The following is a 60,948-nucleotide window of genomic DNA, read 5'->3' as shown; positions in this document are numbered from 1 at the left end:
ATGGGGGCATGTATCATGGGGAACATTTATTATGGGGAACATTTATCATGGGGGACTGATTTGCTACACTCCCATTTTGTGTCCTCGTCAAAGTTGAATTTTATTCCCTTGGTATCTGGTTTACCTCTTGGAAATTTCCAACCAGCCAACTCAAAATCTGGACAGGTGACAGCTGCAGAGGTAAGGACAAAGCCCTGCTATGATCTGATGCAGCAGAGCCCATGTCGTTTTGTCTTTTTGGGTCATAAACATGCATACCATGTAGCCTCAGAAGTTTAAATCCATGTTCTCAATAATTTATGTTTATCTTAAATTGCTGATACCAACAGATCTTGGTGTCTGCTTTAGGGTTCATCATCAATGAAGCAATAACCAGGTGTCAAGAGTCAGGAGCTACATGTGGCCCATATAAAATAGAGATTGACATAGCTAATCTACTGGCTGTAGGTGAATTCTTAAACCTAGGCTTAAGGGTTAAACAAGTGGGTTTATAATTGAAGTTTAATAGTATTTTGTTAGATTCTTTTGGTGTGTATGGTGCCATTTTTGCTTCTTAAGATGTTTATATAAATACTTCCTTCTAAATTTGTTGCTTGTTACTGTAAACAAAAGTGCTGATAGGAATTCCTCTGGGGGGTCCCTGTAGCGCTGCACAATTAAGATGAGGAAGCTGGGCTCATGAAGGACACCAAATGCAGGTGCGATAGAATTATATCCATACTCAACGCCTGTTATGTAAAAAAACAATGAATTCAAATTCAGCCAACAGAAAAATCAACAATTTTATTTAAAAACTAGAAAAAGTACATGCTGTATTCACGACAAACTTCCATATTTATCCAGTAGATGGTCTGTATGTTGAATTATGGATCTAATGTTATGAATTAGAAAAATATATTTGATTCCACAAAATCTAAATTAGTTTATTCTACAACGCGTACTGAAGACCTGAAGACAGTAGGATCTAGAAACAGCAACATTTCACAGTCTTTTACATTCTGTGATGACAGGCAATCTCAACTACCTGATCAACAGTTAGTAATGTACGTATATTCAAGCATAGATGGAGTCTGGTCTTAAGCTCCATCCGCATGGCAAAAGGGCACGAAAGTGTCAAGCAAATCTCAGTTGGTTCTACTATTTTATTGTTTTTTGAAAGAAAGTCAATGTGGTTCACCTTTAGTGCTATGAAGTTGTCCAATTAGCCACTCAGTTGTAAAAACAATTGATACAAAACACAATTAGAAGGCCCACAATCAACTGCTCAAGGAAACTAGGGATGGGCAATAAATGTGGCTTTGCTAGCATTGCCTAAAACTAATGGAAAAAGAGTACAGGTCTGCAAAAAAGTTGCAGAAACTTAACAGCCTGTCATTTCCCAACAGTCCCAGTGAGGAGGGGCTTCAGTTATATGGAGAGACTAGAGAAGCTGGGGTTATTCTCCTCACAGCAGAGAAAGTTAAGGGGAGATTTAATAAAGGCATTAATGGAGTAAATAAGGAGAATCTGTTTCCACTGGCAGAAAGGTCAGTAACCAGAGGAGACAGAATTAGGGTAATTGGCAAACAAGCTAGAGGTGAGGTGAGGGGAAATTGTTTTACATAGTGAGTTATTATGATACGGAATGCACTGACTGAAAGGGTGGTGGAAGCAGATTCAATAGTAACTTTCAAAAGGAACTTGAAAGGGAGAAATTTGCAAAGCTATGGGGAAAGAGCAGGTGCCTGGGACTAATTGGATAGATCGTTCAAAGAGTCAATACAGGCATGATGGGCTTTCTGTACTGTAAGATTCTGCAATATAATTCTATATATAATATATTTAATGAAAATCTTCCATTCAACACATGTCTGACACACTCCTGTTACACTCCAGATGTCACCCAATAGACATCACACACCAGACATTACTCTTTATTATAGATGGAAAAAAAGAGAGATAGAAAGCCAAACCTTTCACGATTGGTTCTTTTGGCCTGGAGCCAGAAATTTACAAGCAGTTAATTGCCCCATATTTGACCTCATTGTCTGCATTTAGACAACTTATTTAAGACTATTTCCCCACACAGATCACAGTGGCCATAAAGAGCTAGACCCATTAATCGGAGATCCATATTACAGCTAAATATTACACCCGTGTTTCAGACTACCCAGGAGATCTGCTAGTAATTTTAAAAGAAGAATCTCATGATCTAAATGCTGCCTCTCAAGTTACAAAATCAGGAGGCTGTAATTACGACACTGAAACAGCTGTCATGACATCATAAAGAAAGTGACACTTCTTCTTACTTCTTTGCATGATGCATCTTGCTGTGTGACTGGATACGTTTATACACGGCTAAGTGTGATAGGTGTGAAGTCACTGCTTCGGTCAACACAGCAAAGGTCAAAAATTGGATAAATCTTCCCTTGAAAGTCTGCATCAAAGGCGTAGATCAAACTCAGCTCATCTGGATTATCCACGTTGTAGAATGAGAGTCGCCCTCCCTCATAATCCAGGAACACGCCAATCTTCCGCGGCCTCACGAAGAGCGAAAGCTGCATTTTGGGATTCTTGTACGCCTCATAAATCTTGCCTTCCTTCACTCCGATCACCCAGACTCCGTTCTCCGGAGTCTTGCTTAGCTTCCCCTTGCGGCATGTGGTGCCTTTGATGACACCGAGGCGCCATTTCATCTTGTCGTTGACAATCACTTGCCAGTAGTGCTTGCCCGAGGAAAACCCTTTGTTGGCGAGGATGCAGGTGTTGTAGTCGAACCGCTCCTGTACTATTGACAAGCGCTTGAGGTACGTTGCACATTCTACCCTGGTGCTATTGTTGGTTATGATCAGAAGGGGGTGTGCGGTACTGGAATCCAATTTTAATTCCTCTGGTTCTGAAATAAATCAAACAAACAATTCTATAAGCGTGGCCGGTATACATGGAGAAAACTTCCAGCCTGAATCACAGATGAAACATTTTAAATTCTGATTGCAGGTTAAAGTTCCAAGCGTCAATTTTATGGACATACATTTCCCCGCTGGTCGTGCAAATGAGGATATCACCGATCAATGCCCACCCCTTTGGGGGTTCTAAATGCAGTACATAAGGCACATTTCGATTTTGGGGTACGACCGTTGCTAGCAAGACCAGAATTTATTGCCTATCCCCGGTTGCACTTGAGAAGGTGGTGGTGGCCCTTCCTCTTGAACCGCTGCAGTCCGTGTGGTGAAGGTGCTCCCACAGTGCTGTTGGGTTGGATGTTCCAGGTTTTTGAGCCAGTGATGATGAAGGGAAGGGATGACATTATATGTCCAATTCGGGATGGTCATAGAATCATAGATGTTTATGGCAGAGAAGGAGGCCATTCGGCCTCCTTCTCTGCCATAAACATCTATGATTCTGTGCCCGATAAAGAGCTATCCAGTTTAATCCCACTTTCCAGCACTTGGCTGTAGCCTTGTAGGTTACAGCACATCAAATGCACATCCAAAATTGCAATGAGGGGTTCGGCCTCTACCACCCTGTCAGGCAGTGAGTTCCAGATCCCCTCCACCCTCTGGGTGAAAAGAATTCTCCTGAACTCCCCTCTAATCCTTCTATCAATTACTTTAAATCTATGCCCCGTGGTTATTGACCTCTCTGCTAAGGGAAATAGGTCCTTCCTATCCACTCTGTCATGGCCCCTCATAATTTTATATAGCTCAATTAAATATCCTCACAGCCTCCTCTGTTCCAAAGAAAACAACCTCAGCCTATCCAATCTCTCCTCATAGCTAAAATTCTCCAATTCTGGCAACATCATCGTAAATCTCCTCTGTACCCTCTCCAGTTCAATCACGTCTTTCCTGTAATGTGGTGACCAGAACTGCATGCAGTACTCTAGCTGTGGCCTAACTAGTGTTTTATACAGTTCAAGCATAACCTCCCTGCTCTTACATGCTATGCTTTGGTTAATAAAGGAAAGCAACCCATGTGCTTTCTTAACTTCCTTATCTGGTATGTGACTTGGAGGGGAACTCAGAGGTAATGGTGTTCCCATGTACCTGCTGCCCTTGGCCTTCTAAGTGGCGGAAGTCACGGTTATTGGGATATGCTGTTGAAGAAACCTTGGCGAATTGCTAGTGAGCATCCTGTGGATAGAGCACACTGCAGCTAGAGTGTGTCGATGGTGGAGAAAATGGACTGGGTGGTGATCAAGCGGACTGCTTTGTCCTGGATAGTGTTGAGATTCTTAGAAGAGGAGTAAGGGGCAGCTGTAATGTCTCCAACCGTATTGCATTCCATTGGGATTTTCTGGTGCTTCCCCACTCATACAGGCCTCTAGCTATGCTCGAACTTGCTGCCTGATTATTAGGAAGAAGGTCCAACCAGGATGGGCCTGCACTTGGACTTCCCCCAGGCCATGCAAACAGTCTGGGGGAGGAAAAACGTGGATAATTGTCTCCTCTCCAATGCCCACTGGGCACCCAGAGAGGAAAGTCTACCATGCGTTCACTTCTAGTCCTGGGGTAGAATAAAATACAGATTCACTTCATTAAAATTTCTTTCTGCTGACTCACTTCAGTAATGAGCTTGGAACATTCCAGTTCTAAACAAACACAAGTCTATAGCATAAATCTGTTCTGAATTCAGAACTAATCTGGTAGTTTCAATTACACCACAGTTATGTAGATTGCAACTGAAATGCGGACTCTTGGGGCCGTATCCCTTAAAGTGTCTCACTTACGGTGGCCAAAGTTATATAGGCCAGGCACATTTGGTGCTTTGACTTTTTCTGAAATTTGAAGCAGCACTACACACTGTTGGACATTCTGGAGAGATGCATGTTGGATATCTTGGGGAGTTCAGGGCTAACAGTTGAACTTCTTTGTATCTTGGAGCGACAGGCTTTCCAATATAACAGGATGACTTTGAAGTATCATGAAAGGAATGCACAGATATGAAAATTCCTTGTGTAAGAGAATACATGACAGTAATGATGTCAGGCTTGAGTGGTTAAGGTTTAACTTTCGGGACTAATGTAATAAAAGCATAGGTAGAAAAATCATTAGCTGCAGTATAGAAAGATAACAGCTGGTAAAGCTTTTTCTTCAAAGTTGTTAATAACAATTAGTTCAGGATGACTTGTTTAGGGGAAGTAGTTTTAGGGGTAAATAACTACAAGTCTTCAAAGGATTTGGGAGTAGATACGTCATGAGGTCTTATCCATGTCATTCTCCTTTGATGCAGCCAAAATATGGTGTATAAAGGAGCATGGTTTTCAATAGTAATTCAGAGGCCTGGAAAGATAGAGAAATCAAAAAGCCACTCTCTGGATATAGATAGGCTGATCACCTGTACTGTACATCAATAAAGCCTGTTCCGTATACTCCACTACGAGTGTCTCGTGCTTACTCGAAACATGTTGTGAACCAGAAGAGAACATAAGAACATAAGAATTAGGAGCAAGAGTAGGCCATTCGGCCCCTTGAGCCTACTCCGCCATTCAATGGCTGATCTTCTATCTTCTACACTTTCCTGCACTATCCTCATATCCCTTGGAGGAGGAATGTGATTGAGTGCTAACACACAAGCCCATGTAGATACAGGCTACTACACGTGTTGTGTTTCTCTCATTTGTTTTGGTATGTGGGCGACACTGGCAAGGCCATATTTATTCCACATCCCTGAGAAGGCAGTGGTGGGCCTTCTCCTTGAACCGCTGCAATTATGCTGCTGATGGTGTTTCAACAATGGTTTTAGGTGTGGAATGCGAGGACTTTGGCACAGCGATGATATGCGATCAACACACTAATATTTCCATTGTGGAAATAAAAATGAGAGAGATATAAACTGGGCTGTCAACTCGCTATCACCCGTTTTACACTATCGCACAAAGTCAAAATTACTCCCTATATGTCCAAGTCAGAGTGGTGTGTGACTTACATATTACATAATATTTATAGCACAGAAACAGGTTATTCAGCCCAACAGGTCTATGTCAGTGTTTATGTTTCACACAAGCCTCCTCCCACCTTATTTCATCTAATCCTATCACCATATCCTTCTATTCCATTCTGGAGGTATGAATGACAAATTACGAACAATGATGGACAGGTAAAGACCCTCTGGTCCATCGAGCCTGTCCCACACAATTGCGATACCTTGTGTGTCACAACAGATACACTCCACCCCACCCCAAACCATGTGATCTCCTGGGAGAGGCAAAAAAGCAGATTAAAAAACCGAGGCCAATTTGGGAGAGAAAAAAAATCTGGGAAATTCCTCTTCGACCCATCTAGGCGATCGAAACTAGTCCAGGAGATCACCCTGGCCTTGAATTCCCTGCAGTACCTACCTTCTGTAAGAGATAATCTCTGTCACAGCCAGAAACAAATCCAGCTTTCGCTTGAAGGAATTCAGTGAGTCTGCATCCACCACATGAGAGGGCAGCTTGTTCCAGAGGTCTACTATTCTTTGGGAAAAGAACCACCTCCTGACATCTAACCTAGATCTAGCCTTATACAACTTAAATTTGTGTCCCCTGGTCCTGCCTAACCTATTTAATTGAAATAACCGGTCAGCTGGAACACCGTCCATTCCTATCATTATTTTATAAACCTCAATCAGATCTCCCCATAGTCTACGCTGCTCTAAGGTATAGAATCCCAACACTTGTAGCCCATCTTGATAACCAAGATGCTTTAGACTTGGAATTAATCCAGTGGCCCTCTTCTGCACCCTTTTTAGAGCCTCAATATCACCCACCATGTGATAGTATTCCACGTGCAGCCTGACTAAGGTCTTGTACAAAGACAAAACAGTACACCTCGTCTTATATTCAATTGTCCTATAGATACACCCCAACACCATATTTGCTGAAGCTATCGCTGCATGGCATTGCTCATGTACCTTTAAGGATGTGTACACTAGAATGCCCAAATCTCTTTCTATCTCCACCATCTTTAATGCCTTTCCCTGAAGGGTGTATGAATGTTGAGCATTTTACCTGCTCACATGCATAACACTACACTTGTCTAAGTTATACATCATTTTCCAGTCTTGAGCCCAATCTCCCAACATATTAAGATCTGCCCAAAGCAGGCGAGCATCTTCTACGGTTCTAACACTCGCACAGATCTTGGTATCATCTGCAAATTTACAAATTGTGCCCCCAACCCCTAAATTCAAATCATTAATAAAGATAGTAAAAAGCAATGGTCCCAAGACTGATCCCTGCAGGACACCACTGGTGACGGTCTCCAAACAGATCCAAATCCATCTAGAACTACTTTTTGCCTGCATCCTGCCAGCCAGTTCTGAAACCAACTCAATATATTACAGGTACCACTAATACCAGAGGCTCCGATCTTATAGCGAAGTCTCTTATGCGGTACCTTGTCAAAAGCCTTTTGGAAATCTAGGTAGACAATGTCTACTGGGCTTCACTCACCCACCAACTTTGTAACTTCTTCAAAAAGTACAATTCCATTTGTAAGACATAACCTCATTTTTATGAAGTCATGTTGAGTGTCCCTAATATGTCCCTCCCTATCCAAGTAGTCATACATTGCATCCCTTATGATTCCTTCAAGCATCTTACCTATTACTGATGTTACTGAAGTAAAATTGTTCATGAACTAAACAAAAATATATCTTCTGACAAATAAATTAATCTATAAATTCTATTTGTAACTAAGCACCAAACATAGCTGGTAATGATTTCTTTACTCGCTCTTAACTGTTAAGCACGATTCCTTTACTCAATCTCACCTGGTAACATGATCACTCAACTGGATCTCATTTGATAACGAGCCTACTATTCGAACCCACCTGGTAAAATCCTCTTCTGCAGTTTTTTCCAGACTGTCAGTTTGATATCATCATGTCTAAAGCCAGGTTTGAAGGAGATGGTGCTGAAGGTTTTGTCTGACTCTGGCTGTGGCACCTGTTCGCAGCTAGAAGAATCATAAATGCATTAAACACTGCAATACTATACACTAGTATCAGCTTGTGAAGCTTCATGCTTTGCTGAACAGACCTCAGCTGGTTGATGCACAGGATCCTTTGTCAGTGCACAAGATTGCATCTACAATTAAAGGGGAAGTACATTGTGCTGAATTGCCTTGTAACCGTAAATGTAAGTGAGGGAGATACCCTTCGTGTCTATTCGTCTCTTTATGCTTTGCATCATGCTTTACAAATTTCTGGATGATGCCAGTATACAAGCACTTCATATAGACCCTGTGACATCATGAAGTTCCAACCCCTGACATCATGAATGGTGACAGTGAATAGAGTTCCCCATTTTAAATATTTTTCCTTTATCTCTCCTTCCAGGGTCAGCAATGGAAACTTGAAGGCGTCTCTTAATATTTGACGGATCTGCCAGTCTTTTCATTACAGTATGACCTGCTCGAGCTTCCCCACGTGCTTAACTCTGGTACCCAGAGTGCAGACTACTGCTGACTGACTCTGGACTGCTAAACCACATCTTCAAAAAAAGTCTCAATTTAAACTTTCCACATTCACTACCACTCCAAACTTTTCTTTTAGCTTCCAACTTATTTTCTTCCCTTTAATCTGCAAAATATGTGCCCCCCAACGACCTAGTTGCTATCAAAGGAAGCAAACTACAGGAGTGATTAAACTAAAGGAGGGAGTAAATGTTTGGCTAACAAAACTGGAGATCGGTTGAGTGGACTGAGTAGCACAGCGAGTTAAGATCATTCCCTTCACCCCTGGGATCTTGCTTGAAATGAAGGCCAGATTAAAGAGATGAAACTCTCTTTCTGCTGCCTACGAGAGTCCTACATGATATGAGGTACGCCAGGCTCAATCCAGTTCCAAGTGCCAATTCCCTCCCTTCTTTCAAAAAAATCCCCTGAAGATTTTCCTCTTCAACAGTGCATCCGTGCCCATCTTTCCCACAACCCCATGTTTGAATTCCTCCAACCAAGTTTCCGCCCCTGCTACACAACTGAAAGGGCACTCCATCAAAGTCACAAATGACATCCTTTGTGACTGTGACAAAGGTAAACTATCCCTCCTCATCCTTCTTGACTTGTCTGCAGCCTTTGACACGGTTGACCATTCCATCCTTCATCGCCTCTCCACCATCGTCCAGCTGGGTGGGACTGCACTCACCTGGTTCCATTCTTATCAATCTAATCGTAGCCAGAGAATCACCTGCAATGGCTTTTCTTCCTGTTCCCGCACCGTTATCCCTGGTGTCCCCCAAGGATCCATCCTTGGCCCCCTCCTATTTCTACATGTTGCCCCTTGGTGACATCATCCGAAAACACAGCGTCAGTTTCCACATGTACGCTGATGACACCCAGCTCTACCTCACCCCCACTTCTCTCAACCCCTCCACAGTCTCTAAATTGTCAGACTGCTTGCCCAACATTCAGTTCTGGAAGAGCAGAACTTTTCTCCAATTGAATATTGGGACGACCAAAGACTTTGTTTTTTGTCCCCACCACAAACTCCGTTCCCTAGCCACTGACTCTATCCTTCTCCCCATCTTCTGTCTGAGGCTTAACCAGACTGTTTGCAACCTTAGTGTCATATTTGACCCTGAAATGAGCTTTCAACCACATATCCGCAGCATAACTAAAACTGCCTATTTCCACCTCCGTAACATCATTCGTCTCCACCCTTGCCTCAGCTCATTCACTGCTGAAACCCTCATCCATGCCATTCTTACCTCTAGTCTTAACTATTCCAATGCATTCCTGGCTGCCCTCCCACATTCTACCTTACATAAACTTGAGGTCATCCAAAACTCGACTGACCATGTTCTAACCTGCACCAAGTCCCGTTCACCCATCACACTTGTGCTCGCCGACCTACATTGGCTTCCGGTTAAGCAATGCCTCGATTTCAAAATTCTCACCCTTGTTTTCATTCATCGTGGTCCTTCAAATCAGCCTGCTGCCTGCGATGTGTGAGCCTACTCATGCCACCCACCTGCATCCTCCTCTGCTGCTAACCATTTGTCTGTTCTGTTATATTTTGCAGGCTTACCCTGATGATGCAGAAGATTCAGATACGGACGAGCCTGAAGAGGAGAACATCGTCCAATCCCACCTTCCAGACCAAGAGCATGGGGGGTGGAGGGGGAGGAGATGGATGAAGGCCCCACTGTTCCTCCTCTTCACTCTGGAGGAGGAGCAGGTGCCGCCCATTCAGGTGCCAGCCCCTTCCCCGAGTGGTTTGAGTGTTCATGGGACATTCCATGGTTTTCCACCGTCCAAGGCTGGGGATTCCAGTGAGGTGCAGCGAGGCACACCCAGGGCCCCACCGTCCGAGGCTGCAAGTCCCAGTGGGGTGCAGCGAGGCACATCCAGGGCCCCACCATCCAAGGCTGCAGGTCCTAGTGGGATGCAACGAGGCACACCCAGGGCCCCACTATCCCAGGCTGCGGATCCCAGTGGGATGCAGCAAGCCACATCCAGGGTGAGGAGGGGAAGGAGAGCTTCACAGCGCTCTCCTGAGATGCAGGATCTAACAGATGTGGTTGAGATGATGGCAATGAGTGCAAAGGGCATTGATCTTACACGATCACTCCTGGACACCATCAGTGGGGTGGGTGATGAGGTATCGGAACTGTCAGGAGAAGTAACTACACTCTCATGAGGCATAGAAACATAGAAAATAGGTGCAGGAGTAGGCCATTCAGCCCTTCTAGCCTGCACCACCATTCAATGTTCATGGCTGAACATGCAACTTCAGTACCCCCTTCCTGCTTTCTCGCCATACCCCTTGATCCCCCGAGTAGTAAGGACTTCATCTAACTCCCTTTTGAATATATTTAGTGAATTGGCCTCAACTACTTTCTGTGGTAGAGAATTCCACAGGTTCACCACTCTCTGGGTGAAGAAATTTCTCCTCATCTCGGTCCTAAATGGCTTACCCCTTATCCTTAGACTGTGACCCCTGGTTCTGGACTTCCCCAACATTGGGAACATTCTTCCTGCATCTAACCTGTCTAAACCCGTCAGAATTTTAAATGTTTCTATGAGGTCCCCTCTCATTCTTCTGAACTCCAGTGAATACAAGCCCAGTTGATCCAGTCTTTCTTGATAGGTCAGTCCCACCATCCCGGGAATCAGTCTGGTGAATCTTCGCTGCACTCCCTCAATAGCAAGAATGTCCTTCCTCAAGTTAGGAGACCAAAACTGTACACAATACGCCAGATGTGGCCTCAGCAAGGCCCTGTACAACGGTAGCAACACCTCCTTGCCCCTGTACTCAAATCCCCTCGCTATGAAGGCCAACATGCCATTTGCTTTCTTAACCGCCTGCTGTACCTGCATGCCAACCTTCAATGACTGATGTACCATGACACCCAGGTCTCGTTGCACCTCCCCTTTTCCTAATCTGTCACCATTCAGATAATAGTCTGTCTCTCTGTTTTTACCCCCAAAGTGGATAACCTCACATTTATCCACATTATACTTCATCTACCATGCATTTGCCCACTCACCTAACCTATCCAAGTCACTCTGCAGCCTCATAGCATCCTCCTTGCAGCTCACTCTGCCATCCAACTTAGTGTCATCCGCAAATTTGGAGATACTACATTTAATCCCCTCGTCTAAATCATTAATGTACAATGTAAACAGCTGGGGCCCCAGCACAGAACCTTGCGGTACCCCACTAGTCACTGCCTGCCATTCTGAAAAGTACCCATTTACTCCTACTCTTTGCTTCCTGTCTGACAACCAGTTCTCAATCCACGTCAGCACACTAACCCCAATCCCATGTGCTTTAACTTTACACATTAATCTCTTGTGTGGGACCTTGTCGAAAGCCTTCTGAAAGTCCAAATATACCACATCAACTGGTTCTCCCTTGTCCACTTTACTGGAAACATCCTCAAAAAATTCCAGAAGGTTTGTCAAGCATGATTTCCCTTTCACAAATCCATGCTGACTTGGACCTATCATGTCACCATTTTCCAAAAGCACTGCTATGACATCCTTAATAATTGATTCCATCATTTTACCCTCTACTGAAGTCAGGCTGACCGGTCTATAATTCCCTGTTTTCTCTCTCCCTCCTTTTTTAAAAAGTGGGGTTACATTGGCTACCCTCTACTCGATAGGAACTGATCCAGAGTCAATGGAATGTTGGAAAATGACTGGGAACACCGTCCAGGAATATGAGGGAGGGAATGTCTCAGTCAGCCAAAACAATGTTGGTGCACATGAGAGAGGGAATGTTGCAGGTAGTTGACACACTGTCAGGGCACATGAGGGAGGGAACGTCGGAGTTAGCTGCTGCAATATGGAACATGCCCAGACCCCCCGTTCATTGACAGAATCAACTGCCACTCCCACTCCAATCTCCACATTACCGCCTGCCACATCTGCTCCGCCCCGCCCCCCAGCCCCCCCCACCACCACCACCATCAAGAAGTGCGCATTACCTGAGAAGTTCTAAAGAATAAGCTTGGTACCAACCCAAGAAACGCTGTGCTACTGCCTGCGGGCAGGGGTTGAGTCACCAAGACCAAGCACAGCAGGTGGTCTTAGAATAAGGTGGAGGAGAGATGGGTACAGCCTTTCTTTGTTGCTGCTGCTGTTGTTGTTATTATTGTTGTTGTTACTGTTGTAACGGTTCTCAAATTAAAAGTTTTTTGTAAGTTATGTAAATTTACAAAAGTTTGTAAGTGATCTTAAAGTTTTTAAGTGATCTTAGAATTTATAAGTGATCTTAAAGTTTGTAAGTGATCTTAACTGAAAACTTTAAAGTTTGATACAAGAATATTTTTTATTAAAGTTAAGTTAAGTACAAACAAATGTTTGTTAAACTTTTGAATAAAATATGTTTTACATATAACTGAATCATTTACATTATTTGTTCCATTATTAACAACTTTTTGAACTAAACATCATTTCCATCATTTGTTCCATTAACACAACACAACATTACGGAACAGGTCCACACATTAAAGATGGTCCATGTGGAATAGTTGCCGCTGAGCTTCCAGGCAGCAAAGCGTTCATGGATGAACTGCTGGCACAAGGCTCGAGCAATCGTTAAAGGGGCACGACGGCCCGCCTTCCTCTGCCGTCGTGCTCCGAGTTCAGGTAGTTACACGGCTTCCTCCTCCTCCTCGTCATCTGCATGTTCCTTCTCATCATCAGCCACTCTCCCCTCAGGTGGGTCTTCTACTACCAGCTGCTGCTGCCAACAGTAAACTGACTGACAATCTCAGGGGAGTATTGCAAGTAGCCTCAGGAATGGTCCAGGCTTCGGAAACGCTGTTTCAAGATACCAATGGCCCTCTCTATTATGCTGCTTGTGGCAATGTGCGACATGTTGTATTCCCGGTCAGCTTCTGTCCGGGTTACGCGTAGGGGCGTCATGAGCCAGGTGGCAAGGCCGTACCCTTTGTCTCCCAGTAACCAGATCTGCCCTTCTGGCTGCTGCTGAAACATGGCAGATATAATGCTCTTGCATAAGATGAATGCATCATGGGTGCTTCCAGGATATCTTGCATCAACTGACATGATGCGAAGCATGTTGTCACACGAGCTGCACATTAATGAAGCGGAAGCCTTTTCTGTTCCTGTACATCTCGGAATCCTCCAAAGATGCTCGCAAGGTGATGTGGGTACAATCAATGCCCTTTGGGAAGCCAGCAATCCTGGAGAAGCCCATAGCCCTTTCACGCATTGCCTGGGCGGTCATGGAGAACTTCATGTAGTCATTCCTCCGGGGATATACTGCAGCAGTCAACCACCAAATGCAGATATGTGTTGCATGTTGAGAAATGGCGCACACATCCCCAGTTGTAGCCTGGAACGATCCAGATGCATAGAATGAAAGTGCAGCTGTAACCTTCACTTCAACTGACAAAGCAGTCCTCCTGACGCTTCTAGGTTGCAGGTCTGCTTTTACTAACTCTCAGATCTCAATTACAACTTCTTTGCGGAAACACAGCCTTCTGACACAGTCTGCATCATTCAGGTGCAGGTACGAACGCCTGTTTCGATATACCCGACATGGGTAAGGCCTCCTGCCCATCATCCTATGTGCTCTGAGGTTCCTCATGCGATAACGTTGAATCAATTGTCTCCTCCACAGCATCATCATGCAAAAGGCTAGCACAAGGTATGGTATTGTCAGTATTGCCCCCATGATTAAATTCTACCTTTGTAAGGAGCTCAAAAGAGCAGGTAGGACAAGTTCTTTGTTCTCTCTCCACAAGGTTGGCACACTAGTATGGCACACACCCAGGTCTGAGCAGGCGCAATGATCAGGAAACCCCGCCCGGGCTTCATTTGATGCATGGTATAGGCTTCTCATGCCTTCCATTTGCCTTCCACAGCCCCCCACTTCCCCGAGCTTCTTTACAAGCCGAGCCCTGAGCCCCGGCGAGGGACCGATTCTGCCGGCCAACGCGCCAACCCTCAAGCCCGGGTTTGGAGACGTTCGGTGGTGCCGTGTCAGTTTAAAAAAGATGAAAACTTAAAGAATTCCATTAAACTTCCATTTCCTGCATTTTAAGTTTTAAAAATTTATGTGTTATGGATATTTATGTGTTCTTGGCTCCCTCCAAAACTTCGCATAAAAACAATGGCATCTTTCTGCGGTGATTTTTTAATGTGCTATGTGTTGGTTTCTCTTAAGTGCCCAGAAGGTTTTTCGGCAGTGGTCACAAAAGCCATCCTTGGAGAAATTTAAATTGGCCAAACTTCCATAATTGTGAAAAACTAAGGGCTAGAGCCTCCACTTTTGTGCTTATCATCCAAAAATGGGCATTATTTCCGGCTTCAGATCGCCGGCTTCTCGCCCATTCTCAAAACACCTAGTTTCCATTTTTGAAAATGGGTATTACCGCGAGCGATATCAAATGGGCGGTAGCGTTAAATTTTTTTGACCTTCTGCCGTAAAGTGTGGCCGCCCTTAGCAGTGGCATGGTAACGCTCGATTCCCGCGATTCAGGAGGTCAAGGGTCATCATGACATGCGCAGAAGAGGAGACCGAGAGAGAGGGAGCTCAGAGGCACTGGAAGCGTGTGTGGCTGTGGTGTGTGGCTGTGGTGTGTGCTTGTCTGGCTGTTGTGGGAGGCACGACGGAGATTCACCAGCAGCAAAAAGCCTACTAAGCACCAAGAACATAGTTGGCACCGAGTTTTTGTCCAACAAATAAAATATAACATGGAAGGGATGGAGGAGGCCCTGGAGCTGGTAGCCAGGAACACTGGTGGCAGAGTGCTCCCAGTGGTCCCGGAGCATGGCACTGCACCCCAAGGTACCGCACCCCCATTGCCAACCACACATGAGAGCCAGCAGCAACATCTTGCTTCTGGCCTGGGAACATTCCCACCTCAGGACCGTCCTCTCCCGTATCCGTCCAAGCAGCGCATCGGCCGCCACCAGCCCCCCCCCAACAAATGAAGCATCGCTTGAGGACCTCCTCGGCCAGGCGGCTTGGAGTCAGGAGGGGAAAGGGAAGGGGTAGAGGTGGGGAGGAGAAGCTGGGGGGGCGGAGTGGTTACGAAGGATTGGTTTGTACAGAAATGCTGATGATTTCAGACTAATATTGGGTTTAAATGTTTTTTATTTAACACAACCTTGTAGTGCATTGACTCTGATAGCTGCACCATTACATGCTGGTGATTCCTTAACATCAAAGGATATAATCACACTTAACTTCAATGAACTTAAACGTTAACTGTCACCAAGGTGATTCCTACCATTGATGTATACCCAGCAGTGTGTCAGCCTTGTAAATAATGCCAACGTTCTTTCAGGCAAAGTGATCATTGATGAGCTCCTGACGTAAGGCTCTTGCAGCTATCATGTCACCATGGGCCCTTTCATGCGGTCTACAGGGGGCCGGGGGCATGGCTTCAGTGTCAGCCTGATTGTCTGGGCCAATGTCAGCGTCCGCCTCCTCGTCCTCCTCTTCCTCTCTCTGGTGAGGTGAACTGCCAGACTCATCAGGCAATTCTTGTCCCCTCCTGAGCACACCACCATGAATTTAGCTACCTGCTCAGAGTGGTTTTGGAGCTCGCCTCCTGAGTGGTCCAGGCATCTAAAGCGCTGCTTCAGCACTCCATTGGTTTTCTTCACGATATTGCGAGATGTTCTGTGGCTCTCGTTGTATCGCCTCTCAGCTTCGGTGTGGGTATCACGCAGCGGGGTCATCAGCCAGGTGTCGAGGCCATATCCTTTGTCACCAAGCATCCAGCAATGACCTTGTGGCTCATTGTTAAACAAGTCAGATACAGTGCTCTCACGCAGGATGTGAGCATCATGAATGCTGCCCGGAAATTGAGCATTCACTGCCAGTATAATTTGCTGGTGATCAACAACCAGCTGAACATTCAGGGAGTGGAATCCCTTGCGGTTCCTGAAAACCTCCGCATCCTGAAAAGGTGCCCGCATCGCGATGTGTGTACCTTCTATTGCTCCCTGCAATTGGTGAAGTTTGCAATTCTGAAGAATCCTAGAGGCCTCTCACTCTGTGCCTCCCTGGTCATAGGGAAGCTGATCAAGTCCCTCCTGCGTGCGTACAGGGTTTCAGTGACCTGTCTAATGCAGCGATGTGTGGCATGCTGAGAAAGTCCGCAAATGTCTCCAGCTGTGGCCTGAAAAGAATCCGAGGCATAGAACGACAGTGCCGCGGTGACTTTGACCTCGACGGACAATGCAGTGCTGATGGTGCTGGCATGCTGCAGATCTGCCCTTATCAGCTGGCATACCTCAGTGATAACCTCTTTGTGGAAGCGCAGTCTCCGAAGGCAGGTGGTGTCGGGCAAGTCGAGGTAAGAATGCTTCTCCTTGTACTTGCGGGGGGTGTAACATCTGGTCCTCCTCATTAGTCTCTCACGTCTTACATTGGGCACATAATGCAGTGGAGCGTTCAGCGATGTCGAGTCTGCTGCATGTAATTGGTCACCGAGAGAGGGTGAGAAAGGACAGGCCTCATTGCAGTTGCTCTCTGTTTTCCACCAATTGGTCACAAACAAGGAATGTCCCGACGAAGACACCTATTCAATTCCAATCGGTCACAGTATGGTCAAGATGTTTTTACAGATGTTCACATCAACTCCAACGATCTGCAGAGGTTGAAGCACAGCAGCCTCTAGAACATGGCATCCATAACGCTGTGATTCGTCCCGGTTAGTTCCAGTTTTTGTGGGCGCTTTTTTGAGCGAGCGATATTGTGGGCGATATGTGTGCGAGGTGGTGAAATTGACGATGGGCGATCTCATGGCTGCTAGTTTGGTTAAATATGCTCTTTGCGACAAAAAACAGTGGGCGGGCGTTAATATTGAATCTCGGCGTTAATTCCATGCGGAAAGTAACGCTGGGCGATATTATGGGCGTTGAATTCGCCCATTTTGCTGATTCCACCCAAAATAAGTGGACGGACAGTAATATTTTTTCCCGGCGTTAAGCACATGGGGAAAGTAACGCTCGGCAATAAGTTTCCTAAAAATGCCCGTCATTTTCCATTTTGTGCCAAAATGGCCGATATATGTGCGTTATATTTCATTTCAGTGGTAAAATGAGCATTAAGTGGACGTTAAGCATGCAAAAAAAGTGGAGGTTTTAGCCCTATGACTCAAAAAAAAATTTTAAAAATAACTAACTGAGTTACACTGGCGCACAAATTTAGGCCAAAAAAAGCGACGTGCACTAAAAAACCAGCGCAAATCACTGGGGAAAATTGAGCCCAAAGTCTTTTAGAATTTTGAAAGATCCCTTTTAATCTTCTATGTTCCAGTGAAAAAAGTCCTAAATTTTCATGGTTTTCTTTATAACCTTATATTCATATGACCACTCGTGAATCTTCCCTGCACCTTTCCTATAGCTCTAAAGCCCTTCCTATAATGTGGTGCTCAGAACTACTCTAATTGTGCCCATGGGGCCCAGAAGAGCCGAGGGCCCAGGGACAGCACAGGCCAGCCCACACTGCGATATGTGTGCGCACTAGGTCCGTGCAGCAGAGCAGGTCTCCAATCGTCCTGGTTAACCCTTGCCACTGGATAAAGGCCACTGGATGTGCAACGGTCACCACATGTTAAAAAAATCCACACACTGATATCTTCTACCCCTCAAGTTCAGGACTGGAATATCAGGTCCTTCATTGAAACATCTATGAACTCATTCCTTTTGGTGTGGAAGCAAGTCATCCTCATTCGAGGGACCGCCTATGATGATGATGAACTATGCCCAAACCAACGCCCAAATTCAACATCGCTTCTTTGCTTGTGCATACATGCTGCAAATGCTGAAAGGGAACCGGCCTCCTGTACATACTTTAGATAGTCCTACTTGCATTTGAAGTGAAAACAGTCCATAGAATCATGTGGGCAAAGTCACTGCACTAGAAATAGTAAGTGCCTTTTACTGTGTACATAGTGCAATCATCTATTGGCTGATGCAGTAAGCTTATTTGTGTGAAAAATTATTTGTTCTTGGCTTAGTTGGAGTGCATTGGTAACACTCATTCAGCATTGGGTAATGACTTTTGTAAATATTGAGGCTGTGATAAGAATCATCTGCAGTTTGGCCTAATATAAAAAAACTCATTTAATTAGTAAGGAATTCAGCACCCACACACACTAGCTTTTGAACTAAAGCAAATAAATTCTCCCAATCTCTAAACCTATTTTGATGCTGTCTCCAATCTAGCGGTCATCGCTTGTAAATTAGCACCTGATCTATTTTAGTAATTTCTCATGCTAACGATTTTCACCTTAAAGAAGTACCTACTTCAATCTTAGCAATTGAAGAAAACAATATATTGGGACATTGCCTGGAATTTGAATCGGGAGGCGGATTGGGAACGGGTCAGGCTAGGAAGTGGTCGGGTAACGCGGGAGCACGAGTTTGCATTTCAGATCTGGTTCCCACCCACAGCCAGCCAGATGGAGAGGCCTGCGGCACAAGGCTGCACAGGGAGAAGGTTCGGGGTGGGTGGGGGAGGCCGTGCAGGGGATCAGGGGGAAGGGAGGGAGAGAAAATTCATGTCGGAGCCTCGATGGGGATGGGGATGGGGAGGGAGGGGGGGATGGGGATGGGGAGGGAGGGGGGGATGGGGAGGGAGGGGGGGAGCGGGGTGAGAGAAAGGGAGAAAAAATTGACTACGGAGCATCGGGCTACTGAAGAGGAGGAGGGAAGAGAACATTGGGGCTGATCTCCAGAGCATCAGGGTGGGGAGAGAGAGAACAATGAGGTCAGACCATCGGATTATGGGGGGGGAGGGAGAAGGGAGAGAGAACATCGGGGCCGGCCTGAGGATCATCAGTGTAGGAGTGGGGGTGGGTGGTGAAGGGGACATTGGGGACGATGGGGTGGGGGAATTGGAAGCCCCGTGGGAGGTCTTAGATCCTGGATCCAGCAGTCCACGCCTTACTTTAGCTGGCGGGTTCTCCGAGGCCCGCGAAACCCAAACAGGCACAGTTACATTTGAAATGCTGGTTAAATCTGAGGCATGCCAATCTCATTATAATATTCAAATGGTCAACTCGCGTCCTGGGAGCGGGTTGGCTGCTCACCTCGCCTCCGCTAAAATTGGAAGTGGGAGAGTTAGAGGTAGTTCTGGTCGGCATCAGTTTAATACTTTAACCTCCCACAAGACCCCGAATATTGGGGAGTTAAAATTCCCCCCATTGTGTTGAAACAGGAAGGAGAGTTTTAACTTAACCCGCCATGTGGGAAACTTACGCAATCAGATCAGCTGCTCGATTTCACTTGCCATTGAGTGCGTCAGTATCCCACTGAGCGGGTTAAGTTAAAATTACCCCCAGTTGTCTGATTATCCCCAACTCCTAGGATTCTATTCTCATTGGGGATATTTCAGGTTTTAAAATAATGAAGTTCAACACAGATAAATATGAGGTATTCAATTTTGATAGGAAGAATAGGGAGGTCATTTATTACTTGGAGTGTGCGAGTCTAGGTGGGGGAGAGGAACAAAGGGATCTCGGAGTACAAATACACAAATCACTAAAAGTTGCAACACAGGTTAGCAAGGCCATACAAAAAAGCAAACCAAGCACTAGGGTTTATTTCTAGAGGTATTGGGCCCAAGTTTTCGCCTTCTCTAAAAACTGCGGCAGCTCCATAAGGTGCGCCGACTTTCTGGAATAAAAAGGGTGATTCTGTGAGCTCCTCCGGACATCTTTGTGCTCGGCGTGGCGCAGCACAAGGGGTCGGGAGTGGAGCCAGGTCCCGGCACTGAAAACAGTGCCAGGACCTCTGCACATGCCAGCCCTAGTCCTGGCCGAATGGGCTTCCCGGGTGAAGATCGGGACTCGGGCCTTTCTCCCGTTCAGCTACCCCCCACTCCCTCCCTCCCGTTCATCTCCCCACCCCCCCTCCCACCCATTCAGCCCTTTTCCCCCATCTTCTCCCCCCCCCCCCCCTACTCCACGTCGGCGGCAGGGCCCACCTGCCCGGCATCTCGCTGGGGGCGGGCCGCACCCAAAGTGTCGTCGGCGGTGGCCCAGCTCCTACTTCGGTGGCGGCGGCAAGGCCCATTCAGCCTCCCCCCCCTCTCACGTTCATCCTCCGCCCCCCTCCCCTGTCCCGTTCAGCCTTCCCCCTCCCTCCCTCCCGTTCAACCTCCCTCCCCCCTCTCACCCTACCCCTCACCCCCCTCCCCCCTTCCTCTCACCCTCCCTCCCTCCCCTCCCTCTTCCCCCACTCCTCCTCTCCCCTTCCTCCCCCTCCTCCTCTCCCCCCCTCCTCTCCCTTCCTCCCCCCTCCACCTCCACTCCTCCTCCCCCTCCCCCTCCTCCACCCCCTCCTCCACCCCTCGCTATCAGAAACATAGAGAGACACTGACAGAGGCACAGAGAGAGACACTGGTGGGGGCCCATCCCAGCACGCTGTTGGAGTGCTTCCGATGCTGTAGTTGGTGAGTAGAAACTTAATTTTTTATTTATTGATTTTTGATTGATTTATTTATTATTGATGATGGCTCTTTATTTGTAAGTGAAGTGTTTAATGTTTGTAAACTTCCCTCTTCCCCCCCCCCCCCCCCCCCCACCATCTCTCATTCCCTACACCTGATTTATAAGTGTAGAAAAGCTTTTTCTGAGCGTACAAAAATCTACACTTACTCCATTTTAAGTTAGTTTGGAATAAGTTTTCGCTGCCTAAACTTGCAAAACAGGCGTAAGTGGCTGGACATGCCCCCTTTTGAAAAAAAAACTGTTCTAAAATGAAACTATTCTAACTGACTAGACTGGAGCAAACTAAATGCCAAGAATTGCAATTTCTAAGATGCTCCATTCTAAACTAGTTGCTCCAAAAAAATAGGAGCAACTCAGGCTGAAACTTAAGCCCATAGAATTGAAAAGTAGGGAAGTTACGCTAAATTTGTATTGAACCTTGGCTAGCCCACACTTAGAGTACTGCGTACACCTCTGGTCACCATACTATAAAGGGAGAGGCACTGGAGAGCGTGCAGAAGTGATTTACAGGGACGATACCAGAAATGCGAGGATATACATTTCAGGAAAGGATGAACAGGCTCTTTTCTCCACATCCAATTGAGCATTTCCTTTTACATGGGATTACGTAGTACTGTATATACGGCACAGAAACAGGCCAATCGGCCCAACCAGTCCATGCCGGTGTTTATGCTCCACTCGAGCCACCTTCCCTCTTTCCTCATGTAAATCTATCAGCATAACCCTCTATTCCCTTCTCCCTCATATGCTTGTCCAGCCTCCCCTTATATGCATCAATACCATTCTTTTCAATCACTCCCTGTGGTAGTGAGTTCCACATTCTCACTACTCTTTGGGTACAGAAGTTTCTTCTGAATTTCCTATTAGATTTCTTGGGAACTGTCTTATATTGATGGCCTTGCTGTCGCAACATTTAGCGATTTGTGCATTTGTTCCTCTACCCCACCTAGACTCGCACCCTCTAAGTAATAAGTTGTGCTCTTCCCCACAAGTGAAAACTTTCTCTCTGTATCCACTCTATCAAAACCTTTCATAATTTTAAAGATCTCTATTAGGTCACCCCTCAGCCTTCTTTTTACAAGAGAAAAGAGACCCAGCCTGTTCATTCTTTTCTGATATGTATACCCTCACATTTCTGGCATCATCCTTGTAAATCACTTCTGCACCCCCTCCAGTGCCTGCAATGTATTTTAAGGTGTTTTTAAGTTGCTACAATGTATGTTAATGTGCTTGTGCAGGTTGTGAGCTGAGCTGTAAGTGTCACTTTCCAGCCTCAGCTTGCATTATGTCCCTGGTTACCATGGCAACCCGATCTTTTTGGCGCAGATCAAGGCTGCACCCCCAAAACTAAAGGTTAGGCTGCGCGAAAATAAGAAATCAAACAGGGAAACTTAGAACATTTTTCTTTGGCGTACTTGAGCCCCAAAAAAATGGGCGTAACTCTTCAAGTACGCCAATAAAAAGCTTTGGGGAAAATTGAGACCTTGGATTTATATAGCGCCTTTCATGACTATCGGACGTCTCAAAGCACTTTACAGCCAATGGAGTACAATAAAAAAAACTGAGAAACTGGAGATTACTCTTACCTTGAGACGATCGAACTGTATTTCTGTAAAATGTATAGAAAATAAAATTTAAAGATTTATAAGAGATAAGAACAAATAAGAGATATTAAGTATTATTTTTCTATTCATTTTTAATTTTTATATCATATCTCCACATTCCCTGAGGGAGTTGCCTTTACTCACTGCCCATATCGCTGTGATCAGCCACGAGGAGCTGGTCCAGCAGAGACCCACTGTCCGATTCCATCTCCCCCTGGTGGGGAGATGCCTGAACTCAGCTTACCGTTTCCCCATAGTAACAGGAAAATTAGCAGTGTGCAGGATCAAACCTGTATACCACCATCCCACACCCTCCTATATGCTTCAGAGACATGGACCATGTACAGTAGACACCTCAAAGCACTGGAGAAATACCACCAACGCTGCCTCTGCAAAATCCTGCGAAATCCATTGGCAGGATAGGCGTACCAATGTCAGTGTTCTCTCTCAGGCCAACATCCCCAGCATCGAAGCATTGACCACGCTCGATCATCTCTGGCCACATTGTTTGCATGCCTGATACAAGACTCCTGAAACAAACACTCTACTCCGAGCTCCGTCACAGCAGGCGGGTCCCAGGAGGGCAGATAAAATGCTTCAAGGACACCCTCAAAGCCTCCTTGAAAAAATGTAACATCCCCACCGACTCTTGGGAAACCCTGGCTCCAGACCGTGCAAAGTGGAGGAGGAGCATCCGAGAGGGCACTGAACACTTCGAGTCTCTTCGTCGGGAGTACGCAGAAGCCAAACAGCGGAAGGAGCGTACGACAAACCAAGCACCCCACCCATCCATCCATCCACCCACCTGCCTCACCTGTGACAGGGTCTCCTCAGCCACCTGAAAACTCGTATTAGTGTGGAAGCGAGTCATCCTCGACATCGGGGGACTGCCTAAGAGAGTATAGCGCTAGTTCTCCACTCTACATAGGTGAAATCCTCACACATGCACATTTTTCCCAAGTCCCAATTACTTAATGGTATTAACAACAGAAAATCTTAGTCGCAGAAAGTAAAACGGACAAAAATCGACGTGTAAATATATGTGACTACCAATGTGCATCACATACTGGGCTATAGAGGAACTTCTGCAAACATTGCTGACTAGTTTGTGGGTCGTCACACAATCAATATTTTTAATATGTTCTCTCCTCCTCGTTTGTGAGTTCTGACTCTTATGAGGGAACAGTAAGATCCTACTCAAATGGTCATTCTGCGCATGTGTCTGTATGATAGGTGTTGGTAGACTATTTAACCATGGAGAGCCTCTCACCTGATGCTCACACACCTGCACACTCCAGCAGTTATTGGATAACAATCAGGAATGGAACCCTCGATATGTTTTACGCACCCATAATCAGGCGAGCTGAGGCCAAGGTGGAATTTGTTCTTCTGTCCAGTTTAAGATCAGCTAATTCAGCAACGACCAAGGATTGACTCTGATCTGTGTGTCTCAGTACCACACCCACCGTCCAGTTACCCGTGAGCACTTGGGGTCCATTGATGGCTTTCTATAAGTGCGAGGTGCTTGATTCATTAGTGTTCAATTAATTGTAATCATTTTACTGATGGCCTGATTTGTAGCTGGCTGCATGTTGATCACTGTTTCCCTATGCAGGTTTTCATTTTATTGAGGTGCTAATCTATATATTTGGGATATTATTGATCCTCAGCTCATAGTTGCTCAGCAGTAAGAAAACTTAACAGATCCCATCAACACTTGAGGCCTTCAGCGACCGGTGGGCACCGGAGGGACTGGAATGCATCATTACAACAGGCAACAACATTTTAATTTGATTTGTTAAGGTTCCCGTTAACGTTTTCTGTTAATCTGCAGGTTCTGGTGGTTCTGGTCCTTTAACAAGGGGGCACATGGCTGAATTCTATTATTTAGAAGCATTGTGAGCTAGAAGCTGATTAAGTAGTTTTAGATTATTTGACTCTCAAAATTGGGCACTAATTTGCAAAAGTGTGGATTACATCAATTCAAGATCAGGAAATGGGAGGTGTGCTTCTGTTAAATAGTCTGGTCTGGATAGTATTTCTTGTTCATTAAGGTGATGTGCTCTCATTTTGAATAACCCAGACTAGAACTGGTAAAACTTCAACACTGAGCATCTGAATGACATGCAAGGATAGGATTAGAATTGGAGGATCTTCGAGTTGGATGTCCAACGTTCCACCACTACAGCTTCCGTACCCAACATCTTTCCATATTTTTTTCTAAATTTCCGTTTTATTTATTTCTTTTCTAGACCTCTAGTTACCCTCAGTTCTATTCCTGTTGCTTAACTATCTCTAGTGCGACAACTCAATCAAGCATGGTTTGAGGAAAATTCATTATACTTACTCGAATGAAATCCAGGTGATTTTCATTGCTAAATTTTTTCAATGAAACTTCAGCTTCTACAAACTGCTTTAGTGTTTTAGACATCTCTTCCAATTGTTCATCAATTGATTCAACGGCAGTGGTACACTTTAACTGTATGGCCTGGATGAAGTTGGCCTCTTCTTCATCAACAAAACTTCTGAGTTCCTGGAATTCTTTCTGAATTACCAATTTACAGACATCAGATTCGTTCTGATGAAATACAGACAAAATAAAAGATAGAAGTCTCTTGAGGGAAAACTGAATAAATATTTGAAGCAGAAGAAGATACATTGTTAATGGTGAGAACGTGGGGCAGTAGGATTAGCATATAGGACAACGTATTTGGTGCTTGGGAGGAACAAGATGAGAGAGAGATCAGAAGAGCCTCCCATGACCATAGTATTATCAATAAAATACAGAAAAATAAGAAAATGTATTGTGAATTTAAAACAAAACTCTGTTGCTCTCTGAAAGGAATGCGTTTTGATTTTTATGTGTGTGTGAGGGAGGGGGTGGGCGAGGGTGAGGGTGGGAGTGAAGTGAGTTAAAACAGTACACAAGTATTACCTAGGGAAATAGACATTTCTGTGTGGACTCTCATGCTAGCCTGTGTCAAGAAGGAAGCTATTACATGTTAATAGGAACACAGAAAATACTCCGCAGTTTATCTAGCCAGCCCCAAAAACTAATCCTTTGTAGTCGCCCACTCCTTCAAATTGCATCAGGTGTTTTGTCCTACCTGTGAAATGTTGGATGCTTGTGAAGCTTTTAGTAATGATTATGTGCTAAGAGTTGTTCTTGGGACCAAAATATTTAATATGTAAATGAGGGATCAAACACAAACACAAATCCCATTAAATTTACAAGGCTGAATCTCAGTGAATGGCAAAATGGGTTAATAACATAATTTCCCCCTAGTGGAAAGAACTTTTAGGAATAGTATAATAAGGGAATGTTTTTCATGTTTGATCAGTTCTCAGTTCCCAGTTCCCCTGCAGGTTTCCCCATTGCAGCAATGAGACGGGATTCTGTGAAGCATAGAAGCACTCATTATGGTTATAAGTAACTCAGAAGATTCTGGAAAGGGTTCTTAACATTTTGAACATTTTGTTATTGTTGAAATATTTTTAAATAGTATATAGGTTAAGTACTTGCTTTGTTAATTATTCTGCTGTGTTACTTTTGCATATATGTAATTTTAAGTCTTGTAAATAAATTTGATTTATTCGTTTTAGCCTGAACGATATGGTCTTGAATGTGATATTTTCTGACTTTTGGAGAGGCGTGCATGGTGGGCAACCCATGAAAATTCCAAATAAATTGGCAAAAGTGTCTTTCTTAATCTTGTAGCACACACGTCCAATTCACACAATGCACAAGGGTATCATTTTCTGGTCGTGGGAGGCTTGGGTCTACCTATAGAAAGTCTTAAATCTAATGCTTATGTGTAGACTACAGTGTCAACTGCTCCCAGTAGTACAGTTTTTGAAGAACACATTTCCGAACACGCTGACTGTGGTCGGGATTAAGTCTGCTCATTAAAATTGGTCAATTTATCCATTCATATTAAATTTTATATCAAAGAGGAACAGTGCATTGATCTCTTCAAAAAAATAATGCACCGAACATCGTAAACAATTTCCAGTGCTATTACACTCACAATGATACGGGTCCTGTTGTGTATCAATTTGTTCATGTGCCTCTCCATATTGTTCTTTTGCATCTGAGCTCCTGTTATAAGCAAAGCGAGTTGTTCCTGTAACAAAATACAACATCAATTAGGCTGCAGCTATTGCTTTTTCTCAGGACCTTTGCCCTGTCCACGCCAAAAATTTAGATTAAGGATTTTTTCTCTGTAAATAACAGGCTTTCTTTGTTCATCATACTGAGTTAGTGAAAATTAGTCTCACATCTGTTGGTTGTAGAGATCTACAAAAACTGTAATGGCAAATCTGGTGGGATTACATCATATGTTTGGATTGTATTTAAAGCCACTTCAGGATCCAAAGCACTGCAGCTCATTGCTACAAGCACGTGGTCTTATACTTTTATTATACAAGACGGTGTCACATGCAGCTCAGGGGGAATCAATGCATGTTCTCTGGCCTAACCTAAATAAGTACAATTCTCTCCCATAACCAGATTGTCCTGCTGGCTAGCATCGTCCATCATAGGCAGTCAAAGCGAGGATGACTTGCTTCCACGCCAAAAAAGGGATGAGTTCACAGGTGTTTCAATGACAGACCTAATATTCCAGATCCCGAACTACATCCTGAAGGGTGGAAGGTGCCTGTGCGTGGATTTTTTTAACGTGGTGGCCATTAACTGATGAATGTACACAAGCTGACTGTTCAGCTTCAAACAAAATGATAATATACAGAATGGACTGCCAGAACATCTATGGAGGCTGCCACTGATGTGGTCATGAGGGGGCTGCCAACTGGTAATGGTTCATACATAGGTGATAAAGTGGCCTATGGGTATGTAGGTGAAGCATTCATTTGAGGGAATTTCATACACTGGAAACAGTGCAATGGACCAGCCAGTCTCTTCCTGTCCTTTGTTTTCATTGGTTTGTAGAACAAGCTTTTGGGACAGCCTTTGGGACAATCATTTCCTACAACATGACTTTGGCTGTACAATTTTGTTGTTGTCAGGTAGATATTTTGGGGGGTAATTAATTTTCTTTTTATCTTATTATGTGGTTTGGTCTATGTGCAGGTAATGATGTATTGGAGATTACACGTTGGAAAACATACTCCAGAATGTTAAGGAGCCATCTGCTCCTCCATTCTCTTTGATGTTACTAAACGAACAGTTTCATGCCACTTAGAAATTACTTCTGTACATCTAGATTTTTAAATAGAGCATCAGCACAATCATATCCAGGTCTTTGCTTTTATTTTAGTGCAAAGGTCAACCTGGATTTGGTATACCAAACAATTTTAAATGGATTAATGCCTCCACTAAAATTACAGATGGATGAGTACCGTACTAACACATTAAGCATCTGTCCACTAATATCAGCAGCAGTCATTGGTAGGATGATGTTTATACAAATAATTTTATCGAATGCAAATGATTGATTCAAGATAAATAGATACCTGGTCGAAGAGTAGATCCCAATGAACCAAATCACTTACCATTTATAAGCCATTGTATGGAGTTAAAATGGTCTCTAACTACACCTCCCCCAAACCACCCCATTGGCTTAGGTTAGTAAAATGCACTGCCTGGTGTGGAACTGACAGACGAGGAAAGACTCAAGTTTGGTCCCTGATAGCTGCTCTCAGCCAGGGCTTGGTAATTAGCAGTATGCCTGGAAGGGTTCAGAATAGGAAAAATGAACCAGAATTCTGTCATGTATGTACTTTTGGGATCACTAGCTACTAGATGGCGTCACTGTTGGAGGCCATTGGGCTGCACACACGTGCAGTATAAAAGGCCAGCCTTTTTGTATATTAGTCACTTTGGGCCTTAATAAAGCAGAGCCAAGGTCAAACAGAACTTGGAGTTAAACAGAACTCAGTCTAACAGTTATTACATACACAACAAATTCCTACTCTTGTTCACTTTCCAATGACCCCACTATTAGGTGCATTTGTGTTCAGACTCAGATGTGGTGCCTCGCAAGGTTGCATGACTTGTAGAATCACAGGTTGTGATTTTCCTTCCCGGCATGGTAGAGTGCTAGTTAGGGTCTCTGACTGATCCAACCCTGACCCTAGCGAACTGACTGCAGAGAGAGCCTCATTTAATTATCTTAGTGGTCTTCTGGCAGTATTCGCAACTGTGCTTGGGAATTCAATATTGGGGGAGGGAGTAAGAAATGGCTGTTGCTGCTACAAGATTGGGACACCGGCTGCAGCTAACAAGATAAGCAGTCTCGAAGTATAATAAAAAATCCGAGTTCGAATGACGTGACAAATACTACTGAGGTAGAACTGCTGATGCATTGTATATCAATCAATTCCTGATCCTCACTTGGATCTAAATTCTTTACGAGGCTGTGCCTCTGTCAGAAATAATGGGCATCTGTGAATGCTAGCATCGGTAGTGTCCGGCGTTACCAAGGCATAGTCACGGAAAATGTGGCATATGAAGTCACTCAATCATTACTGCTTCCACCTCCGTAACATTGCATGTCTCCTCCCTTGCCTCATCTCATCTGCTGCTGAAGCCCTCATCCATGCATTTGTTACCTCTAGACTTGACTATTCCAATGCACTCCTGGCTGGCCTCCCACATTCTACCCTACGTAAACTTGAGGTGATCCAAAAATCGGCTGCCTATGTCCTAACTCGCACCAAGTCCTGCTCACCCATCACCCCTGTGCTCACTGACCTACATTGGTTTCCGATTAAGCAACGCCTCGATTTCAAAATTCTCATCCTTGTTTTCAAATCTCTCCATGGCCTCACCCCTCCCTATCTCTGAAATCTCCCCCAGTCCCACAATCCCCCCAAGATGTCTGCGCTCCTCTAATTCTGCCCTCTTGAGCATCCCTGATTGTATTCGCTCAACCATTGGTGGCCGTGCCTTCTGTTGCCTAGGCTACAAGCTCTGGAACTCTCTCCCTAAACCTCTTTGCTTGTCTTTCCTCCTTCAAGACGCTCCTTAAAATATACCTCTGTGATTAACCTGCAATAATTTCTACTCGGTGTCAAACCTTTATCGCATAATGCTCCTGTGAAGCGCCTTGGGACGTTTCACGATATTAAAGGCGCTATATAAATACAAGTAATTGTTGTTCATCTAAATGAGTCTGTCCATATTTGGGCAGGTGTTTCTGGTGGAAGTGACACCAGAAAATGTGTCAAGCTCAGAAATAGATGGGGATCCAGCACACAGGGGTCCACCCCACCCTCCCCACCAACCCATTACTACCAGTAGACCGGTGGAAATCATCAGGAAAATCCTGTCCACTGTCCAGCTTCACACGTCAATGGTGACCTGGGCTAGGTCACTTAAAAGTGGAGAGAAGAACCTGGAAACGTGTTGTTATAGTCTGAACGCTTAAAGTGTTTGTCTCAAATTCCGCTCTCTGCTATTTTATAAGAGGAATAACCCAAAACAAGGTAAAGAAAAAATACTTGGATTTCATGACCACCGGATGTCTCAAAGTGCATTGCAGCCAATGAAGTACTTTTGGAGTGCAGTCACCGTTGTAATGTAGGAAACGTGGCAGCCAATTTCGTACTGCAAGCTCCCAGAAACAGCAATGTGATAATGACCAGATAATCTGATTGAGGGATAAATATTGGCCAGAACGCCAGGGATAACTCCTTTGCTCTTCTTCAAAAATAACGCCATGGTATCTTTTATGTCCACTTGAGAGAGCAGACGGGGCCTCGGTTTAATGCCTCATCCGAAAGATAGCACCTCCGACAGTACAGCCCTCCCTCAGCACTGCACTGGAGTTTGAGCCTAGATTTTTGTGCTCAAGTGCCTGGAGTGGGACTTGAACCCACCTCTGACTCAGAGGTGAGAGTGTTACCCACTGAGCCACAGCTGACACTAACATCGCTGGTGGTAATTCCAGGCATAGAATCCAGTCTGTGTGTGAAATATAATTATTCTCTGCTGATTGGAATAGGCTGAAGTATAAAATTTTACAAGTTGGCTCATTTTATGAATTCTTAGAAATGCCTATCCAAACGTAACACTTCATTAAAATTAACATATGTTGTATGTAAAAATATACTAATGACTGCAGGATAAACTTGATCAATGTAAGATACAAAGACCCCCCTACATTCACATTTCTAGTTAACACCAACACAGCACTCAGCAGGCTCAGTTAGATATAGTTATCCACACATTACTGTTTACTGTACTGATCATACAATCTAATCAGGGTCAGTAAAATAGTGTTGCCTTTCTACAACAGAATGGAGCTGCAACCTTTCAGCACTGCCAATCTTTCTTCCCCGCGCTATCTTGCTCCCTTTAAAAATACACAGGAACCTGAGATAGAAATGGGGCTACAACATTGTAGCCTCGATTCTTCGACCCATGTTCCCATTTAGCGTAGTTGCCAGCACCGGATCGTGGACTCATCCATATAAAGTACGGATTGAGATAAAAGCCAATTGGCCCATCCAGCTTGTAGCATCTACAGGTCACATGCAATCTGATTCATCATGGACCCTGGCCCATGTAATGTCTGTAAACTTGTAATGTTTGTAGTTCCACACTGTGGATGTGGATGTGGATGTATTGTGTACTGCAACTGCAGGGTTAATCATTAAACAGAACCAGGCAATTCCGGAGACTTCTGAGAGAGCTGCCTGCCATGTTAGGAAGCTGTGTGTGCTGGTGCTCTGTGAATATAATCACATTTGGCGACTGTGATGGGATTTTTCGGATGATTTAAAGCTTAATTTTTGTTGGTGAAGGATTCAGCCAGCCGACAGAGAGACTTTGGAAGTTTCTGTCTTTGGAAAAAAGCTACAAAATCTGAGGTAAAATACAGCACACGGTGTGAACAGCTAGAGATTAAAATGGCAGGTGTATTGTGATATTTGGGTGAATATAGACATGACCAGGAACGTTTTAAAGCGTATGTGGATCGGCTAGAAATGTATTTCACTGCAAATAACATAATCCAGATAAGTTCCAGATAATGCAGTCCAGAACCAGGCTGTGTTGGAACATAAGAAAGCGATCTTCTTATCGGAGGCAGGTCCAGCATTATATGACACTCTTGTAAATCTGCTTGTGCCTGACGAGTCAAAGGACACAACGCTTCAAGAGATTGTTGGAGCAGATTTTTGGACATAATAAAGCCTAGGGGGACACTTGACCAGTATACCAAACATTTGTCCCCCTCAAATGAATTTTGTCAGAGACAATACTGATGCATTATTGTATGCTTGCCTTTACTGGTTGTAGGAAGCCTGCCACTTGTCCTCTTGTATGTGTATACTGGCCTGTCACAATGCGAGGCTGGCTTATATCAAGAGCCCAGCCTTGAACGGTAATTGTATGAAAAGCTTTGTAAACCTAGTAATGCGATGATTGCATATAAGGACTGTTGCTAAGGCATGTGATGTAAAGTGATGTAATTTGTAAGATAAAGGAACCTCGCAGGTGATTTCAAATTGAGAAAGTGGTTCAGCAGGCGCGGGTCTCTAACACTTCTCCCAAAGCTTTGTCTCCGATTTAATAAACCTCTCTTTAAATACAGTCTCGGAAATATTTTTCCAACAAGATTTTAACGAAGATGGAGCAGCAGTATAACCCCAAACCGTTAGAAATTGCTGAAAGCTATCGTTTCGGGATTTGGAATCAAAAGGCTGATGAAAGTATCAGTGATTACATCGTAGCATTAAAAAAGCTATCGATGCACTGTAATTTTGGAAACTTTCAAAACCGAGCATTACGGGATCGTTTTGTTTGTGGGGTGAAAAATGATGTGATCAGAAGGAAGTTATTGATGACGGATGACTTGACTTTTGAGATTGCTTGTCAGACAGCGAGGTCGATGAGCATGGCCGAACAATATTCACAAGAATTAAATAATGATTACAGTCGTCAGTCAACCGAAGTAAATCACCTGCAGATTCAAAGTAAAAAACGGGCATGGCCGAAAGTCTCAGAAACTGGAAATTCTAACAGGGCGTCGAAGTCGTGCTATAGGTGCTTGGGACAACACATTGCTCAAAGCTGTCCTTACGTGAAGGCAGAGTGTTTCTTCTGCAGAAAGACTGGGCATCTTGCGAAAGCATGCCGACTGAAGGCTAAATCAGCGTTCAAAGCTATGAGTCCAGCATTCAAAGCTATGAGTAGAAATCCCAAGAGACTACATAGCATGGAAGAACAACAACAGGACGAGGAGATTTTAGAGTTACACGTCATCAAGAGCACGAGGTTAACGGACAGCGATTCGGGAAGCATCAAAGTCCACATAGATGTTGCGGGATTCAAGATACCAATGGAAATTGACACGGGTGCATCCGTGAGTGTAATACCAGAGTCACTGTACCGCGATAAATTGCATGATTTCCAACTGGAGAAATCCAAGATAGAGCTGCGAGGCTACTCGGGAGAGAAAATTCCTGTAGTAGGCCATATCACCGTACCGGTTAACTATAAAGATCAATTTCAGGACTTGCCTCTAATAGTAGTGAAAGGAGACAAGCCTGACTTACTAGGAAGAAATTGGTTGAGCTCACTGAAGCTGGATTGGAGTAAGATTTTCTGTGTGGAAGCGAGATTTTCATCAACGGATGAGGTTATCAAGAAATATCCAAAGGTGTTCTGCAAAACGGGCAGTCCGATCCAAGGCTTCAAGGCGAGTGTCAGGGTGCAGAAGGACGCTAGATCGGTTTACTACAAGCCACGTTCCGTACCATATGCACTCAAGGAGAAAGTTGAGCAAGAACTCAAAAGACTAGAGACTGAACACTATTTGTAAGATAGATCGATGTAATTGGGCTACACCCATTGTTGTTGTACCTAAGTCCAATGGTAAGGTAAGATTGTGTGGTGATTATAAAGTAACCGTAAACCAGGTTCTAGAGGGTAATGTTCCCAATACATTGCCGAATATAGAAGATTTGTTCACAACGCTGACAGGTGGTCAGATCTTCTCAAAACTGGACCTTACGAATGCCTACTTACAGCTTGAACTAGATGGAGTCCAAGTCATATTTGACTATAAATACTCATCTCGGCCTATATCAATTTAATAGGCTACCGTTTGAAGTATCTTCCGCCTCTGCCATATTCCAAGGGGTGATGAACCAGATTTTGCAAGGTATTGAAGGGGTAGTATGTTATTTGGATGACATACTAATTTCAGCACCAAATAGGCAAATTCATAATAACATTTTGAATGAAGTCTTCAAACGGCTAGAGAAGCACAGAGTACGAGTATCTGCTCGTAAGTGTGAGTTATTTAAAAACTCAGTCGGGTACTTAGGGTACAGAGTAGACAAAGATGGTTAACATCCAACCATGGAAAAATTGGATGCAATTAGAAATGCACCCACTCCCAGGAATGTCACTGAACTTCGTTCATTCTTGGGTCATTGAACTATTATGGGAAGTTCCTACCAAATTTGGTTACAGTATTACATCCACTGAATGAACTTTTGAAAAAACAGGTCCATTGGAAGTGGTCAAAAGAATGTGATACAGCATTCAAGGAGTGTAAAAGCAAATTGGGAGAGAGCACCATGTTAGTCCACTATGACATATCTAAGGAGATTAAGCTAGCATGTGATGCCTCCCCGTATGGAGTTGGGGCAGTAATCTCTCATATATTAAGTAGTGAGGAGGAGAGACCAATTGCTTTTGCTTCACGCACTCTCAGTGCCGGTGAGAGTAATTATGCGCAAATTGAAAGGGAAGCTTTGGCATTAACTTTTGGGGTCAAAGAAGTTTCACAAATACTTGTATGGTCGTAAGTTTACCATCGTTACGGACCGTAAGCCCCTAACAGCAATCCTCCATCCAAAGTCCCCAGGTCCAACATTAGCTGCAGCCTGAATGCAGAGATGGGCGTTGATTTGTCAGCATATACATATGATATTGAATACAGACGATCAGCTGATCACAGTAATGCTGATGCATGTCTAGATTGCCTTCCCCATCACAAGTTACACCCGATAGGGAAGAAGTGTTTTAATTTTCATACATTGATGAACTGCCAGTCACAGCTGAAGAGATTGGTAGAGCAACCAAATGTGACCCAGTGATGTCAAAGGTGTATGAGTATACTGCAAATGGATGGCCAAACCAGGTAACAGACAAAGATACACATCCATTCTTCATTCGTAGGAAGGAATTATCAGTCGATAAAGATTGTATCATGTGGGATGCAAGAATGGTTATACCAAATAAATTCAGGTCCAAATTATTAGGAGACCACCATGACCAGCATCTGCGAATGTGCTGGACCAAGAGTTTTGCACGCAGTTATTTATGGTGGCCAGGTCTTAATAAAGATATAGAGTAAATCGTGAGTCAGTGTACGACATGTCAATCGGTAAGCAAGCAACCACCACCAGTACCGTTACAGCCATGGAAATGGCCTCGCAGGGTGTGGCAAAGGCTACATATTGATTTTGCTGAGTTAGAAGGACAACAATTGTTCATTGTAATTGATAGCCATTCGAAGTGGGTTGAGGTGTTTCCAATGTGGAAAATAACAAGTAAAACATTGGACATTTTACGAAAATTATTTTCTTCATTTGGCCTCCCTGAAGAGATTGTTTCGGATAATGGACCACAATTTCATTCAGAAGAATTGGCACAATTCACGAGCAAAAATGGTGTGAAACATACCAAGGTTCCACCATACTATCCTGCTTCGAATGGTGCAGCAGAGTGCACTGTACAAATTGTAAAATGTGCCCTCATAAAACAAATGTTAGATCCAAATCCAAGGAAACGACAGTTGTCATTGGATCACAAATTGGCTAATTTTTTTGATTACATATTGAAATACTCCTCATACAACTACTGGTAGAACATCAGCAGAGTTGTTTCTCAAATGACAGCCACGAACCAGATTCTCGTTGTTAAAGCCAAATTTGGCACAGTCCGTAGAAGAGACACAGTTAAGACAGAAAGAGAATCATGATAAAGGTAGAGTGAAACAGAGAAGTGTGAAATTAAACCAGAAGGTGTGAGTGAAGAACCATCACCATAAATGGTTAAAGTGGTTACCAGGAAGAGTGGTGAAGATATGTGGTCCTCGCACATATTTGGTAAAGATGTTTGATAATGAACAGGTTAGGTTTGTTCATATTGATCATATTTTACCTACAGACACGGAAGGAGTTGAAGGTGGGAATGATTCAATTATTTCTGACTGATCAGATAGTTTTGATACACCAGTAGAAAATCCTAAATCCAATGTACTGGAAACAAATCCAGGAGAGAATCAGAATGAAAGTCTGAGTCCAAGTCAGGAAAACAAAGAGCCTGAAGTTAGAGTGAGTTCAAATGAAAATCAAAGAAATTCCGTGGAGGAAAACGTTCCTCAGGATGAGCCTCGAATGAGTTTAGATTCAACACCATGTTTAGAAGGTTCTGTTCGAGAGTGAAGGTATCCTCTTCGAAACAGAAAACAAGTGGTAAAGTTAAATTTGTAAATATGGAAAAAAATAAGTTTATATCCTGTGTTATGTATAAACGTGAAGGTTATGTATGATATTGTGATGATGGCTTCTTCATTAAGGAAGGAGAAGTGTAATGTCTGTAAGCTTGTAATGTTTGTAGCTCCACCCTGTGGATGTGGACATATTGTGTACTGCAATTGCAGAGTTAATTATTAAACAGAACCAGGCAATTCCGGAGACTTCCGAGAGAGCTGCCTGCCATGTTAGGAAGATGTGTGTGCTGTGCTCTGTGAATATATCACAGCCCACTACTTTCATCTGCTAAGAAATGTCTGAATTTCTCCCTCACATCCCATGGTAATCAAGCCAAGCCCTAGTATTAAAACACTCTACCGAAATGCATGCAGCATTCGAAATAAAGTAAATGAGTTGATGGCACAAATCATTACAAATGGGTATGATTTGGTGGCCATTACAGAAACATGGTTGCAGTGGGACCAAGACTGGGAATTAAACATACGGAGGTATCTGACAATTCGGAAAGATAGACAAGAAGGGAAAGGAGGTGGGGTAGCTCTGTTAATAAAGGATGAAATCAGGGCAGTTGTGAGAGACGATATTGGCTCTAATGAACAAAATGTTGAATTATTGTTGGTGGAGATTAGAGATAGTAAGGGGAAAAAGTCACTGGTGGGCGTAGTTTATAGGCCCCCAAATAATAACTTCACGGTGGGGCGGACAATAATCAAGGGAATAATGGAGGCATGTGAAAAAGGAACGGCAGTAATCATGGGGGATTTTAACCTACATATCAATTGGTCAAATCAAATCGCATGGGGTAGCCTGGAGGAGGAATTCATAGAATGCATACGGGATTGTTTCTTAGAACAGTATGTTAGCAGAACCTACAAGGGAGCAAGCTATCTTAGATCTGGTCCTGTGTAATGAGACAGGAATAATAAACGATCTCCCAGTAAAAGATCCTCTCGGAATGAGTGATCACAGTATGATTGAATTTGTAATACAGATTGAGGATGAGGAAGTAGTGTTTCAAATGAGCGTACTATGCTTAAACAAAGGGGACTACAGTGGGATGAGGGCAGAGTTGGCTAAAGTAGATTGGGAACACAGACTAAACGGTGGCAAAATTGAGGAACAGTGGAGGACTTTTAAGGAGCTCTTTCATAGTGCTCAACAAAAATATATTCCAGTGAAAAAGAAGGGCGGTAAGAGAAGGGATAACCAGCCGTGGATAACCAAGGAAATAAAGGAGAGTATCAAATTAAAAACCAATGCGTATAAGGTGGCCAAGGTTAGTGGGAAACTAGAAGATTGAGAAAATTTTAAACGACAGCAAAGAATGACTAAGAAAGCAATAAAGAAAGGAAAGATAGATTATGAAAGTAAACTTGCGCAAAACATAAAAACAGATAGTAAAAGCTTTTACCGATATATAAAACGGAAGAGAGTGACTAAAGTAAATGTTGGTCCCTTAGAAGATGAGAAGGGGGATTTAATAATGGGAAATGTGGAAATGGCTGAGACCTTAAACAATTATTTTGCTTCGGTCTTCACAGTGGAAGACACAAAAACCATGCCAAAAATTGCTGGTCACGGGAATGTGGGAAGGGAGGACCTTGAGATAATCATTATCACTAGGGGGGTAGTGCTGGACAGGCTAATGGGACACAAGGTAGGCAAGTCCCTTGGTCCTGATGAAATGCATCCCAGGGTATTAAAAGAGATGGCAGAAGTTATAGCAGATGCATTCGTTATAATCTACCAAAATTCTCTGGACTCTGGGGAGGATTGGAAAGCAGCTAATGTAACGCCTCTGTTTAAAAAAGGGGGCAAATAAAATGCAGGTAACTATAGGCCAGTTAGTTTAACATCTGTAGTGGGGAAAATGCTTGAAGCTATCATTAAGGAAGAAATAGCGGGACATCTAGATAGGAATAGTGCAATCAAGCAGACGCAACATGGATTCATGAAGGGGAAATCATGTTTAACTAATTTACTGGAATTCTTTGAGGATATAACGAGCATGGTGGATAGAGGTGTATCGATGGATGTGGTGTATTTAGATTTCCAAAAGGCGTTCGATAAGGTGCCACACAAAAGGTTACTGCAGAAGATAAAGGTACGCGGAGTCAGAGGAAATGTATTAGCATGGATCGAGAATTGGCTGGCTAACAGAAAGCAGAGAGTCGGGATAAATGGGTCCTTTTCGGGTTGGAAATCGGTGGTTAGTGGTGTGCCACAAGGATCGGTGCTGGGACCACAACTGTTTACAATATACATAGATGACCTGGAAGAGGGGACAGAATGTAGTGTAACAAAATTTGCAGATGACACAAAGATTAGTGGGAAAGCGGGTTGTGTAGAGGACACAGAGAGGCTGCAAAGGGATTTAGATAGGTTAAGCGAATGGGCTAAGGTTTGGCAGATGGAATACAATGTCGGAAAATGTGAGGTCATCCACCTTGGAAAAAAAAACAATAAAAGGGAATATTATTTGAATGGGGAGAAATTACAACATGCTGCGGTGCAGAGGGACCTGGGGGTCCTTGTGCATGAATCCCAAAAAGTTAGTTTGCAGGTGCAGCAGGTAATCAGGAAGGTAGATTCACTACACTGGAAAGTTTCTCCTTATTTACTCTATCAAAACCCTTCATGAGTTAGAACACCTCTATTAAATCTCCCCATAACCTTCTCTGCTCTAAGGATAACAACCCCAGCTTCTCTAGACTCTCCACGTAACTGAAGTCCCTCTTCCCTGTTACCATTCCAGTAAATCTCCTCAGACCATGACATCCTTCCTAAAATATGGTACCCTGAATTGGACATAATACTCCACCAGGGGGCTAAATCCCTTTGCAGCCTCTCTGTGTCCTCTACACAACCTGCTTTCCCACTAATCTTTGTGTCATCTGCAAATTTTGTTACACTACATTCTGTCCCCTCTTCCAGGTCATCTATGTATATTGTAAACAGTTGTGGTCCCAGCACCGATCCTTGTGGCACACCACTAACCACCGATTTCCAACCCGAAAAGGACCCATTTATCCCGACTCTCTGCTTTCTGTTAGCCAGCCAATTCTCGATCCATGCTAATACATTTCCTCTGACTCCGCGTACCTTTATCTTCTGCAGTAACCTTTTGCAAGAGGGATGGAGTACAAAAGCAGGGAGGTCCTGCTGCAACTGTACAGGGTATTGGTGAGGCCGCACCTGGAGTACTGTGTGCAGTTTTGGTCACCTTACTTAAGGAAGGATATATTAGCTACAGAGGGGGTACAGAGACGATTCACTAGATTCACTACACTGGAAAGTTTCTCCTTATTTACTCTATCAAAACCCTTCATGAGTTAGAACACCTCTATTAAATCTCCCCATAACCTTCTCTGCTCTAAGGATAACAACCCCAGCTTCTCTAGACTCTCCACGTAACTGAAGTCCCTCTTCCCTGTTACCATTCCAGTAAATCTCCTCAGACCATGACATCCTTCCTAAAATATGGTACCCTGAATTGGACATAATACTCCACCAGGGGGCTAGCCAGTGATTTATAAAACTTTAGGATAACTTCCTTGCTCTATGTCTCTAAGGTTCAAACCTTCAAAGATTTGTGTACATACACCCCCAGTTCTCTCTGTTTCTGCACCCCATTTTAAATTGTACCACTTTGTTTTTGTTTCTTTTCATTCTTTCTACCAAAACGCATCAGCTTTTTTTTGGAGGAGCTAGCACAGTATTCATTCTTTTTACTGGGTCTCTGCTCCACATATTCAGTGCTTGGTGGTTGCATAAAAACATAATCCTTAATCTCACTTGAGACTCGTTATATTTGTGTTATCTAGTCCTATACACAGTCCAAGTTAAATAACTGGCTTATTTTTACATTCTTCATGCCGAGGAGCATTTAAAAATCTGGATCATGTCGCTCTCTATCTTGTCCCCAATAAAATTAAATTCTGCTATATAAGTCTCTCATAAAAATGTAAAGCCATTAATCCCAGAATCACCCTTGTTGCTTTTCACTAAACAAGTTCCAATGGATTTCTCATCCAAAGTAATAGCTATTTTTCCTTATTTTCATTGTCCATATCTATACACACGTTAACTTTAGTGTAGAATGTGTGAGTTCCTCTTAATATCAAAACAATATTAGAATATTTTTTAACTCAGAAGGTCACACTGGCCTCTTGGGAGGCCACGTCAAAGCTACTTCCTTCTGACCAAATCATCATTATCCCCATTCTTGCCCAGTTGCCTCCATGCGGCATTTACACACATCTCCCTTCTTCTCTTGTCCAACTCTGAAATATCTGTCCTCATTGCACTCCAGCAGAAACTCAGCAAACTGAAGGGGCAACATGCTGTGGTCTTTCCTTCCACTATCCTTGTCGCTATGCCTTCTCCTTTGGCCGTGACCTGTCTTTCAACAACAACAACTTGTATTTATATAGCGCCTTTTACGTAGTGAAACATCCCGAGGCACTTCACAGGAATATTATGAGATTTTTAAAATTTGTCACTGAGCCGCATAAGGAGAAATTAGGGCAGGTGACCAAAAGCTTGGTCAAAGAGGTAGGTTTTAAGGAGCATCTTGAAGGAGGAAAGAGGTAGAGAGGTGGAGAGGTTTAGGGAGGGAGTTCCAGAGCTGGGGCCCAGGTAGCTGAAGGCACAGCCACCAATGGTTCAGCAGTTATAATCAGGGATGCTCAGGAGCACAGACATCTTGGGGGGGTTGTGAGACTTTTGATATATTCACAGAGCACAAACAGCTACTAACATGGCAGGCAGCTCTCTCGGAAGTCTCCGGAATATGCCTGGTTCTGTTTATTATTAACTATGCAGTTGCAGTACACAACACATCCACATCCACAGTGTGACGCTACAAACATTACAAGCTTACAGACATTACACTTCTCCCTCCTTAATGAAGAAGTTATTATAACAAAACTCATACAAAACTTTCATGTTTATACATAACACAGGATATAAACTTTTTTTTTTCCATATTTACAAATTTAACTTTACCACTTGTTTTCTGTTTCGAAGAGGATACCTTCGCTCTCGAACAGAACCTTCCAAACATGGTGTCGAATCTAAACTCATTCGAGGCTCATCCTGAGGAACATTATCCTCCACGGAATTTCCTTGATTTTCATTTGAACTCGCTCTAACTTCAGGCTCTTTGTTTTCCTGACTCAGACTCAGACTTACATTCTGATTCTCTCCTGGAATTGTTTCCAGTACATTGGATTTAGGATTTGCTACTGGTGTATCAAAACTATCTGATGTCAGAAATAATTGAATCATTCCCACTTTCAACTCCTTCCGTGTCTGTAGGTAAAATATGATCAATATGAACAAACCTAACCTGTCCATTATCAAACATCTTTACCAAATATGTGCGAGGACCACATATCTTCACCACTCTTCCTGGTAACCACTTTAACCATTTATGGTGATGGTTCTTCACTCTCTCCTTCTGGTTTAATTTCACACTTCTCTATTTTACTCTACCTCTATCATGATTCTCTTTCTGTTTTAATTGTGCCTCTTCTACAGACTGTACCAAATTTGGCTTTAACAACGAGAATCTGGTTCATGGCTGTCATTTGAGAAACAACTCTGCTGGTATTCTACCAGTAGTTGTATGAGGAGTATTTCGATATGTAATCAAAAAATTAGCCAATTTGTGATCCAATGACAATTGTCGTTTCCTTGGATTTGGATCTAACATTTGTTTTGAGGGCATGTTTTACAATTTGTACAGTGCACGCTCTGCTGCACCATTCGAAGCAGGATGGTATGGTGGAACCTTGGTATGTTTCACACCATTTTTACTCGTGAATTGTGCAAATTCTTCTGAATTAAATTGTGGTCCATTATCCGAAACAATCTCTTCAGGGAGGCCAAATGAAGAAAATAATTTTCGTAAAATGTCCAATGTTTTACTTGTTATTTTCCACATTGGAAACACCTCAACCCACTTCGAATGGCTATCAATTACAATGAACAATTGTTGTCCTTCTAACTCAGCAAAATCAATATGTAGCCTTTGCCACACCCTGCGAGGCCATTTCAATGGCTGTAATGGCACTGGTGGTGGTTGCTTGCTTACCGATTGACATGTCGTACACTGACTCACGATGTACTCTATATCTTCATCAAGACCTGGCCACCATAAATAACTGCGTGCAAAACTCTTGGTCAAGCACATTCGCAGATGCTGGTCATGGTGGTCTCCTAATAATTTGGACCTGAATTTATTTGGTATAACCATTCTTGCATCCCACATGATACAATCTTTATCAACTGATAATTCCTTCCTACGAATGAAGAATGGATGTGTATCTTTGTCTGTTACCTGGTTTGGCCATCCATTTGCAATATACTCATATACCTTTGACATCACTGGGTCATGTTTGGTTGCTCTACCAATCTCTTCAGCTGTGACTGGTAGTTCATCAATGTATGAAAAATAAAACACTTCTTCCCTATCGGGTGTAACTTGTGATGGGGAAGGCAATCTAGACATTGCATCAGCATTACTGTGATCAGCTGATCATCTGTATTCAATATCATATGTATATGCTGACTGATATGTCCTTACTATACAGTATAAATGCACACGAGGCCCATACTTGAGAGAAGGTCACTCTGTGACCAATTACCTCTATTAGCCAGCACTGAAGCGATGAAGGTGGATGGAGTTTCCCCTTTTCTACCTGAAAGTCCAGGTTAGGAGTGTCTCCCACAAGTTCACCACCTAGTGGTCAATGTTCTCATGGTGTATAACTTAGGTCAGTTTATACATGGGTTACAATGACAGTGGAATACATGACATCACCTCTCTCCCAAAGTCTTATTGGGATCACAGGTTAAGTCTCTCTGATGGTTTACGCTCCCTTGTAGAGCGCCTGAGTTGGGGCTCCAGTTGTTGGGTGCTGGCCTGAGTGTCTGCTGTTTGCGGTGCCTCAGGCCTGTCCGGACTGCCCACAGTGACTGGGCTCTCCTCCACTTGGTTCTGGTGTTCGGTCACCTGTGGTGGAGTGAACTCTACATCGTGTTCTTCCTCTGCTTCTTCTATGGGGTTGCTGAACCCCCTTTTTGTTTGATCCACGTGTTTGCGGCAGATTTGTCCATTGGTAAGTTTAATGACCAGAATCGTATTCCCCTCTTTGGCAATCACAGTGCCTGCGAGCCATTTGGGCCCTGCAGCATAGTTGAGGACAAAGACAGGGTCATTGACATCAATACATCGTGCCCTCGCATTCCCATCATGGTAGTCACATTGTGGCTGGCGCCTGCTCTCAACAATTTCTTTCATGGTGGGGTGTATAAGGGATAACCTGGTTTTGAGCGTCCTTTTCAATAGCAGCTCTGCGGGTGGAACCCCCGTGAGAGAGTGTGGTCGGGATCTATTGGCCAACAGGAGGCATGATAAGCAGCTTTGTAGGGAATCCCCTTGGATTCTGAGCATCCCTTGTTTGATTATCTGCACTGCTCGTTCCGCCTGGCCGTTTGAGGCCGGCTTGAACGATGCGGTTCTGACATGGTTAATTCCATTGCCTGCCATGAAGTCCTGGAATTCAATGCTGGTAAAACACGGGCCATTGTCGCTGACCAAGACGTCCAGTAGACCGTGGGCAGCGAACGTTGCCCATAGGCTTTCTAACGTGGCAAAGGATGTGCTTGAATTAAGAATGTCACACTCGATCCATTTGGAGTAGGCGTCTACTACAACCAAAAACATTTTTCCCATGAAAGGACCTGCGTAGTCCACATGGATGCATGACCATGGCTTGGCAGGCCAGAACCAGGGGCTTAGGGGGGCTTCCCTGGGCGCATTGCCCAGCTGGGCACACGTGTTGCACCTGCGAACACAAAGTTCCAGGTCTGCATCTATCCCTGGCCACCAAACGTGTGACCTGGCAATTGCCTTCATCATGACAAAGCCCGGGTGCTCATTGTGGAGTTCTCTGATGAACGCCTCTCTGCCCATCTGGGGCATGACTACTCAGTTTCCCCATAGTAGGCAATCGGCCCGAATTGAGAGTTCATCCTTACGCCTGTGAAATGGTTTAAGTTCCTCAGGGCATGCCCCGTATGTGGCTGCCCAGTCTCCATTCAGGACACATTTCTTGACTAAAGACAGTAGCGGGTCACTATTTGTCCAGGCTTTGATCTGACGGGCTGTCACGGGTGAGCCTTCGCTTTCGAAAGCTTCAACAGCCATGACCATCTCAGCAGCCTGCTCAGTTGCCCCATCAGTGATGGCAAGTGGGAGCCTGCTGAGTGCATCGGCGCAGTTTTCAGTGCCCGGTCTGTGCCGAATTATGTAGTCATAGTCGGCTAATGTGAGTACCCACCTCTGTATGCGGGCCAATGCATTTGCATTTATGGCCTTGTTGTCGGCCAAAAGGGTTTGTGATCTGTCTCCAGCTCAAATTTCCTGCCAAACAGATACTGGTGCATTTTTTTTACTGCATATACACATGCAAGCGCTTCCTTTTCTACCATCCTGTAGCCCCTTTCTGCCTGGGACAGACTTCTGGAGGCATAAGCTACTGGCTGTAACTGACCCTTGGCATTAACATGCTGCAACACACACCCGACCTCATAGGACGACGCATCGCACGTTAAAACAAGTTTCTTACATGGGTCATATAGCGTTAACAGATTGTTGGAGCATAACAAATTGCGTGCTCTATCAAAAGCCCTTTCCTGGCTGTCCCCCAGACCCATTCGCGACCTTTGCGTAGGAGCACGTGTAGCGGCTCTAACAGCGTGCTCAATTTGGGAAGAAAGTTATCAAAATACTTCAGGAGCCCCAGGAACGAATGCAGCTCCATCGTGTTAGGGGTCTGGGTGCTCTCTGGATAGCTTCCGTTTTGGACGCAGTAGGTCTGATCCCGTCTGCTGCTACCCTCATCCCTAGGAATTCTACCTCTGGAGCTAGGAAGATGCACTTCGCCTTTTTCAGTCGCAGCCCTAGCCGGTCCAGTCTGCATAACCTCCTCCAGGTTGTGGAGGTGTTCTTCAGTATTGCAACCCGTGATGAGGATGTTGTCTTGAAAAACCACCGTCCTTGGAATCAACTTGAGGAGGCTTTCCATATTTCGTTGAAAGATCACGGCAGACGAGCGAATCCTGAACGGACATCTGTTATACTCAAACAACCCCTTGTGTGTCGTGATGGTGGTCAGCTTCTTCGACTCACTCGCCAGCTCCTGGGTCATGTAAGCTGAGGTCAGGTCCAACTTTGAAAAAAGTTTGCCACCGGATAGCGTCGCAAAGAGGTCCTCCGCTCTCGGTAGCGGGTACTGGTCTTGGAATGACACCCGATTGATGGTGGCCTTGTAATCACCACATATCCTGACCGACCCATCCGCCTTGAGCACCGGCACAATCGGGCTCGCCTGAATTCGACTGGCGAGATGATGCCTTCCCTCAGCAGGCGGTCCAATTCGCCTTCTATCTTTTCCCGCATCACGTACAGCACCGCTTTGGCCTTGTAGTGTACTGGCCTGGCGTCTGGGTTTTTGTGAATCACTACCTTGGTCCCCATGAAGATGCCAATGCCTTGAAGCCTTGGATCGGACTGCCCGTTTCGCAGAACACCTTCGGATACTTCTTGATAACCTCATCCGTTGATGAAAATCTCATTTCCACACAGAAAATCTTACTCCAATCCAGCTTCAGTGAGCTCAACCAATTTCTTCCTAGTAAGGCAGACCTGTCTCCTTTCACTACTATTAGAGGCAAGTTCTGAAATTGATCTTTATATTTCACCGGTACGGTGATATGACCTACCACAGGAATTTTCTCTCCCTAGTAGCCTCAGTTGGAAATCACGCAATTTGTCGAGGTACAGCGACTCTGGTACTACACTCACGGATGCACCAATGTCAATTTCCATTGGTATCTTGAATCCCGCAACATCTATGTGGATTTTGATGCTTCCCAAATCGTTGTCCGTCAACCTCGTGCTCCTGATGACGTGTAACTCTAACATCTCCTCGTCTTGTTGTTCTTCCATGCTATGTAGTCTCTTGGGATTTCTACTCATAGCTTTGAATGCTGGACTCATAGCTTTGAAAGCTGGTTTACCCTTCAATTGGCATGCCTTCACAAGATGCCCAGACTTCCTGCAGCACGACTTCGACCCTCTGTTAGAATTTCCAATTTCTGAGACTTTGGGCCCCCACCATCTTTTACTTTGAACCTGCAGGTGATTTACCTTAGTTGACTGACTGTAATTATTATTTAATTCTTGGGAATATTGTTCGGCCATGCCCATCGACCTCGCTGTCTGACAAGCAATCTCAAAAGTCAAGTCAATAACTTCCTTCTGATCGCATCATTTCTCACCCCACAAACAAAACAATCCCATAATGCTCGGTTTTGAAAGTTTCCAAAATTACAGTGCATCGATAGCTTTTTTAATGCTACGATGTAATCACTGATACTTTCATCGGCCTTTGGATTCCGAATCCCGAAACGAGAGCTTTCAGCAATTTCTAATGGTTTGGGATTATAGTGCTGCTCCAGCTTCGTTAAAATCTCTAAGTGTTGTGTCCTTTGGTTCGTCAGGCACAAGCAGATTTACAAGGATTTCATACAATGCCGGACCCACCTCCGATAAGAAGATCGCTTTCTTACGTTCGAACACAGCCCGGTTCTGGACTGCATTGTCTGGAACTTCGATTACTTGCAGTGAAATGCATTTCTAGCCGATCCACATACGCTTTAAAACGTTCCCGGTCGTGTCTATATTCCCCCACATGTCCGATTACACCTGCCATTTTAATCTCTAGCTGTTCACACCGTGTGCTGTATTTTACCTTGGATTTTTGTAGCTTTTTCCAAAGACAGAAATTTCCAAAATCTCTTTGTCGGCTGGCTGAATCCTTCCCCAACAGAATTTAAGCTTTAAATCATCCAAAAAATCCCATCCACATCGTCAAGTGTGATATATTTACAGAGCACAAGCACACGCAGCTTCCAACATGGCAGGCAGCTCTCTCAGAAGCCTCTGGAATCTGCCTGATTCTGTTTATTATTAACTATGCAGTTTCAGTACACAATACATCCACATCCACAGGTGGAGCTACAAACATTGCAAGCTTACAGACCTTACAAGGCTGAAGGAGATTACAGAGATAGGGAGGGCCGAGGCCATGGAAGGATTTGAAAACCACGATGAGAATTTTGAAATCGAGACGTTGCTTAATCGGTAGCCAATGTAGGCCAGCAAGCACAGGGGTGATGGGTGAGAGGAACTTGATGCGAGTTAAGAACAGAAGAACATAAGAAATAGGAGCAGGAATATGCCTGCTCTGACATTTAATGAGATCATGGCTGATCTGATCATGGACTCAGCTCCACTTCCCTGCCCGCTCCCCGTAACCCTTGACTCCCTTATCGCTCAGAAATCTGTCTATCTCTGCCTTAAATATATTCAATGACCCAGCCTCCACAGCTCTCTGGGGCAGAGATTCCACAGATTTACAACCCTCTGAAAGAAGAAATTCCTCCTCATCTCAGTTTTAAATGGGCGGCCCCTTATTCTGAGACTATGCCACCTAGTTTTAGTTTCCCCTATGAGTGGAAATATCCTCTCTGCGTCCACTTTGTCGAGCCCCCTCATTATCTTATATGTTTCGATAAGATCATTTCTCATTTTTCTGAACTCCAATGAGTATAGGCCCAACCTATCTTCATGTCAACCTCCTTATCTCCAGAATCAACCTCTGAACAGCCTCCAATACATATATATCCTTCCTTAAATACGGAGACCAAAACTGTACGCAGTACTCCAGATGTGGCCTCACCAATACCCTGTACAGTTGTAGCAGGACGTTTCTGCTTTTATACTCTATCCCCCTTTCAACAAAGGCTAACATTCCATTTGTCTTCCTGATTACTTGCTGTATCTGCATACTAACTTTTTGTGTTTCATACACAAGGACCCCCAGGTCCCTCTGTACTGCAGCACTTTGCAATTTTTCTCCATTTAAATTATAATTTGCTTTTCTATTATTTCTGTCAAAGTGGATAACCTCACATTTTCCCACATTATACCCCATCTGCCAAATTTTTGCCCACTCACTTAGCCTGTCTATATCCCTTTGCAGATTTCTTATGTCCTCCTCACAATTTGCTCTCCCACCCGTCTTTGCATCATCAGCAAACTTGGCTACATTACACTCGGTCCCTTCATCCAAGTCATTAATATGGATTGTAAATATTTGAGGCCTCAGCACTGATCCCTGCGGCACCCCACAAGTCACTGTTTGCCAACCGGAAAATTACCCATTTATCCCAACTCTCTGTTTTCTGTTCGTTAGTCAATCCTCTATCTATGCTAATATATTACCCCCAACCCCGTGAACTTTTATCTTGTGTAGTAACCTTTTATCGAATGCCTTCTGGAAATCCAAATACACCACATCCCCTGGTTTCCCCTTATCCACCCTGCTCGTTACATCTTCAAAGACCTGCAGCAAATTTGTCAAACCTGATTTCCCTTTCATAAAACCATATTGACTTTGCTTGATTGAATTATGCTTTTCCAAATGTCCTATTGCTGCTTTCCTTAATAATGGACTCTGGCATTTTCCCAACGACAGATGTTAGGCTAACTGGTCTATAGTTTCCTGCTTTATGTCTGCCGCCTTTTTATAAATAGGGGTATTACATTTGCAGTTTTCCAATCCGCTGGGACCTCCTCAGAATCCAGGGAATTTTGGTAGATTACAACCAATGCATCCACTATCTCTACAGCCACTTCTTTTAAGACCCTAGGCTGCAAGCCATCAGGGCCAGGGGACTTGTCCGTCTTTCGTCCCATTATTTTACCAAGTACTACTTCTTGAGTGATAGTGATTGTATTAAGTTCCTCCCTCCCTATAGCCCTTTGATTATCCCCTATTGGGATGTCTTCTATCGTGAAGACCGATACAAAATATTTATTCAATGTCTTTGCCCTTTCCCTGTTCCCCATTATTAATTCCCCAGTCTCATTCTCTAAGGGACCAACATTTAATTTAGCCACTCTTTTCCTTTTTATGTACGTGTAGAAACTCTTATTATCTGTTTTTATACTTCATGCCAGTTTGCTTTCATAATCTATCTTCCCTATCTTTATTATTTTTGGCGTCGTTCTTTGCTGGCTTTTAAAGGCTTCCTAATCCTCTAGTCTCACGAGTCTTGGCCACTTTGTACGCCCTTGTTTTCAATTTGATACCATTCCTTATTTCCTTAGTTAGCCACGGATGGTTATCCCTTCTCTTACAGTCTTTCCTTCTCATTGAGATATATTTTTGTTGCGAGTTCTGAAATATCTCCTTAAATGTCTGCCACTGCTTATCAACTGTCCCACACTTTAATCTATTTTCCCAGTCCACTTTAGCCAACTCTGCCTTCATACCTTTGTAGTCTCCTTTGTTTAAGCTTAGGACACTGGTTTGAGATCCAACTTTCTCACCCTCCAACTGAATTTTAAATTCAACCATACTATGATCACTCATTCCTAGAGGATTCTTTACTAGGAGATCGTTTATTAATCCTGTCTCATTACACAGTACCAGATCTAAGATAGCCTGCTCCCTGGTTGGTTCCACAAAGTACTGTTCAAGGAAACTATCCCAGATACACTCTATGAACTCTTCCTCAACGCTATTGCTTAGTCCAATCAATATGAAGGTTAAATTCGCCCATGATTATTGCTGTTCCTTTTGTACACGCCTCTATTATTTCTTGATTTATACTCCGTCTAACAGTGTAGCTACTGTTAGGGGGCCTATAGATTACACCCACCAGTGACTTCTCCCCTTATTATTCCTTATCTCCACTCAAACTAATTCAACATCTTGAATCTGCATCTATGCTAATATCGTTTCTCACTAATGCACTGATCTCATCCTTTATTAACAGAGCTACCCCAACTCTTTTTCCTTTCTGTCTGTCATTCCGAATTATCAAATACACCTGAATATTTAGTTCCCAGCCTTGGCCATCTTGCAACCACATCTCTGCAATGGCTATCAGATCATACCCATTTGTATCTATTTGTGCTGTCAACTCATCTATTTTGTTATGAATGCTGTATGCATTCAGATAAATAGCTTAAAAAATTTGTTTTTTTACCATTTTTTCCTGCTTTGACCCCACTTTCTGATACACTTTTATGTTTATGCATTCTGTCCTTTCCTGTCACTCTCTGGTTTTCATTTCCCCCAGTGCTACCCTGCTCTATTGCCTCTCGTTCTTCTTTGATTTTTTAAATTTCTGCTCACCTGAACCCTCCCCACTAATTAGGACACAGGCAATCGAGTTGTGGATCACCTCTAGTTTACGTAGGGTAGAATGTGGGAGGCCAGCCAGGAAGGCGTTGGAATAGTCAAGTCTAGAGGTAACAAAGGCATGGATGAGGGCTTCATCAGCGAATGAGCTGAGGCAAAGGCGGAGATAGGCGACATTATGGAGATGGAAATAGGTGGTCTTAGTTAAGCTGCGGATGTGTGGTCGAAAGCTCAATTCAGGGTCAAATATGACAGCAAGGTTACGAATAGTCTGTTTCAGCCTCAGACAAAAGTTGGTGAGAGAGATGGAGTCAGTGGCTAGGATACGGAGTTTGTGGCAGGGACCGAAAACACTGGTTTCGGTCTTCCCAATATTTACTTGGAGAAAATTTCTGCTCATTGAGAACTAGATGTTGGACAAGCAGTCTGACACTTTAGAGACCGTGGAGAGGTCGAGAGAAGTGGTAGTGAGGTAGAGCTGGGTGTCATCAACGTACATGTGGAAACTGATGCTGTGTTTTCGGATGATGTCGCCAAGGAGCAACTTGTAGATGAGAAATAGGAGGGGGCCAAGGATAGATTCTTCTGGGATACCAGAGGTAATGATGCAGGGGCGGGAAGAAAAGCCGTCGCAGGTGATTCTCTGGCTATGATTAGATAGATAAGAATGGAACCAGGCGATGATAGAGAGGCATTGGCAAGGATAGAGTAGTCAACCATGTCAAAGGCACGGTTCAGACCTAATCGTCTTTCCCCAACCTCTGTTGTTTTGGCTCCTCTTGATTTTTCCCCCCACTGTGAACTGTGCTGTTTTTTTATATACTGATTCTTTTTACCTTTACCCTTAAGCTGTAGTGGCTGGTGTGCAACGGCCACCCCTTGTTAAAATAATCCTTGCCCAGGCATCTTCCACTCTTTAGTATGTAGTTCGGGACCTAGAATGTCAGGTCCCTCATTGAAACACCTGTGAACTCATCTATTTTTGGTGTGGAAGCAGGTCATCCTCGATGCGAGAGACTGCCTAATACTATACTATACCCTTAAGCTGACACCAAACTCTTTCAGCCTCACCATAAGTCGTTGATTTTTGTGAGGGAAAATAATTTCTGCATCTCACTTTACTTACTTCAGAGGGTTTTCAGCCTGTTGCACTATTTCTCTCTAAATGTCAACAAGGAGATCATGAGAAGTCTGCTGTTTGTCAGGGTTAATATGTAGGCAGTGAATACACTGATAATAAGCATTACCTTCATCCTCTCGTACACGCTGGAGAGTGGGGTTATTTTATGCTGCTTGTGTTGCCCGATGATGCCACAGAGTCCACAGATGATCTGCTGGTCCTGCTCGCAGTACAAGCTCAGTGGGTTGTGGTGGTCCCTGCAGTTTTCCTGCTCGCCGCTCGACCCACTCATTACCGTCAGGGTGTCAATGACCCGAGCCAGTGAGACATTGGGGGGCGAACTGCTACAGTCCACCGCCTTCCGACACACAGGGCATGTGAAGCAGCTGGCCAGGTTTCCCGAGAGAGAGAGGACGCAGTCCTTGCAGTAGCTGTGACCACATTGCAGCATCAAGGGCTGCTTGAAGACCTCCAGGCAAATAGGGCACAAGAGTTGATCCTCCAAGCACTGAAAATTCTGTTTCGCTGCCATGTTTTAAACTTCAAATGTGATCATTCCTCTCCTGCCAGAGGGTTGACCAGGCTGAAGCTCTTATCTTTGTTTCTAGCAGTTTCAACAGGGCGGAGGGAGGTACCGTTGAGTACTGTAATCATATGATCGTGTTTTTATTAAGTCTGAGTGATGGCATTATATTTACAGTAGATTTCATTAGAATTAAGTCAGTATTTGTCATTTCACTGTGTGCCTTTGAAATGTCAAACTCGCTTTAGTTTTGTTATTTTTTTCCCCTCTACTTTTCTCTCTATTCTAACCTTCCTCTCTGAAACATGATTGCAGGTAGTGGGTGGTATCGGTTATGAATTTCGGGTCTATATTAGATATTATCTTGGGTTTAGCATTACTCCTAAAAATGGACAATGCATCCCCTACGTCCTGTAACTTTCCTTTACTACCCAACACCTACTTAAATTATATTGTTAGGTTCTGTGGGTCACACTAAGACCCCTTGCTATGTATCAAGCCCCACTCCAGAGACTCGAGTACATTAATCAAGGCTGGCACTCCAGCGCATTACTGAGGGAGTGCTGCAATGTTGGAGGTACCGTTTTTTGGATGACACTTTAAACCGAGGGCCTGTCTGCCCTCACAGAAGGGCATAAAAGATCCCACGGCACTATTCAAAGAAAAGCAGGGAAGTTCTCCTGGTGTCCTTGCCAACACTTAGCCCTCAACCAATACCTATCCCTTAAAAAACACCTAAAACAGATCGAGTTATTTATTTCGTGGCTGTTTGTGGGAGCTTGCTGTGCACAAGTTGGCTGCTGCGTTTCCCACATTACAACAGTGACTACACTCCAAAAGTACTTCATTGGCTGTAAAGCGCTTTGAGACATCAGGTGGTCGTGAAAGGCGCTATATAAATGCAAGTCTTTCTTTTTGTTCTTGCTGTGTGCAAATTAGTTAACGAATTTCCTACATTAACAACAGTGACTTCACTTTAAATGTACTTCTTTGGCTGTAAAGCATTTTGCGATGTACTGAGGTTGTGAAGCGCACTATATAAGTCAAGTTCTTCATTTAATGGACGCTGAATTCACTCACATAGCCACCATGTGCATTTTCTTATCTTTGGACGGTGGACTGATAAACTCTGTAGTGAGACGAGGTTAATATAGAAACATAGAAAATAGTGCAGGAGTAGGCCATTCGGCCCTTCGAGCCTGAACCACCATTCAATAAGATCATGGCTGATCATTCACCTCAGTACCCCTTTCCTGCTTTCTCTCCATACCCCTTGATCCCCTTAGCCGTAAGAGCCATATCTAACTCCCTCTTGAATATCTCCAATGAACTGGCATCAACAACTCTCTGCGGCAGGGAATTCCATAGGTTAACAACTCTCTGAGTGAAGAAGTTTCTCCTCATCTCGGTCCTAAATGGCTTACCCCTTATCCTTAGATTGTGTCCTCTGGTTCTGAACTTCCCCAACATCGGGAACATTCTTCCTGCATCTAACCTGTCCAGTCCCGTCAGAATTTTATATGTTTCTATGAGATCCCCTCTCATCCTTCTAAACTCCAGTGAATAAAGGCCCAGTCGATCCAGTCTCTCCTCATATGTCAGTCCAGCCATCCCTGGAATCAGTCTGGTGAACCTTTGCTGCACTCCCTCAATAGCAAGAACATCCTTCCTCAGATTAGGAGACCAAAACTGAACACAATTTTCCAGGTGAGGCCTCACCAAGGCCCTGTACAACTGCAGTAAGACCTCCCTGCTCCTATACTCAAAACCCCTAGCTATGAAAGCCAACATACCATTTGCCTTCTTCACCGCCTGCTGTACCTGCATGCCAACTTTCAATGACTGATGTACCATGACACCCAGGTCTCATTGCAGCTCCTTTTCCTAATCTGCCGCCATTCAGATAATATTCTACCTTTGTGTTTTTGCCCCCAAAGTGGATAACCTCACATTTATCCACATTATACTGAATCTGCCATGTATTTGCCCACTCACCTAACCTGTCCAAGTCACTCTGCAGCCTCACAGCGTCCTTCTCACAGCTCACATCTCCACCCAGATTAGTGTCATCTGCAAACTTGGAGATATTACACTCAATTTCTTCATCCAAATCATTAATGTATATTGTAAATAGCTGGGTTCCCAGCACTGAGCCCTGCGGCACCCCACTAGTCGCTGCCTGCCATTCTGAAAAGGACCCGTTTATCCCGACCCTCTGCTTCCTGTCTGCCAACCAGTTCTCTATCCATGTCAGTACATTACCCCCAATACCATGCGCTTTAATTTTGCACACCATTCTCTTGTGTGGAACCTTGTCAAAAGCCTTTTGTGCCTTAACTGTGAAGCAAGGAACTAGTTTATTTATGTATATGAATAAACAGAATACAGTTTTCAATGACTTTGACTCCATGGTAATGTTTTGTCACACAAGAACTTGGCAAATATTTTTAGGGATCCAGTTATATGAACAAATGGAAAAGGACCAACTAGTCCATTCAGCCTGCTCCATCAAGATGTTGTGCAACCTACATACACCTCGGCCCATCCCTCGGTCATTACATTTCCTGGGAAAGACAAAAACCTTGTCAATTTTGGAAAGAGCTCTGGAAAATTCCTTTCCGAGAAAGAGAAGGCAGGCAGGAAAAAGAGAGGAAAGGGGAAAAAGAAGGGAAGAGAGGGGAGGGACACAGGGAGAAGAGAAAGGGAGACAGAGTTGGAAGAGAAGGGGAATGGAGAGGAGATAGGAATATGGAGCGACGAGGCTTGGCAGAGTTAGGAGTTCGCAACATTTTCCTGGACGCCCTTGAAACACTCTCAACAGGAGGGGGTGGGAGGGGAATGGGGGTCTCGCCTCTCCCTGTCTCTGTAATCTCCTCCAGCGCTACAATCCTCCGAGATCTCTGCACTCCTCCAATTCTGGCCTCTTGCGCATCCCCAATTTTCACTGCTCCCTCATTGACTACTATGCCTTCAGCTGCCTAAGCCCTAAGCGCTGGAATTCCCTCTCTCAACCTCTCCTCATTTAAGATGCTCCTTAAAGCCTTTGACCAAGCATTCCAATATCTCCTTATGTGGCTCGGTGTCAAACTTTGGTTGATAATGCTCCTGTGAAGTGTCTTGGGACGTTTTACTACATTTAGGCAAATGCAAATTGTTGTTGAGACTTTTACAATGGTTTTTGATATGGAATGTTATAGGCCACAGCATCAAAATAGATCATTACATAATTATTCTTTCAGTAGTGCAGCAGTTAAGATGCACCCTTCTTTAATACCTGACCAGAGATTCATATGTCCAAGTCAGCTGTCTGTTTCATAAAACATTCTAGGATGGGAAGGAACCACCTCGGAAGTTTAGCAGCACAGAGGGAGCCAAAACATACAGTAAAATAGGAAGTTGAATCTCTGGGACAATACACAAAATAAAGCATAAGTGAAGTGCCCCTATGACTAACACTTTTTCTCCAGCATGAACATCCGAAGGCTTTACTGTTGCACTGTACTTGCCATCTTTTTTTTAAACTTGACCAGTCTCATGTATTTTTATCACTTCAATGTTATCTCATCAGGTATTATCATCAGTAGCTCCAGTTCCGGAGCAAAATAATTAAAAAATAATTGAACAAAACCTGCCCAGTTCCTTAAATAGATCCCGTCACTTCATGCTGTGCCGTGACTGGCAAACAATGTTTTCATGTGATTGGTGGGGACAGCACCGCTGGGACGTGCACTTTACCAAGTTTCTTTTTTAAGATTTAGAACATAAGAAATAGGAGCAGGAATAGGCCATTTGGCTCTTCAAGCCTGCTCCGCCATTCAATAAGATCATGGCTGATCTGATCATGGACTCAGCTCCATTTCCCTGCCCGCTCCCCATAACCCTTTACTCCCTGATCGCCCAAAAATCTGTCTATCTTCGCTATTGTGTATGGAGAAAGAGTCAGACTGAACACTGTGAGCTCAAAGTAAAGTGTGACCTTAGTCTTTTATTGCAGGTCTCCAGAGTGCCTCTCCAACCTGTGAAGACTCCGGGGGATGAGCCCTCTGGTGGCTGTACAGAATAAATACAAGTCCACATATATAACAACATTGCCCCCCCAAAGTCAATAGTGTAACTATTTACAATGTGAGTCAATCTGGGGCCCTTCTTGCCCTGGTTGATCGTCTCGGTGTGAAAGCTGGTGTTGTTGAATCATTTGTTGGGCCCTCGCTGGACTGCTGTGCAGCTGGCCTTGCTGGGCTGCCTGGTGTGTTGTGCCCTGCAGGGTTGCTGTGGATGATGGGTTCTGCTTCGTGGTCAACCGTGGTGTCGGTTGCCACTGGTGTGTATGTTGGGGGATCAAAAAAGGTGGGGTCCAAGGTGGGTTGCTCAGGATAGTCCGTGAATCTGAGTTTGATTTGGTCCAAGTGTTTCCGGTGAATGAATCCATTTGAAAGTTTGACCCGAAACACCCTGCTCCCCTCTTTGGCCATGACAGTGCCGGGAAGCCACTTGGGAACTTGTCCAAAATTTAATACGAATACAGGATCATTGACTTCAATCTCGCGTGACACATTTGCGCTATCATGGTATGCACTTTGTTGAAGCCACCTGCTCTCTACCTGTTCATGTAGATCAGGGTGAACTAACGAGAGCCTTGTCTTAAGTGCTCTTTTCATGAGCAGTTCAACAGGTTAGGATCCCAGTGAGTGAGTGGGGTCTCGGTGCAGTAGCTAAGCAGGACTTGGGATAGGCGAGTCTGCAGTGAGCCTTCAGTTACCCTCTTCAAGCCTTGCTTGATGGTTTGCACTGCTCTCTCTGCCTGACCATTGGATGCTGGTTTAAACGGGGCAGATGTGACATGTTTGATCCCGTTACGGTCATGAATTCTTTGAACTCAGCACTGATAAAACATGGCCTGTTGTCGCTCACCAGAACATCGGGTAAGCCGTGAGTGGCAAACATGGCCCGCAGGCTTTCAGTAGTGGCAGCGGACGTGCTAATCGACATTATCTCATATTCAACCCACTTGGAGTACGCGTCTACAACCACAAGGAACGTTTTACCCAAGAACAGGCCTGCATAGTCGACGTGCACCCTAGACCACGGTTTGGAGGGCCAAGACCATAAACTTAGTGGCGCTTGCGAGCATGTATTACATCTGTGAATGCAGGACTCTAAGTCCGCATCGATACCGGGCCACCACACGTGGGATCTGGCTATCGCTTTCATCATTACGATGCCTGGGTGGGTACTGTGGAGGTCATTGATGAAGGTGTCTCAGCCCTTCTTGGGGACCACTACTCGATTGCCAAAAAGAAGGCAGTCTGCCTGTATAGACATTTCATCTTTGCGCCACTGGAACGGCTTTATTTCTTCCTGCATTTCCACTGGGACACTGGACCAGCTCCCGTGAAGCACACAGCTTTTGACTAGAGATAATAAGGGGTCCTGGCTTGTCCAGGTTTTGATCTGCCGGGCAGTGACGGGTGATTGCTCACTCTCAAATGCTTCCATAACCATGGCTAGATCTGCGGGCTGCGCCATTTCCACCTCCGTGATGGGCAATGGCAGCCTACTGAGAGCATCGGCGCAGTTTTCTGTGCCTGGCCTGTGGTGGATGGCGTAATTGTATGCGGACAACGTGAGCGCCCATCTCTGGATGCGGGCCGATGCCTTGGTATTTGTCATGTATGTAACCACAATGTAACACCACTGTATTACTGTATACACTCAACCTAAATGCACATCTTGACCACAAGGGGTGATCTTGTGGGAGACACTCCTTACCTGATCAAAAGGGAGGTCCCACTCAGGGTCACTGTCTTTGGAGTCCTGTGAATAAAGAGTTCAGGTCACAGAGTGACCTTGTCCCCAGAAGGTGCCTCGTGTGGTTTCATGCTGTAGAGTAAGGACTTTACATTGGTGAAGAGAAATGGGAATTCACGACCCACGAGAATGGCCACCGGTAGCACAGAGGAACGGTACTGTGTTGGGGAAGACTGGGACGATTTTGTCGAGAGGCTTCAGCAAAGCTTCATTACAAAAGATTGGCTGGGGGATGCAGCGGCCGACAAGCGAAGGGCTCATCTCTTAACCAGCTGCGGAACAAAGACTTACGCGCTCATGAAGGACTTACTAGCAGCTGAAAAGCCGGCGGACAAAACCTTTGAAAAACTTCGCAAATTGATCAGGGAGCACCTCAAACCGGCGAGTAGCATACATATGGCTCGACACAGATTCTACACCCACCGACGTCATACCGGACTTCGTAGCGGATCTCCGGCGTTTGGCCAGCCTCTAAGTTCACAGACGCCTGCAGGGGGGAGATGCTAAGGGATTTCTTTAGCGAGGGCATCGGTCATGCGGGAATTTTCCGCAAATTAATTGAGACCAATGATTTGACCTTGGAAGTGGCGGCGTTGATGGCTCAAACTTTCATGGCGGGGAAGAGACGAAAATAATATACACACGCAATTCTGCCTCTAACGCGGTGCTGGATCAGGAAGTCAACATCATTAATGCGACTCAGAACCCCGCAGGCAGGCAGGCAGGGGCAGTCCGAAGCAATAGACCCCAGAGCAGGACTTCAACAGAGACAATAGCAGGCTGAACGGACCTTCACGCCATCACAGTGGACAATGCGGCCCGGGATGGGGCCATTGACACCCACTAATAGGATACTTAAGAGCAGTCAAAGGGACAGTCAGCATGGAATGCCTGGCCATAGCCCTTTTGTTCCCAACAATGGAAACTTTAACTCATGCTGGAGGTGTGGGGGAAAACACTCAGCTAGATCTTGCAGATTTCAACAGTTTGTCTGCAGGAACTGCAATCTCAGTGGCCACTTAGCTCGAATGTGCAGGAAGCCTGCAACCAGACTAAAATATGAGGCGGATGGACCAGAAGAGGGTTCTTTGAGGCAGAATGACCATTGGGGCAAATCGATGGACGCCAAGGTGCAGCGGGTCCATGTGGCAAATATTCACAGTTCATACACCAAAACGCCACCAATGATGATGAGGGTTTTATTAAATGGTATCCCTGTACGCATGGAGCTGGACACTGGGGCCAGCCAGTCACTCATGGGCATTCAGCAATTCGAGAAGCTATGGCCACTTAAGGCCAGTAGACCCAAATTAGCACGTGTTGACACACAATTACAGACTTACACAAAAGAAATCATTCCGGTGCTAGGCAGTGCAATGTTGGCTGTCACACACAATGGGTTAGTGAATCAGCTACCGCTTTGGATTGTCCCGGGCAATGATCCCGCACTGTTGGGGAGGAGCTGGTTAGCCGAGATGAACTGGAAATGGGGAGAGGTTCACCTGTGGAGCGAAGTTCATGCTCACAAGTCCTACAACAATTCGATTCACTATTCCAACCTGGCGTCGGGACTTTCAAAGGCACTAAAGTAGTGATACACATCACCCCGGACGCCAGGCCAGTGCACCACAAAGCCAGAGCGCTGCCGTATGTGATGCGGGAAAAGATCGAGAGAGAAGTGGACCGGCTGTTGAGAGAGGCCATCATCTCGCCTGTCGAATTCAGCGACTGGGCGAGCCCCATCGTTCCCGTACTAAAAGCAGATGGTTCTGTCAGGATCTGTGGCGACAACAAGGCCACCATCAATCGGGTGTCCCTACAAGATCAATACCCGCTCCCAAGAGCGGAGGACCTTTTCGCCACGCTGGCAGGCGGCAAGCTGTTCACCAAGTTGGACCTCACTTCAGCCTTTCTGACCCAGGAACTGGCCGACGAATCTAAACTACTGACCACCATCATCACGCACAAGGGACTGTTTGTTTATAACAGGTGCCCGTTTGGCATTCAATCAGCGGCCGCGATTTTTCAATGGAACATGGAAAGCCTGCTTAAATCCATTCCTGGAACGATCGTATTCCAGGACGACATCCTCATCACAGGTCGAGACACCGAGGATCACCTCCATAACCTGGAGGAGGTGCTACGCCGACTGGTACCAGGTAGGCCTGCGACTCAAAAAGTCTAAATGTTTGTTCTTAGCTCCTGAGGTTGAGTTTCTGGGCAGGAGGGTTGCTGCAGATGGGATTCGGCCTACCGAATTCAAAACAGGGGTTATTCGATGAGCACCCAGGCCCTGCAACACATCGGAGTTGCGTTCATTCCTGGGACTGTTGAACTATTTCGGGAACTTTCTGCCGAACTTGAGCACATTGTTGGAGCCGCTACACGTGCTCCTGTGTAAGGGTTGCGATTGGTTTTGGGGGGACTGTCAGGAACGGGCTTTTGATCGGGCGCTAAACCTACTTTGTTCAAACAAGTTGTTGACCCTGTATGACCCCTGTAAAAACTTGGTTCTGACATGTGATGCATCGTCCTATGGGGTTGGGTGCGCGTTGCAGCAGGGCAATGCTGAGGGTCAACTACAACCTGTGGCTTATGCCGCCAGGTCGCTCTCTCAAGCAGAATGGGGATATGGGATGGTCGAGAAGGAAGCGCTTGCATGTGTCTACGGTGTAAAAAAAATGCATCAATACCTATTTGGTAGGAAGTTTGAATTAGAGACGGACCACAAGCCATTAACATCCTTGTTGTCAGACAGCAAGGCTGTCAATGTCAACGCATCAGCTCGCATACAGCGATGGGCTCTTACGCTGGCTGCTTATGATTACTCCATCCGGCACCGGCCCGGCACTGAAAATTGTGCTGACGTGCTCAGCAGGCTTCCACTGGCCACCACTGAGGGGACAGCAGAGCAAAGCGCTGAGATGGTCATGGCTGTCGATGCCTTTGACCGCGCAGGCTCCCCCATCACAGCCTGCCAGATCAAAATCTGGACAAACAGAGATCCCCTCCTATCCCTGATTAAGAAATGTGTCCTGACTGGGGATTGGGCACCTGCACACGGAGCATGCCTTGAGGAGGTCAGACCGTTCCACAGACGGATGGATGAGCTCTCCATCCAAGCCGACTGCCTACTATGGCAGGGAGGCCTTCATCAGGGAACTCCACAGCGAGCACTCAGGCATTGTGCTGATGAAGGCCATTGCCCGGTCACACGT

The 60,948-nt window shown here is 44.6% G+C and overlaps 1 protein-coding gene across 1 annotated transcript; it reads right to left on the bottom strand.

Moving 5' to 3' along the window:
• Window positions 1-2,278: 2,278 nt before the first annotated feature.
• On the bottom strand, window positions 2,279-51,931 carry LOC139226488 (E3 ubiquitin-protein ligase TRIM50-like). The gene is made up of 6 exons (XM_070857291.1): window positions 51,527-51,931; window positions 26,547-26,642; window positions 24,866-25,096; window positions 22,501-22,523; window positions 7,795-7,919; window positions 2,279-2,875 (listed from the first exon to the last, which is right to left on the bottom strand). The coding sequence occupies exons 1-6, from the start codon at window positions 51,929-51,931 to the stop codon at window positions 2,328-2,330; spliced, it is 1,428 nt and encodes a 475-aa protein (XP_070713392.1). The 3' UTR covers window positions 2,279-2,327.
• Window positions 51,932-60,948: the final 9,017 nt, after the last annotated feature.

The sequence above is a fragment of the Pristiophorus japonicus genome, chromosome 16 (genome assembly GCF_044704955.1).
Source record: "Pristiophorus japonicus isolate sPriJap1 chromosome 16, sPriJap1.hap1, whole genome shotgun sequence".
Taxonomy (NCBI): Eukaryota; Metazoa; Chordata; class Chondrichthyes; family Pristiophoridae; genus Pristiophorus; species Pristiophorus japonicus.
This window is presented reverse-complemented; position numbering and strand designations above follow the sequence as displayed.

What these genes read in the sequence shown, in the direction of transcription:
- LOC139226488 (XM_070857291.1), bottom strand. Translation starts at nt 51,931, where the DNA reads ATGGCAGCGAAACAGAATTTTCAGTGCTTGGAGGATCAACTCTTGTGC. An exon ending in ACAACAGGACCCGTATCATT is followed by an intron (nt 25,097 to 26,546) that starts GTGAGTGTAATA and finishes GTATTTCATCAG; the next exon opens with AACGAATCTGATGTCTGTAA. An exon ending in GCAGAAGAGGATTTTACCAG is followed by an intron (nt 2,876 to 7,794) that starts GTGGGTTCGAAT and finishes GATTTATTTCAG; the next exon opens with AACCAGAGGAATTAAAATTG.